General features: G+C 42.0%; 1 protein-coding gene across 2 annotated transcripts; it reads left to right on the forward strand.

Annotated features, from left to right (window-relative positions):
* Window positions 1-26,144: 26,144 nt before the first annotated feature.
* HS3ST1 (heparan sulfate-glucosamine 3-sulfotransferase 1) lies at window positions 26,145-59,033 on the forward strand. Of its 2 annotated transcripts, none has more exons than XM_008017891.3 (2): window positions 26,145-27,675; window positions 57,664-59,033. In XM_008017891.3, the coding sequence occupies exon 2, from the start codon at window positions 57,772-57,774 to the stop codon at window positions 58,693-58,695; it is 924 nt and encodes a 307-aa protein (XP_008016082.1). In that variant the 5' UTR covers window positions 26,145-27,675; window positions 57,664-57,771; the 3' UTR covers window positions 58,696-59,033. The 2 variants fall into 2 exon arrangements, with proteins under 2 accessions (XP_008016082.1, XP_008016081.1); XM_008017890.3 differs by lacking the exon at window positions 26,145-27,675 and adding an exon at window positions 27,784-28,399.
* Window positions 59,034-72,089: the final 13,056 nt, after the last annotated feature.

The raw sequence follows: 72,089 nt of genomic DNA on the forward strand, positions 1-72,089 counted from the left end.
ATGAGCCACCGCATCCAGCCTAAAACCAACTTATTAATACCTATAAACATGTACTTGGAGAAACAAAACATATATACCAATAGTCCCCTACTAATTTTACTTAATTGAAAAATTGCATTCACCCTTTTTTGTAGCATAATTATCATCTCATACATTTTAATGAACTTATTTGTTCTTTGAATGTCATGGCTTTCTTATAGACTCAATTCATTCCAACTAGTTATAGTTTCTTTCTTTGGATGCTCAAATTGTTGCAGCTTGACTAGTGGGGGTCTTGTTAAGCTATCTCTTTTGTCCTTTCAGTACAACTCTACACATTGCCACAATTTCCTTGTTTTCTGGCAGCCACTCCAGCTCATAATCTATCCAAATTTTGGGTCATCCCAAGACACCCAAGGTGTGGAATCAATTGTTCTCCAAGGAGCCTTGGTGCTCTGTAGTTCAAGAACTAAATAGTATTAGGGCATAAGATGTGGCCACTCACTGTCCGTAAGCACTGGGGGACAGAAAGACAGAAAGAACTGAAAAAAAAAAAAAAGACTTCTGTACGAGATCATGAAGTTCACAACTACATTTCTAATTTAGCTTTAAGATCAATCAATCATTTAAATTTTTCCACTCCAATATGCCTAGCTTAGACTTTAACCCATCACCCAAACTGTAATTGTGCCCCATTTTATTTTTAGTTTCTTTTTATGTCTCATTGACCAATGTGACTTTGTAATCATTTTATTGACCCTAAAGAATTCAAAGCACCTCATAAACCGCCTCTATTTATTCTCCCTCACCTGTCACTGTATCTATGAAGCAATTCATCCTCTTATATACATGTCATGAGCATCAACACATTCCAATTTCATGGAGTTATGTTTTACAAGCTTACGGCTCAATTTTCTAAAGACGCAATTAACAGGCTGAGTGACCTTTACCTTCATCTATAATCTTAAAAAAATACTAAGTATGAAAAAGAAAAAGGTCTTGAATGTTATGATTCAGGATCGTGAAAGGTCCAAGATCAAATCTGCTTTGTTACTTACGGTGTCTTCACAGGATGAATATGGAGGGAAAGACGAGGTAATTGTTCTATAAGAAACAGGACACCAAACCTCACTCAGTCAAGTTTTTTTTCCCCATCTGAACCTGAAGATTAAGAGTTAAACTGCATAAAAGCACTTGATAAATTTAAACCGTATATAAGTTGTCAGAATTTTTATTACAAATTACCAACCATGATACTGATTGAATTAATTCAAGCATTAAGCTGTTAAGATGATCATATAAGTGCAGTCGGCAAGTCCTCACAAACTGTATATCCTGGATTTCCAGTTTAGTGCTTTATTCACCACATTATGCAGCATTTCAAATATGAAAATGAATTCCATGGATGAGAAGCAACCATTTAGCCATGGGCCAGGCTATCATCTTTGCCTGCACACCTGTCTGGAAGAGATTCAACCGGAAAGGCCCCACTTACCTGAGATAAAGGCCAGTCCAGGAAGGACTGTGGTGCCAGGTGCTTTACCCATAAACAGTACGGCACATGGCTGCATTAAGGTTGTAAGGCACGCAAGGCTTCCTGGCCTATTTTATTCATTCCAGTTTCCAGGGATAACACTCCAAACTCTGATTCAGAGGTATACCTTTGTTTTCATTCCAACATAACCAAAGAAAGAAAGCTCATGATACAGCAGTTTAATTACAGCATGCAAATTTTTATGCTTCCATTTCCTTTTGTGTTTTACAGGTCATACTTTATTTACAGGGAAGGAGAATACAACTCAGAAAAGAGAGAGTAATCAAAGGGGGAGGATGAAAACAAACAAAGGACGCAGTCTGTACTCAATCACAGCGATGTGGTTGGAAGGGTGGTAAGGGATAAAGGGCCACAAACTCACTGTCACAATTGCCATTATGTGACATCACTGATCAAACCTCTGGTTAAGCTATGTCTCTTTGGCTCAAGAATAAAGAGCATGCACTGCAAATAATAAATGATTCCTGTAAATTTACTTCTAGTTTACATACATTAAAGTGTCCTCTTCCTCTCCTCCTAATCTTCCTTCTCCTCCTCCTCCTCCTCCTTCTTCTTTTTCTTCTCTTCCTTCTTCTTCCTTATTCTTCTTCTTGAGGCAGGGTCTTTGTCACTGGGACTGGAATACAATGGCATGTTCTCAGCTCACTGCAACCTCCACCTCCTGGGCTCAAGCCATTCTCCCACCCCAGTAGTTGGGACTAACAGGTGTGTGCCTTTATGCCTGGCTAATTTTGCATTTTTTGTAGAGACAGGGTTTCCCCATGTTGCCCAGGCTGGTCTCAAACTCCTATGCTCTAACCATCCTCTGTCCTCAGCTTCCCTAAGTGCTGGGATTACAGGCGTGAGCCACCATGCCCAGCCTCCTTTTTCTGATACACAGTTTTTGTTTATTTGTTTGAAACAGGATCTCGCTCTGTTGCTCAAGCTGGAGTGTAGTGGCCACAATCATTGCTCGCTATAGTCTCACACTCCTGGGCTCAAGTGATTCTCTTGACTTAGCTTCCCATGTAGCTTGGACTACAGGTGTGTGCCAATCACAGTTAGCCATGGCTGGCTAATTTTTTGTTTGTTTGTTTGTTTGTATTTTAGCCGGGATGAGGTCTTGTTATGTTGCATAAGATGATTTCTAACTGGGCTCAAGGAATCCTCCCACCTCAGTCTCCCAAAGTGCTGGGATTACAGGCATGAGCCACTGCACCCAGACTGTTTTATGAGATTTGGCAAATGCCTAGAGTCATGTAGCTACTTTCTCAATCAGGATACAGAGTAACTCCAGTGATACACAACAAAGACTATTTCTTTATATTCAAATACGCCATCTCCACCTATCCTGAATCTCTGGCAACTACTGTCAGCTCTTTATGCCCATAGTGTTATCTTTTCCAGAATGTCATACAAATGTGTAGCTTTATTCATTTAGTATAATGTGTAATGTATGGTGGATTCCTCCACATTTTTGTGTATATCTGTAATTTGTTCTTTTTTATAGTCCTATAGCATTGTATTATATGGATACACCAGTGTTTGTTCATGCATTAGTCAAAGAACATTTGGGTTGTTTTCATGTTTCTGTGACTACCAATGAAACTGCTATAAACATTTATGAGCTTTTGTATGACATAAATTCACTTCGCTTGAATAAATACCTATGAGTAGGATTGTGGAATCACATGATGAGCATGAGTTTACATTTATAAGAAATTACCAAACTATATTATTAAAAAGTCAAGGGCCAGGAGCAGTGGCTTATGCCTATAATCCCAGCACTTTGGGAGGCCCAGCTGGATGGATCATCTGAGGTCAGGAGTTCGAGACCAGCCCGGCCAATGTGGTGAAACCCATCTCTACTAAAAATACAAAAATTAGCAGAGCATGGTGGCATGTGCCTGTAATCCTAGCTACTCAGGAGGCTGAGGCATGAGAATCGCTTGAACCCGGGAGGCAGAGCTTGCAGTGAGCCAAGATCATGCCACTGTACTCTAGCCTGGGTGACAGAGTGAGACTCTGTCTCAAAAAAATTAAAAGGTCAAAAAATGACAGAAGCTGGCAAGGTTATGCAGAAAAGCAAACACATATATACGGTTGGTGGGCGTGTAAATTTGCTCAACCATTGTGGAAAGCAGTGTGGTAATTCCTCAAAGAGCTAAAAACAGAACATTCCTCCCAGCAATCCCATTACTGGGTATATACCCAAAAGAATATAAATCATTCTATTGAAAAGAACACATGTATGTTCATTGCAGCATTATGCACAATAGCAATATGGAATCAACCTACATACCTATCATTGGTAGACTGGATAAAGAAAATGTGGTATGTATATATACCACATTTATACACACACACACACACACACACACACAACATGGAATACTATGCAGTGATAAAAAAAGAATGAGATCATGTCCTTTGCAGGAACATGGATGGAGCTAGAGGCTCTAGAGGCTATTATCTTTAGCAAACAAATGCAAGAATAGAAAGCCAAATACAGTATGTTCTTACTTATAAGTGGGAGTTAAATGATGAGAACACATGGACACAAAGAAGGGAACAACAGACACCGGGTTCCACTTGAGGGTGTAGGGTAGGAGTAGGGAGAGGATCAGATAAAATGACTACTGTGTACTAGACTTAGTACGTGGGTGATGAAATAATCTGCACAAGAAACCCCCACGACATAAGTCTATCTATACAATAAATCTACACACGTAATCCCGAACCTAAAATAGTTTTAAAAAAAGAAACTGCCAAACTGTTTTCCAAAGTGACTATACAATTTTGCAATTTCACCTGCAATGTATGAGAGTACTAGACTAGTAGAGAGTCTACAACCTCAATATCTCTTAATATTGTTAGGTATTATTGTTGTGGTTAATAGTATTATTATTGCAATTCTAATAGTTGTGGAGTGTCATCTTATTTTTGTTTTAATTTGCATTCACCTAATGACTAATGATGTACATATTTTCACTTGCTTTTGCCATCATATGTTTTCTTCAGTGAAATATCTATTCAAACCTTTTTTCTAATTTTAAATAATTTTTCTTTCTACTGAATTTATTAATTTCTAAGCTTATGTTTTTTTTTTTTTTTTTTTTTTTTTTTTTTTTTTTTTTTTTTTTTTTTTGAGATGGAGTCTCGCTCTGTTGCCAGGCTGAAGTGCAGTGACGTGATCTTGGTTCACTGCAACCTCCGCCTCCCGGGTTCATGCAATTCTCCTGCCTTAGCCTCCCAAGTAGCTGAGAATACAGGCGTGTGCCAGCACGCCCAGGTAATTTTTGTACTTTTAGTAGAGATGGGGTTTCACCATCTTGGCCAGGATGGCCTTGATCTCTTGACCTGATGATCCGCCTACCTTGGACTCTCAAATGGCTTAGGATTACACTGTGCTCAGTCTGATGTTTTATTAAGTAAAAGCTACTATGATTGCAGTCAGAATCATAATACATAGAATTTGAGTTAATGATAGCAATATGAAGCTAGATTTTAAGAAGTCAAAAGGCTTACGCTTCTAGATCACAGCTTCTCAGAGTTTACTGTGCAAGCAAGTCACATAGGGATCTTGTTCAAAATGTGGGTTCTGATTCGTCAGGTCTGGCTGGAGCCTGAGAATGTGATTTCTAATACAGCCCCAGGTGAAGCCAGTGTTTCTAGTGGATGCAACACATTTTGAGTAACAAGAGACTACAGAAACCTGGAATCTGGTTCAAATTACCTTTTTAGAATCCCAAAGCTGAACAACACTCAGCATGTAATTATGTTTTCCTTTATTTTTGGAAGAAATAGAAACATGTAATTAACAAATACATCAAGATAGTTTCAGCTCCTTGAAGACATAGTGCAAACCTCTAGAACTTGAATAGGTATGTCACAAAGCCCCTGTAACAAAAACCTGTCCAAAAATTATGTTGTCATGTTTAATTGGTTAAAAAAAAAAAATCATGGGGGGCTCCTTTCATTGAACTCAATCCAATGAGAAAATAATTCTATTCATCGCTCACTGGAATGATTTTTTTAACCCCAAAATATTTTAATGTAGTCATTGGTTACAGTCAAAACTTTCTGTGTCCTTCTCCTATAAACATTGGTGTGGGAGCGGATGAGTGGTGTTCAAATGGCCTAGGACCTTACCTAAAAAGCATCATATACAGGGGATTGTAAATAATGTGAGTACTATATAAATGTTGCTTCACATTGCATAAGATATAAAATAAAGTGACAGTAGAAAAATCCTTTTATTTTGCAAGTCTTATTAGAGCCTGGAATTTTTGTCTCCGATTTTGGCAATGCAAACACTGGTCTTTAAGAAGGTAATTTGTATTTTAAGGAGTAAGCAATATGATCCATTGAGATTCAGGAAGAAACTATTAGAGTTTCTATTTTCACACATTTTTAAATTGAAAAAATAAGAAAATTATATTGCACCAATGTTTACTACATCACTTGACACATGGACCTTCATTTAGTCTCTATGTCAAAGACTTACCTTGAAGAATTTCATTTTGGATATAAGTTTGAAATATTTTGGGGACATCCAAACAAGGACGTCAAGGAAGCAGCTAGACAAGTGATTACAAGGGAGAGATGGGCAGATCCATAAACCAAAAAGGTGTATGAATATAGAAGGGAGCAGATGGGACGCCTTTGGTGACAAAAGCAAGTGTAACTAGGAGGAGAGTGTAACATTTAGAGTTTTGGTACAAGAGGAAGAAATGAACAAGAACTGAGAAGGAGGCAAGGGTCAAGGGTGGCAACAGAAGCAAGCGGGTTTCCAGGAAAAAATGATAGTGTGTCAAGAAAGACTGATTAACCACATTAAATACTGCTAGAGGGTTGAGGAAAATGAGGGCACGATGTGCCTACTGGATTTAGTTACACGAACACTATGGTGACCTCAGCAAGACAGCAGCTATCTCAGAAGATCCTGTGAAAACTGGAAGCTGTGGGTCCATGTTTAAGCAAGGACATTCTCTCCTTCGGTTGTTAACAAAAGTTGATTTTATTCTGGTGTAAAGAAATACACGTATCTTGTTTTAGTGTGCTCAATGTGAACATTTTTGAAAATCAAAGAAATGCAAAAGTCGACAAACCAAATATTTTTAAATCAATCACTAAGAATCCTATTATCTAAAAGCAATCCCTGTAATAGTGCTGTGTCTCACTTCTGTGTTTCCTCCCTTGATAAGTTTTTATTCTTTTAACTTATTCTGTGTAATTGTGATTATATTTTATGCAGCATTTTATGCACTGACTTTTTCACTTCACTTTTTAATAAACATTTTCCAAGTTTTAAATGCTTTGTAAGCATAATATACCATAAAGTGAGCATACCATGGAGATATTCATCCCATTTAGGTGGCTTCCAATTTGAAGGCTGTTATAAATAAAGCTGAAATGAGCATTTTTCTGTATAATCCTTTTCCCCAATTTTTCTAGATTATTTTCTTACAGAGAAATATCTGCAGGGAATTTTATGAGTTAAATGTTAGAAGGACCCTCAAACTCTAAGGGCCTATTTTAAATGAACATCTGTGTGCTATGGATTGAAAAGAGGAACCCCAAATCAATGCTAAAGTAAGATGATAAACTCTCAGTGGTTTTAATTCATTAACTCCCATGGACACGCCTCATCCCAATTTCCTTTCTCACAATTTAGAATCTTACTTTTCCACTTCCTCCTCCGAGTTCATCTGGAACTTTCCTAATACTGAGTAGAAGAACATAACTGCCAGTAAAATGAGAGGGAGAAAGGAGAATAAGAGGCAACGAGAGAGAAGAGAAAAAGAGGGAATGGGAGGAGGAAGAGCAAAAAGAGGGAAAGAGAGGAAGATAAGGCCACTTGATGCATTAATTGATACGATTTGACTGTGTCCCCACCCAAATCTCACCTTGAATTGTAATAATCCCCATGCAGGGCATGGCTCAGTGGAGATAACTGAATCATGGAGTGGTTTCTCCCATAGTGTTTTCATGATAGTGAACAAGTCTCACGAGAGCTCATGGTTTTATAAGAGGTTTTTCCCCATTTTGTTCAGCACTTCTCTTATCTGCTGCCATGTAAGATATGACTCTGCTTCTCCTTTGCCTTCTGACATGATTGTGAGGTTTCCTCAGCCATGTAGAACTGTGAGTCCATTAAGCCTCTTTCCTTTATAAATTACCCAGTCTCAGATATGTCTTTCTTAGCAGCATGAGACCAGACTAATACATTAATTTTTAAAAAGCCTTTGAGTTTTGTGTAATTTATATTTTTCTCCAAACACTGCCATTTTTTTAAGGCTGGAGCATTGTCATAGAAGACACATCAATTTTAAGTTATTTGACAACCAAGCTTCTTTTTCTGTTATCCCACTTTCTCCCTTTTGAGAAACTCCTCTTAGTGAAGTCTTGGTGAAACGCTTCTGTCTATAACTTAAAAAGAAAAAGCAAGAGCAGCTCTTCCTACCCTGTCCTGGGTCAACAGGAAGCTGGCACGTGAATTGGGCTTATCCAGTTGTCAATTAATCATGGGGTTTGTGTCCTGAGACAGTGGCCCAATAATGCGGAGGCCTCAGCAGCCAGCTCATGCTTCTGTTGTGACCCCTGCTGCAATCTTCGATGATCAGGTCCCCTGTTGATTACCCATTCCTAAGTCTGGTCCTCCTGCTTCTTGTTCCTTCTGTAGATCCCTGAGAACCTTTCCAGTAATCTCCCTTTTTACTGAGTCCATCTTTGTTGCTTGTAAAGAAGCCTCTGTCTGAATCAGGCAGGCAGAACAGGGCCTCATTTAGAAATTTGGACTTTAGAGCAATGGGAAACCACTGCACGAGTAAAAACTTTCTGCACAGGACTGATTGCACAGGGGAAAAATAGAGACGTGGAGGATGTGGGGAGTTAGTAAAAAAAAAAAAAAAAAAAAAAAAAAGGAAAGAACAGAGAGAGAGAGAAATGGCAAGAAGTAGAGGTCACACATGTGGAATTGCCCGGGAGGGCGGGGAGCAGACAGAAGGCTTCAGAGAGGGGCCGACACATCGAGATCAAGAATATTCAAGGACGTTCTCACTTTAGCATCACACACAGACTCGGGGGACCAGGAAGTGAAGACAAGGACTGAGAGACTGTAAAAATGGCATGTTTCTGAAAGCAATGGCAAGGGCAAATGAGGATGCTGGGAGAGATATTTTATGCATCTCCTGAGCGACTTTGCAGGGCTTCATGTAGCTCACTTCAGGGCAACAGAAAGAATGAGCAGTTTAGTAATAATATGTCCTTCTGGCAGCCTCTGACTCCGCAACACTCATCTCCAATATATTCGACACAAAAAGGCCACCCCAGCATAGAGCCATCTCTCCTTCTTACCTTCTAGAAGAGTTCCCTAAACTTCACTGAGAAGATTCACTTGCAACTCTGGTTAAAAATTTAGCTTCCCGTCCGGGCGCCCTGGCTCATGCCTGTAATAAAGCACTTTGGGAAGCCTAGGTGGGTAGATCATGAATTCAGGAGTTCAAGACCAGCCTGGCCAAGATGGCGAAACACCGTCTCTACTAAAAATACAAAAATTAGCTGGGCTTGGTGGTGGGCACCTGTAATCCCAGCTACTCAGGAGGCTGAGGCAGAGAATTGCATGAATCTGGGAGATGGAGATTGCAGTGAGCTGAGATCTGACTATAGGACTCAAGCCTGGGCAACAGAGTGAGACTCCGTCACAAAAAAAAAAAAAAAAAAAAAAAAAAATAGCTTCCCAGTTTTTGCCCTGGAGATTCCGATACAGAGGGTCAGGGTGGGATCTCAGAAAATTTTTTTAACAAGTTCTACCACATAATGCTTGTCATCATAAAAGTGTGGAAAACACTACTATAAAATTAGTTACTTGATGCAGGTATATAATAGATACCTAGCAGGGTCTATCAGGGGTCTATTGGAGCAGGGGCTAGAGGAGAGGATTGGTTTAAAGTAAAAATGATGCTTTCCCTGCCATGGGAAGAATTACAGTCTTGTGGGATGGACACAACTATTCGTAACTAATTTGGATACAAGCCAAACTACAAGCATAGGAGTGACTGTCCAGTTAAGGGGCTATAGAAGACAGAAGACAGCATAGAAGGGGTCGATGGCAAATTGTGGAGACTTGATGAGAAAGGAGGCCTTTGAGATAGGGCCTAAATGGACTTGGAGTAAAAATAAAAATCAATCCCTTTGAGGCCGGCACTGGAAAGAGAATATCCTGGAGGAAGGAGCACCTGGTTCTGGAGCTCCGACCTTGTTTTCAGATCCTCTCTTGCTTTGCCTCCTTCTCTGGTTCCACTATCACCATCCTGCTGGCCTCAGAGGGCAGCAATCTTCAAACACTCTGGCCCAGACAGAAAAAAAAAAACAAACAAAAACCCTTTCCATGAACTCCGCATTGTCCAGCTGAGGCTGAGGTAAGGCTGAAATTAAAAATAATGAAAATCAATAGGCCCTTTGCTAAATGCTGAAGAGCAGAAACAAGGAAATAAACAGTCCCATAAAATCAAAACTTCATCTAAGAGGCCCACTCCACCCACATGGGACCCCTAAGGAAAGGGAATTATTCCTGACTCCTTCTCTTCCTATGTCCTGATCTCCCTTGACTTGGCAGGTGCTATTTTCATCTTTGTCTATCATTTGGACTCCTAAAAGTCTAGACAAGGAGAAGGAGAATCATTCTCCTTGGATTGAGTGTCTGCCCTCCCAGGCCCAGCCTCCTGAGTTAGAACTCACCTCTCCTCCAAGTAACTGAGAGCGACTGACTTTCCTTTCTGAGCTTCAATTTCTTTATGGCCTTTCAAAGAACACCATGGCGACTTTGTCTGAAATCAAGGCTGGATGCTATCATTCATTAACTGCATAAATTCTGTCTAGGCATTTAACCTTTCTGAGTTACTATTTTTCTGTAAGTAAAATTAAAGGTTTATATTAGAGTTTAGCTCAGTCCCATTTCTGATCTGTCTATAATTCTAGGGACATCCACAGGCATGACTCAAATTGTTCATAGTATATATTATGCCTCAGTAGTAACGCCTTAAATGAAATAGCCTGAACCTAAAAGCTCAAGTCTAAGAGGAGGGCTCACATACCTAAACTCCAACATCCCTCTTCTTTTAGAGAGCACGCCCAGTGTGTGGGAAGGGAGCTCTTGGATCCTCTACTTCTCTATGTAGTATTTAAAATGCATTAGGAGTGAGGGACTCCAGAAGACCTTTCTCTGTCTGGCAAACTTAGCTGCATGCAAAAATAGCACACTGGACAAACAGAAAAAGTGAGTCATCAGCTTCTCCCTCAGGCCCCTGTGTCCAGTGTCTGAACCGTTAGAAATGAAAAGCAGGATTCAAACTAGCCTCATGGCATCAAGCAACTTTCTAGGATCTACAAACCATAGTACTTACGACTTCCTTTTCATACATAATATGTGCACAGGGCTTTAGTATGATGATGATGATAATGCTCAAAGATGAAAAGAACTACAATGGAAATAACAAAATGGCTTGAGGTGTCTTCCTTGGCATCCCCCAAATCTATTCTTTTGCTGAAGTTCACACTACCCAATACACGTTTTTTTTTTTATCATTAAAGGAGCATAGAGCATTAGATTCTTCTTTAACAGGAGGTCTATGAGAACTAGACCTAGAAAATATAGAAAAAACAGAAGCTAGATAAAAATACTTTCCAGTGAGAGTATGGAAGTGACCAAAACTGGGAAACCATGCTCCAATGATGAATCAAAGTTAGAAGGCTTGGAGGGCAGGAAGCAAATATTCACAGCTGGGTATGGAACCAAGAAGTCCAAAAGGAAGGCACAGAGGAGAACTGGCAAATTGGAGAAGATGGGTGAGCAGAAAGTTAGTCTGGGGAAATACTAGAAAACAGCTCTACTGGCCAGGCACGGTGGCTCACATCTGTAATCCCAACCCTTTGGGAGGCTGAGGTGGGCGCATCACCTGAGGTCAAGAGTTTGAGACCAGCTTGACCAACATGGAGAAACCCCGTCTCTACTAAAAATACAAAATTAGCTGGGCATGGTGGTGCATGCCTGTAATCCTAACTACTCAGGAGGCTGAGGCAGGAGAATCACTTGAACCCGAGAGGCTGAGGTTGCAGTGAGCTGAGATCGCTCCATTGCACTCCAGCCTGGGCAACAAGAGTGAAACTCCTTCCCCCCCGTCCCCCCAAAAAAAAAGAAAAAAGAAAAAACAGCTCTACTACTACTACTACTACTACTGATAAGTGGCCTTTTAACATTCTCATGGTATAGGCCATGGAAACTGTCAGGAGTTCTATAAGTCAATGCAACCTTTCAAAAAGAGACAGCAGGTTAGTGGGCATTTTTTTTTTTTTTTTAAATTTTTTGGCTACATGATGTCATAGGCTTCCAGTTGAATTTGGTTTCTACCACTTAATTGCATATTGCTGATAAATAATTTACAACAAAGTTAGCAGCATAAAATACCACACATATATTATATCACAGTTTCCATGGATCAGGAGTCAGGCCTGGCTTTGTTGAATCCTCTGCCTCAGAATCTCATCTGGAAGCTGCAATCAAGACTTCAGCCAGTGTTACAGCCTCACGTCAAGGTTGGACTGGGAACACATCCTTTTCCAGGCCCATTTGGTTGTTGATGGCATCCTGTTTCTGGCAAGCTGTCAGGTAGAGGGCCTTGGCTTCTTACTGGCTGTCAGCTAGAAGTTGCCCTCAGTTTCTGACTATGTGGCCTCTCCTGGGGACAGCTCACAGCCTGGAAGTTTGCTCCTCACAGCCAGCAGGAGAGCAATGTTACAATCACATCAAATATAACCATGTACCTGCAATCACATATATCCCATCTGCTTTGCCATATTCCATTGGTTAGAAGCAAGTTACAGGACATGTCCATACTCAGGCCAAGGGGATTATCAAAGAGCATGATTACTGGGAGACAAGGGTCATGGGGAGCACCTTACAGTCAGTCTGTATGTCACACATAGAGTTCCTTGTTGGTGTGTGCTATTGATGCTGCTCTTCTGTTCTCCTTGAGAAACCAAGCAAAGACAGCACAGTACTAGAAATGAGCTACCTCTCATAGTGAAGTATAGGCTGCCGAACCTGAAAATGGAGCTCTCTGGTCATACCAGGGTTAATGAGACACAGTTGTTTCTCCTTTCTGTGGACTACCTGCTGCATTTCCTTTCCCAGAAACTAAAGCCTTCATTTCCCCAAACACTGTAGACAGAAATCACTAACTAGATTAAATGAGGGGAGTAAGCAAACAGGGAAAAGTATAAAGATCTACATTTGGGTTCCCTAAACCACCTGTACAAGTTGCAGCAGAGCTTGGCAATAAAGCCTCGTGGAAAAGACAAGGGATTTGGTTGACTCGACATGTGTCAGCAGCATGATGCAGCTGCCAAGACCAGTGAAGGCATTTGGAGGCTGTGTTAGACTCAGTATAATTGGTGTAGACAGAGGGAGGAGACACGCCTTCCTCACTCTGTGCTACTCTGACCACACATGGAGAATGATGCTAATGGCAGATCTCATGTGTTAAGAGAGACACGCATCAAGAGCACTTGCAAAGAGCACCCCCAGGAAACCAAGGACATTAAAACCATGGGAGATAATAAAATGGATAAGGACTGGAAATATCTGTTCTGCAAAGACAAAATCCTAAGCTGAATAGTAGCACGGCTGTCAGGCACTAGAGGGCTGTCGTATGGATGAGATATCAGATGGTTTTATATGAGCCTAAGGGATATAACTAAAACCCATAGTGGAAGTACGGGAGGATTCAATTTCTGCTCAGCGTAAGAAACATTCTCCAGTCAGCACAATTGCCATAGCAGATAATATATGCTTCTTATTGGAGGTCTTCACTGAGTCATTCACTTATTCCACAAACATTTATTAGCTCCCAGACTGCCAAGCTCCAAACTATACAGACACCCAACAGAAAAGATGCATTTCCTGAATGCACCTTGAATAAGACAAGCAAACAACTTCAATACAAGACTAAAAATGCTAAATGCTGAAGTAACCAACAACCCCCAAACCTCAGATATTTCCTTCTTGCTCATGTCACATGTAGGAGGCCACAGCTCAGGTCCCATGGTTCTATGTGCCTTCTCATTCTGGGGACCAAACTGCAGAAAATTGGCACAGGAAAAGAGCAATGAAGCTGGTGAAAACTTATAATGCCTTTGAAAATGTCCTCTCGGAAGGGGCTAATCTGCTCACCCTCCATTGACTGAAGAATGTCACTTGACCAAGCCTGGCACCAGTGACAGAAAAGTACAGGGGGCCACTGAAAGTCATATAGCAAGATGCAGGTATGTCTCCTCCTCTATGGAGACACAGGGAGCAGATGATCAGGAAAAAATGAACTAATCAACTATAATGCCCTTGGAAACACGCTGGGGGAGGTGAAAGAGAAAACTAGTCCTTTTCCCCAGAAGAAATCAGAGATTGTGTGGAAAAGATAACACTTCAAAAGTATCTTCGAAGATGGTGGCCATTCTTCACAGGCTAGGACTATCACTGTCCGTTTATAAAGTCACTATATTCACACATATATGCATTATGCAGAATCATACATTTTAATGTGAATGTTTATAAGTGAGTTAGCACTGTTCTAAGCAGAATACTTTTATTGGCTGGAGAGAAAGGTGAAAGAGTGAACAATCAAACTTTCCACTTGGGGAGAGAAATCTACAGAAATTTAAATGAGGTAAATGAAATTTAACAGTTGAGAAATTATAGCTATGAAGATCTAGGTTAATCTGGGAGCGAAAGTGGGTGAATCAAGAGAAAAAATATAAGAAGCTGGATTTAATTAAGAAACCTAGAAGGAAGATATTAAGAGCTGTTGTCCATGAGGAATAATACATGAAAGATTTTCCTGTCATTTTCGGTTTCAAAGGCCTAAATTATGGTTTTTCCATCCTCCCCACAAAACTGTATCTGTGAAAATTCCACAGATAGAAGAATAACCGTGCTGATTAAAGTTTATTTATTTCTTTATAGGAAATTTTTATTGTCTGGCTACCGGGAGCAAAACAATTTTCACTAGGGTGGAAGATAAAAATTGTCCCTTTTTTCTTAACTGTGGCCAGTGAACCAAGGGAATTTGGATGAGACAAGAATGGGCACTTGGCCTAAAACACTTAATTGCTCACATTGTGCACCCTTTAATTTTTAATACATTTTATTTCTGCATTCAGGGAGTAGTTTTTACTTTGTTTTGTTGTTGTTGTTGTTGTTGTCTTCCTCTTTCTCCTGCTGCAAAGCTATTCTTCCAGAACTTTTGCAATAAACACGCTAAATGCCAACTGTACCATGCAGTGCCTGTGAGAATAAGTGCTTCCCTATTCATTTTCAGCTTGAAAACTGCCTTCTTCTTTACAAGGAAAAAATACAATTTTAAAAATTAGTGTTGGGATCCTAACAAAATTATCACAGTATTTCCCATTAAAGCTAGTACTGGGGCACAATTAGGGGCCAGCATAGTGAGTTTCAGTACTTGTGAATTGGTAAAGTTGTTGTGCAAGGCAAAATATGTTGAATGGAAGTTAGAAGGCCTCTTTGGATTTCTGTGTCCACAGTTGCTAGCAATGTACTTTCGGCTAATCACAATAACACTGAACACTTACTCTGTGCCACATTTGGCTTGAAGCTTTTATGGGTACTAACTCATACACTCCTCATAACAATATTATATGTGGGGAGCATTATTGTTTCTATTTTACACATTAAAAAATTGAGTCACAGCCACCTATCCCAAATATATAGAGACTTTTTAGAAATCAGTAACAAAAATACAAACAAGTTCAATAGGAAACAATAGGCGAAAGACAAGAATAGGCAAGTCATGAAAGAAGAGATCTGAATAGCCATTAAACACTGAAACTAATTAAAAGTAAACTAAACTAAAAGTATAGCTAAGTAAAAGCGTTCAACTTCATTTGTCATCACAAAATCCAGTGAAAACCAAAATGACACACTACTACCCACTCAAAAAAATGGCTAATATTGCAAAGACTGATTCTACCAAAACCTTTGGAAAAAAAGTAGAGAAACATGACTGGTAGGGTATGAGTTGGCCTCACTTCTTTGGAATGCAGTTCAACATTAACCACTTAAGTTGGGCATGTGAAAGTCCTGTGATATGACAATCTTACTCTTAGGTTTACACCAAACATATGCTTGAAATCGCGTACCAAAAAGCATGTATATATTAGTCATGGTTCTCTGGAGGAACAGAACAAATGGTATATATGTATATACGAAAGACAGTTTATTAGGAAGATTTGGCTCACAGGATCACAAGGCAAAGTCCACGATATGACTTCTGCAAGCTGAGGAAGAAAGAAGCCAATAGTGGCTCAGTCTGAGTCCGAAAGCCTCAAAACCAAAGAAAGTGACAGTGCAGTTTTCAATCTGAGGCCAAAGGTCCAAAAGCCCCCAGCAAAATCATTGCTGTAAATCCAAGACTCCAATGGCAGAAGAACTTGGAGTCTGATGTCCAAGGGCAAAAACCATCCAGCACAGGAGAAAGATGAAAGCCGGAAGACATAGCAAGCCAGCTTATCCCACCGTCTTCCACCTACTTTGTTTTTGTCTGAGAGAGGACTGCTGGCAGTGGATTGGATCGTTCCCACCCACATTGAGGAACATGAGGTCTTCCTCTCCCAGTCCACCGACTCAAACGTCAATCTCCTCTGGCAACACCTTCATAGACATACCCAGAAACAATGACCAGCCATCTAGGCATCCCTCAATCTAATCAAGTTGACACCTAATATTAACCATCACAAAGAATGTGCATGAAACGACGATTTGTGAAAGTCCTAACTGGAGACAGCACAAATACCCTCAACAGAAGGATGACTAAGAATATTTAGTATATTCATACAATATGATATTATTCAGCAATAAAAATGAGCCTTAGCTCATGCAACAACATGGATGAACTTCATAACAAAATCCAAAAAAGGACTGAGATACAGAAGGATGCTATATGACGGTAGTGAAATAAAGTGTCAAAGATTGAAAAAGTAAGCTCTAGTTTTAAAATTCAGGATAGTGGTGACTTTGGGGAAAGAGGAATATTATTTCTAATTTTTGTAAATTTCCCAATTAGCTATAGTGAACAGGTAGTAATATACAATGAAACAAATGCAAAAGTAAATTTTAAAAATTCAGCTTCACCCTTGAGTGCTGACATATGGAGGTTGAAAAGCAATGCAGAGTCCTCTCGGGTATCATCTGGGCCTGCAAATGCTTCTTTCTCCTGTCGTGCTTTCAGCAAGTTCAGTGGAGAATTGTGCTGTTCGAAACTTCTCCATTGAAACTAAACCTGTGCTTCCTGGATGCGTGTACAGATCCCATTTCCTTTCTGAAGCTTCCCCTTTTCTGATCAGCCAGCTAGAAGCAGAACTCCCTTAAGCCCTTCCATTAAAGCCATGTTATTTCCATAAGTATGTCAAACATTTTGAGAGTTGGTACCCATTTCTAGAACACAGTAGTATCCATTTCCTGACTGTTTAAATGATTTAATAATTGGTAAGTGCTCAAAATTTGATTTGGAGTTATTTTACTTTCTTTATTTCCTATTATAACGTATAATATAAAAGATAATGTAAAAGTCACACAAAAAATGATGAGAAAATGTTCTAAAACATGACTTCAGGATGCTGTTTCAAATGTTAAAAAATAACATTTTTTCTTTACTTTAAAATGAATTTTAACATTTTAATATTTATGAAATGAAGATTATCTCAAGATTGATGGCGTTTTAGCACTGTTGTGGTCAAGCAGTCTACATGATGTTGATGTCACTGCCTGACATTGATGGTCTTGCTCCTATTGGTAGGCAGACTTAAGCTGGCCTCCAGTGATCCTAACCTCCTGGTATTTATGCTCTTGAGTAAACTCTTCCCTCAACTATGAGATGAACCTAGTAACTTAGTTTTTTGTTTGTTTGTTTTTTGAGACGGAGTCTTACTCTGTCACCCAGGCTGGAGTGCAGTGGCACAACTGGCTCATGGCAACCTCCGTCACCCGGGTATTAGTGCTTCTCCTGCCTCAGCCTCCTGAGTAGCTGGGATTACAAACCTGCGCCACCCACTCGGCTTTGTGTTTTTAGTAGAGACAGTGTTTTGCCATGTTGGCCAAACTGGGCTCGAACTCCTGACCTCAAGTGATCTGCCTGTCTCGACCTCCCAAAATGCTGGGATTACAGACATGAGCCACCACACCTGGCCCTAGAAAGTAGTTTCTAACAAACAGAATATAGCAAATATAACAGGCTATCACTTCTAAGATTAGATTGCAAAAAGACTATGGCTTCTATCTTGGGCATTCTCTTTTGCTATCTTACCTGCTCACTTTGATGAAGCCCCTATGAACAGAGGCCACACGACGAGATGCTAAGGGAACCTCTGGAACAGCCAGCGAGCAACTCAGTCCAACAACCTGCATAGAAATACATTCTACCAAAAGTCACACTAGTTAGCTTGGAGGCAGATCCTTCCCTGGCGAGCCCTGACACGACTGCAGTCCTGGCTACCACCTTGATTGCAGCCTGGGACGCCAGAAGCCAGAGGACTTAGCTAAGCTATGCCAAGACTCCTGATCCAAAGAAGCTGTGAAAGAATGAATATGTGTTGCTTGAAGGCATGAACTTTGGAGGTAATTTGTTATTCAGAAAAAGTTAACTAACACACTCATGCTACCATTACTTCAATTGAGAAATCAGTGTTATTTGAAGTACATATGGTGAGTATAACTGCTCGTTAAAACATCATTTAAAATGCACTATGATTTCACCTTGGAATGAAAAGGTAGCATATATGAAAGTAAACAAAAACCAGAAACAGAATACTGGGGAATACTTGTAGCTTTATAAAGTCAATGCCCTTATGTCTAGGAATAACCAGGAAGTATATATTCTCTTGCAAAGCAACAACCAAATCTTTGTGGGACTGTATTAGTTTGCTAGGGCTACCATAAACACAGTGTCACAGATTGGATGACTTAAGCAACAGAAATACATTATCTCTCAGTTCTGGAGGCTAGAAGTCCAAGAGCAAAGTGTCAGCAGGGTTGGTTCCATCTGAGGGCTGTGAGGGTGAATCTGTTCCACGTCTCTCCCTTTGGCTTGTAGATGGCTGACTTCTGCCCGTCTTCACATCGTCTTTCCTCTGTCCTTATCTCTGTGTCAAAAATTTTCCTTTTTATGAGAACACAAGTTATATTAAATTAGTGTCTACCCTAATAACCTCATCTTAACTTCATTACCTCTGAAAACACCTATCTCCAAATTTAGTCACATTTTGTGGTATTGTGGGCCACAACTTCAACATATTAATTTTGGCAGCATACAGATCAATCCATAAAACCATGTAAAGTAACATTTCATAGGTTCTGGGGATCCAGATGTGTAGTCTTTGCGGGGGCCATTATTCTGCCGACATCAAAAGTGAATGATGAAAGAGAAACCATGGGGACCTTCCTACTGCTGCAGTAGGAATGGCATGTCACCCCTGTGAATGGGATACAGCTATCAAACACAGAAATAAAATAATGTTCTCTGCACAAGGAACACCTCCCAGCCTTGATCATTCAAACAAAAATGGACCAATTGTTTGGTTTTCCATTGAGAGCCTCTTCCTCTTGCTCTGCCCGTTCAAGGTCACTTGCTTTGCAGGTAAATACAAGTCAATTCAGGAAACATCCACAGCTCTGGGTAATGGCACTATTTGAAATCAGTGGCAGAAGGAATATTCTCTGGATTCAGTTATTCAACATATATTGATGTACAATATGAATACATATTGAATAATGAACAAAGAATAATGAACAATATTGAATACAATGTATATTAATATACAATACAATAATTGATGTACAATATGCCATATGCCATATACTATTAGTGACTTTCAACTGCACATTTAACCTAAATCTCAAAATATTCTATTATATGTACATATCATTGTATTATTTTATTTAAAAAATGAGGTTCAGGGAGGATATGTAAGTGGATTTGAAGGAAAGAGATTCAAACATAGCAATATCTGACCCCAAAATCTTGTTCTTTGAGAACATTCTTCTTTCACTATGATTTTCAAGCATCAGTGACCTCTGGAGCACATGTTGTTTGTTCTCAAGAACTGTTCCCTTAAAGCAGGTGTCCCCAACTCCCGGGTTGTGGACCAATACTGGTCTGTGGTCTGTCAGGATCTGGGCAGAACAGCAGGAGGTAAGGCAAGCCAGCACTGCCTTCCTGAGTTCTGTTTCCTGTCAGGTCAGCGGCGGCATTAGATTCTCACAGGAGCCAGAACCCAACTGTGAATGATGCATGCGAGAGACCTAGGTTGTGCGCTCATTTATGAGAATATAATGGTAAATGTAATCAGCTTGAATAATCCCCAAACCATCCTCCACCCCACTCAGGTCTGTGGAAAAATTGTCTTCCTCGAAACCAGTCTCTGGTGCTAAAAAGGTTGGAGACTGCTGCCTTAAAGAGTCTGCAATACAGAGGTCATTCATTCAGAGTACTTAAGAGAGTTGAGGAGCTTTTTTTTCTGTATTAATTCTTTCTAAGGAAGGTAGAACCATCTGATTTAATTCCTTTTTGTAATAACAGCACACATACATTCAGTGTGTACTCTGTGTCAGGAACTTTATGTGCGATAATATGAGAAGGGTATCATTATTTTCCCCATTTTCCAGAGGAAGAAACTGAGGTTAAGTAGTGTGGGTGAAGTTATAGAGCTAATGTTGCAAAGCTAGAATCTGCTGGTTCCAGAACCTGCCCTCTTGGGGTTTGTGATGTTGACTGCATGTCTATTTTGGGGGAGCTCACTTCCTGTTCTTTTTCTACTTATAAGTAGGACCTAAAAGACATAGGCTATAAACACGATAGACTCACAAAAACATCAAGAAAAAGCCATAGCCATGGTAACAATTAAAGAACAGGGCAGTGCATAATGAGTGCTAATTATGGGCAAAGGATAAGTAAATTAGGAGCCAGACAAGAAAGGGATACAGAAAGCTCATCGGTTTTGTAGCTTTAAATCAAACACAATGAATGACAACCCTCTTCCCTGCTAATGCAACGAAGACTGAGACAGATGAGAGCTAAGTATCTCCTTTATTACCAATAGAGGCTGTGATGGAGGGTATAACCGTGACAGAGCCAAGATACCCACTAGCTGAACCCCAGAACTAGGCACACTGGCCCAGGGAGGAAGAGGCCATCCCAGACCCAGGTAGATCTCTCTCCTACAGGGAAGCATCCCTGAGGAGCAGCAGAGAAGCCTCGCAGGCTAAATTCTCCCTGAGGCATCTCATTCCCAAGAGGAAGGACAGAGCTGATGGAAGCATTTATAGCCATTCTTCCCCAATTTATCAATAAATAAGTCCCGCTATCTCCTGAGGCAGGCAGAGTGTTTCTGCCAACTCAAAGTGGCTTCCAGGAAGAGGTGAATCCATAAAGACAAGCAGACTCCATAGCCGGAAAGGGCATTATATACTCCAAGGAATACACCAATACTTCTCTAATGTTTAGCTCCATGAGAAGAAGGATACTGTCTCTAGCTTGCTTATGCATCTCCAGAGTCTACCCTAGTGCCGGACAGAGACTAAGAGCTAAAGGGTTAAGTGATGCTGGAATGAATGTGTGACCCTCGACAAAAAAGCTGATCTGAAACACCACATAAAATCAAGGGCCTCAACGTGAGATAAAGTTTGCTGGAAACTGCATCTCTATAACAGCTTTTCTATTTAAAGGATGATTATATGTGGGGAGAGAAAAATAATTACACTGAGAACTGAGCTTTTAAGCATAGCATTTCCCTTTGTCAATTAGTTTACTCAGGGCAATTATAACAATATCATGAATATAGGATTTAAATACCTTATGGATAGTTAAATTCCTGGAATGTAAGTACATGTTGAAGGCATGAAGAACTCAGATCTCTTCTTCATTTGAAGAAATGACGTAAAATATAGTGGAGTCCTCTTTCTAGTTTTATGAAGTATATATGTGCAGGTAGGGAATGGAAAGAGAGAATTCTATCATGAGACAGGAAGAAAGCATAGAACTTGACTTTGACCTGTTTCTAAATCCAACACTGTTAGTTGCAAGCTGGAACATAAAACCTTTAAGAAGGTACTTCTCTGTACATAAAACTAGGGGAAAGGAAAGGAGAGTATTCAAATCTCTCGGCATACAGCTACTCAATAAATATCATGTTTTTATTTGCCTCTTCATTTCTCTTTCTTGTTTCCCATACCATCTAATAGATTTTTCTAAGATTGCACAAAATAGTTACTTTTCATTAGTTTACAGAATTACTTTACAATAATCATTATGGTGCATATATTGAAATATCCTAACTTGATTATTTTAAATATGAAAGCTTTTTTTTTTTTTTTAATTTAAGAACTAACTGCTGGTACATATACACCATGGAATACTATGCAGCCATAAAAAGGAACGTGACAGTGTCCTCTGCAAAGACGTGGTTGGAGCTGGAAGCCATTATCCTCAACAAACTAACACAGGAACAGAAAGCCAAACGTCACATGTTCTCACTTATAAGCGGAAGCTGAACAATGAGCACACATGGACACAGGGAGGGGAACAACACACACTGCGGCCTGTCAAGGGGGTGGAGGGAGGGAGAACATCAGGAAAAATAGCTAATGCACGTGGGGCTTAATACCTAGGTGATGGGCCGATCGGTGCAGCAAACCACCATGGCACATGTTTACCTATGTGACAAACCTGCACGTCACATCCTGCACATGTATCCTGGAACTTAAAAGAAAATTAATTTTTTTTCTTTTTTTCTTTTTTTTTTTTTTTTTGAGACGGAGTCTCGCTCTGTCACCCAGGCTGGAGTGCAATGACCAGATCTCAGCTCACTGCAAGCTCCGCCTCCCGGGTTCACGCCATTCTCCTGCCTCAGCCTCCCAAGTAGCTGGGACTACAGGCGCCCGCCACCTCGCCTGGCTAGCTTTTTTTGGTATTTTTTAGTAGAGACGGGGTTTCACTGTGTTAGCCAGGATGGTATCGATCTCCTGACCTCATGATCCTCCCATCTCGGCCTCCCAAAGTGCTGGGATTACAGGCTTGAGCCACCGCGCCCGGCCGAAAATTAATTTTTTTTTAAAAAAAAGAATTAATTGCCTAAGCTTCAAAGCATTCTACAAAATATTTATTTCCACCACAAAGCAGGTTTATATATGTATATAAACTATATATATATGAACTGTATATATGAACTATATATATATGAACTATATATAAACTATATATATAAACTATATATCTATATCTATATCTATATATAGCCAGCTCTTATAAGTGTCATTGTAAACATTTCCAAAAGAACAGTGTTCCAAAGTCTATGGAAAGAGAACTGTACTATTGTCTAAGAGACTTCTTGTGGCATTAGTGCTATTTCAAATCTAGAATTAAAACAAGGCTTTGAAAGGAAAAGCCAGCACCAGTGGTTTTCGGGGACAATACGGACATACTCTAGAGGACTTCAGTGGGGACTCCAAGACAGAAGGCAGCTGCTAGAAACAGCATGTGCTCACTGAAGCTGAGAATTCAGAGTAGGAGGTAAGGGTCTGAGAGTCACAGTTCAAATGCTCCTTGGACCTTCCTGTTACAAACAGAACTAGGAACTCATGAGAATGATTAGACTGAATTGTAATTTTTCTGTTCATGCACATCTGTGAGCTCCTAAGTAAGGGATTGAATTTCATTCTTCTTCATAAATCTCTACCCACGTACCTAGCACAGAGGCTGCTATTTGGGAGGTACCTAATACATATTGATTCAACTGAACTGATGGGCCTGCCAGGAGAAAAAACTTTTTTTCTTCCTGAAGAGTGTGAGGTTCCCAGTATCCTTGAATAAGGCCTAAAAGAGCAAATCATCAAGAACTACTCATCAAAAGATCAGCCAGCTTTGGTCCCAAAACCTAAAATCAAAGAGAGTACCACAATTTGCCATTGCCCTGAAGGTATTCCAGCACTCAGCAGGGGCTGGTAATTTGAACAAGGGGACCGCTTCAAGTCTGCAATACTACAATTTTTGTAGCACTGATGTGTGTAATTTTGGCCACAGTTTAACACAGGATAACAAATAAAAGCAGTATTTTATTTGTCTATAGTTGTTTATCTAACACAATAGACGATAAGCTTTTTTCTGAAATTCTGTTTACTGTGATACTTTACCTAAATTAACTAAGCATTGCTCCTCTGCAGTATCATCTACACAGGGCCAGAGTCTCCATTAGAAGCCTTAGGCACATTGCCCAGAGCTTACGGTGCCTTGAATGCTTCCCAAAAATGATTTAATTTCTTTTAAAAATCAGAAAAATATAAACTTTTAGGTTAAAGAAGATATTTAAATAAAGAAGAAAATATATTCACCTGTATGCTAATGCAGTCATAAAATATAATTTTAACTTGGCAAGGCAGGGAGTGGGATTCATAAAGGAAAACATCATAAAAGTCATAACTGGACCTTGTAACCACATATGCCAAGATGTGTCAAAGTTGGTGTTATAAAGTAGATAATCTTGAAAATCCTGTTTTTGGGAAAAAAAGTCAGTCCATTTTTCATAGATGGATGGGTTGTTGTTACATACACAGAGACAAAATTGGGAGTTGGGATGGGGTGGTGGGGGAGGCAGGAGATGGGTGAGCTGAGTTGGAAGGAACAATGATCCTCCGTGTTTTATGACTGTGACCCTCATTTCCTCTCTCACTAGCAGACTGCTGTAGCTAATTAGCAAATCAAAAGAAACAGAAACAATTCTAGACCTCAGCACAATCAAATTAGTGGAGTTATTTGAGGATATCATTTTCACACAGTGCAATCATGCTCTCTTTGTTTTGGTCAAACGAGTGAAAATTATCTTTCAAACCCAACGCCCTTCCCTCTACCGAACTGGCTCTGTGGATAGTGGCATTTCCTATCTGCTCTCATAAGTTTTACAGATGATCTTTTTCTATTAAGACAGGAATGTACAATGTACAATTAAACAATACCCAACAAGCTTCCCTTTTAAAAATACATTTGACTTTTAAGGTGATTCAGCAGTAAGAGCCATTAGTACATCATCTAAATCAGGACTTGGAAAGTTTATTAAAATTGGATTTTTAACCTGATCCCAATTTCCTTTGCAGATAAAGAATCCCACTGGAGTCTTTAATATTCATGCTATTAACCTGAAAGATTCAAACAACCACGATGGGAAGAGAGGCTATACAGCGCTGCCCACTAGACTAGGGTTACAAATAAAATCCCATTGAGTCTGGGCAGGTAGACTACTGTGGATTCTGGGCATCTTCAAAAGGAGCAAATTCTCTCTTTTTCTCCTCTCCGCTTTACCTGACTTCCCCCTCTCCTATTACATATTTTGGGGGAAAGAGAAAAACTACAAAAACAGCAAACATAAGCACACTACTCAATTACATAGAGCACTGGACTAGGAGTCTAGTTTTTACTGGAAGGGTGGTTTCCTCCTCTAGTGCTCTAATGAACTCCCTCAATTATAAAACAGGGAAGTCTGGGCTAATAATCTCTAAGATTGGTTGAGAAGATGCACTTTGGAGTCAGGTGAGAACTATTTGAGTATCAATCCTACCACTTATTAGTATGTCACTTTGAATGCGTCACTAAACCCTTCTAAAGCTCCGTTTCCCCATTTATAAAATGAACAAAAGGTGCAGCTCATATGATTCATTTTGCATAGTACCTGGCACTGGAAGCCTTAGATACACGTTAGCTGGTATTATTACTGATCACTGCCCAAACGCATAGGTCAGTTGCTTTTGTTTCTATTTCATGCCTTTTCACTCCTTGAGCCTTTATCTTCTTCAGAACAATTTACAACTGTGTTAACTGATGCCTGTGAGTTTCTGTAAAGATAGGCTATGAATGTTAGCCTTGTTTTTCCTTGAGATAAGATTTTATGCTCTCTTAGGGCAATGGAGATATCTTAATTTTTCATCTCTCCCTTGGTAACTAGCATAGTGTTATACACATACCAGGTGCTCAATAAAGACTTGGAGATCTTAAAATATCAGCAGTACAGAGATCTTCCACGAAAACCCTCTCATTTTTCGGTTGTTGGCACAGAGAAAAAGAGTCTTGGGCCACACATCTATGACTGACAGCCGCTTCACCAGTCCACTACCACCGTGTCTTCCAGGAGCCTCTATTCTCATGCCTCTGGCTTTGAAAGAGAAACATGTTTGACTTAAACCCTGACTCCTCGAGGGAAGTTCCATTTACAAACTTTTTTTTTTTTTTTTTTTAAGAGCATAGTATATTTCAGATACCATACAGGATTCTGGGATTCAGATACCATGCAGGATTCATCATTAAATCATGATACCAGAGCTCAAAGCATTTATAATCTATCAGGGAAGACATCCCTAAATAGATGTTTCAATAATGTGCTTGTGTTGTTACAGGAGAGCTAAGCTCTGGTACTATATGAACTTCTGGATAGGAAACCTAACTCATGACCAGAAGACTTCAGGAAGAGCTATTTAGCAGCAGTGGCAAATGCCTGGACTCACACATAAAGCTAAGTAAGAACAAAATAGCCAGTTGATATTTTTATTTATCTGAATGTAAGAACATTGATTTTTGAACAATGAACAATTGCTCAGATTTTAAAAGAAATGAGGAAAAGTAAAATGCTAGTCTTCAAATTCCTGTCACTTCACACTTGTGCCCTGCAATCATTTCCTGCAAATGGAAACTTCTAACAAAAACTCTGGGCTGGAGACCTGGGGTTCCAGTTTCTTTCAAGGTCTTGTGGTAGGGAACTAAGTAGGTCAGTAACCTGCCTTTGGCTTCCAGGGTGCAAACAGAATCATTGCTAACCCCCCTTGTGTCTCACAATGGGTAATGAAATTCATACTATGGCACCAAAGCACTTTGAACTCTTTAGAAAAAGCAATCATATCAACTTAGAGCATCAAAACCGCTCCGTATTTTGAAGGACTCATGATCTGCAGTGTGCTTGGCTGCTGGTGGAAGCTTAAAGACACTAGTAATTGGCAGAACTTTATCTTAGACTTCCATTTGACCCTCACAACCTCATGCATGATTTTACACAGCTTCCTGTAATGGGGGAGAAAAGCACTTCTTTTAAATCTAATGTTAGTTGAAATGCTAAGGCTTTCAAAGTGGGGCTTTAAAGTCACTTTTTAGAAATTGTATTTTTTTTTTTTTTTTTTTACTTAAAATAGACATGCCAACATTATTCTGACTGAAAGAAGTAGACAAGGTCATTCAACTCCTAAAAGCTTATTTTCCAAAAGCACAGTTAGGTCTCAGCTTTCGGGGTGCTTCCGGCTTTATCAAAAAGACAGAAAATACTGGTCACTGTGTTTCTTTCTCAAAGTGCGGAGGGTAATCTGTGTATGAGATAAGGGGCCAATTTCCTATAGGAACTTTCTCTTAGATGGGAGAATATTTTTAAATTAAACAATGTTGGTGTAATATATTTAAAGGTAAATCACAAATTCTAAGTCTTCCAAATATTTATTTACTAATATGTAAGACATGGAAACTATAGAAATCTCATTTAAAGGAAGTTACTTTGATGTACATTTGGTTTTTGGGGGGTATGATTGCTGTTCGCCCTTGAGGGCAATTTGCTTTGACTCAGGTAAGCAGGCAAGCCCGTTTCTCCAAGGCGATTCCAACTCCACGCCCCTCAAAACCTTAAATCTTAAATTGAGTTATTGGGTGCAGGTCGGTTCTCCCACAGAACCTCCCAGCTTCCGGAAGAGAGGGGCGGGGCAGAAAGACTCTGCTTTTTATTTCAGAGCTGACGTTTGCAATCCTAGTGCACTTGCAAAAAAAAAAAAAAAAAAAAAAAAAAAAAGAAAAGAAAAGAAAAAAGCTGAATTTTCCGCGCTCTTCTGGCAAATTGGCGTCCACTCTCTGACGCGAAACCAAAGGAGGAGTATTCAATGGCGACAGGGCGCTCTTTGAAGCCGGCTCCTTGCGGGGATTCCGGCCCAGGCCGCCGCCGCGGTCCCAGTCCGGCTGCAGAGCGAATTGGAGAGGATGGAACCTCCTGCTTCCCGCGGGGCGGAAGGAGCGCCAGCGCCTAAGGTGGGTCACCTGCCGGGAAGGGAACACTGGTGGTGCAGACGCACGTGGGAGGAGCACAGGTCCCGGGTACAAGTGCCGAGCTGGCGACTTGGGGAAGAGGTAGGCTCGGGCTCAGACCAAGCAGGCGTGAGGGAGTAGACCGGACGTCCCAGGTTTGCAGTGACGGCGGAATCACCCACCCAGCCGCCTCACCTTCCTGGAGCGCTGGTCCTTTCCCTTGGACTGAAACCCGAGGGGCCGCCGCACCGGGTGGGTGGGACCGACTACTCCGGGACCCGCCGTTGGAGCTGCGTGCCAGGCGGGGCTGTGCGGAGCAGCTGAGCACAGAGTGGAGCACCAGGCACCTAGCGGGCCGGACTCGGGGTGGCACCCAAGCGGGCCGGACAGCAGTGGGCGCTCGCGATCCTCCTCTGCCCAATGCGCTCTCCCTCCGGGCCCGGCCTCCTTCGTCCCCTCCTTCTACTCCTGCTCCTCCTCCTGCTCCTCCCCTCCTCGGGATTGAGCACCAAAACGCCCGCCTGCAAGGTCCTAGGCGCGCTGGCAACCAAGAGTCGCCGCCACCACCGCCGGGTCTCAGTGGGTGCCTGCGCCTTCTCCCCGCCCGCCTGCCCCGGGCCGTTCAGAAACTTGCTCCACCCGCCGCGGGTGCTCGGCAGTACTGCCCATGGCCCAGCCCAGGAGCCTATTTAGGGCGGCGGACGGGCTGGACAGAGGCGCGGCTCAGGTGAGTGCGGCGTGCGCGGGGTGGGAGAGCGGCAGGACACAGGTGTAGGGGGCTCCGAGGCGCCTTAGTCTGGCGTTCTGGACTTCGGGCAAGTGCAGAATCCAAGAAGAATCGGGGCTGGAGCAGGTGGAGTGGATGCAGAGGGAACCAGGAAGAAGAGGCTGGGGATTTTCCCATCCTCCTCACCTCTTGCCCTAGCACCTCTGCTCTGGAAGTCCCGAGGGACCGGTTGATCTGTAAGGACAGGGATCCGGATTTCTGACTCTTACTGGGTTGGGTGTTTTTCCCCCCAGCAGAGTCGGGAGGTTCGCTCCTGCCAGCTGCTTGGCGACTGCAGCTTCAACATAGGACCCTGTGGGGCAGCGAGAGCGCAGCACTCAACGGAGCCTGGGTACCACCTGGGGCCAGAAACTGGGGCGATGACACAGCCCGCAAAAGTAACTCGGTCGAGGGAGCCTTTGGAGGTGGAGAAGCCTTGGTCGGGTTTGCCTTTGCATTTGGTTGGAGATAGGCATCCCCAAGGGAGAAATTGAGGCGACAGCCCTGACAATAAGTAAAGCTGTCGTCCCCAATGCCAATTACGTGAGGGTCTTTTTTTTTCTTGTTACTTTATACTGATATTTTTTTCCCCTCGTGGGTTTCTATTTCCGGGCCCTTGGGCAGCGGATGGAGGTGAGGGATGGCGGGGCGCGAACCTGCGGTTGGAGCGCCTAGCCTCCGGATCCCAAGAAGGGTTTTATTCGTGGAACTTGACCTCGCCAGGTGCGCTCTACCAGCCAGGGGGCGGACCGCGCGCTGCTCCTCCTTCTGGCTCCAGCCCGTCCCGGGAAGCGGAGGACAGACCCAGAACGTAGGCGGATGATGGGAAGAAGAAGCTGGAGCCAAAACCGGGTGCCGGCGCGGGATGGGGTGTGCTGGACTCTTGCAGTTATTTGCCGGCGCTATAGGTCTTCCATCTCTTTCCCTCCCCCGGGAGCCAGCGATTCATCGCACACTCAGGGCGCTCTCTTGGGCCGGGGGTTGCATCCTTCTCTCTTCCTCCTCCTTTGCAGAGCCAGTGGTACCCCTTGCCTCCCCTTGCGCTAGTCTCGCTCCTCCCTTCCCCACAACGTTATCATGAGCTATTTTTATCTACAACTTATGCCAAGATGCTTTTGGGGGGATTCTAGGGAGGCCACTCCAAATCCACTGTCTTTGCGCTGCGCTCCGAGAAGCAGTCTCTTGCTAGCATGGAGCAGCCTCAAGGAGTGGCGGGGAGGGGAGTCGAGAACGGAGGAACCAGTCCGCCCTCTTCTCCTCCCTCAGCCCTAGCCCCGGAGGGAAACCCCGCCACCACCAGCTCGGCTGCGCCTTCCGCCACTAGCCCAGGAAGAGGGTCCCCAGACGAGTCCCCACGCTCTCGCTCTCAGGCACTGGGTGCTCGGGGACTGCTGAGGCAGCAGCCTGGCACAGGCAGGATCCTTCATTTCCACCCGTGCGTTCTCGCTTTGCAGGCAAATCTCATTTTATGTTGTTGAAATGCTTCCACCCAAGGGTTAATTCCAGGAATTCCATCTTTAAAAAAAAAAAAAAAAAGAGAGAGAGAAATAACCCAACTTCTTCTGCCGCCCTGCATTTCTAAAGCAAAGCGCATCCTTTGGCATTCGGATTTTTTTCTTGCTTTCTGCATTCCTGGTAATTTTGGGTAACACTGAGTGCAATTAGAATAAGACTTACCTACTAAAATTCCAAGAAACGCGCGCTTGGCTGCAAATCCCTGCCTTACCCTTCCCTTTGTATATCCAGCGCTTAGATTTTCCCCCACAGGATTGCAGAAATAACATATTGAAATGGACCATTGTGTTACATAAGGTTTTCTCCCGCGTTAAGCGGAGAAAGAACAGCTTCTAAAAGAGTCTCTTCAGGTTTTTGGTTAGCCCATCTAACTCTTTCAGCTGAGTTTGACAGGGATGGACAACTTCATGACTAAGCACTCTTACGTGGAAGCGGTTAATTACAACAGCAGCATAGATGAAGATTCCTTAGTGAGGCTTATTAAGCTGTGCTTCTAGACTGTGGAGCTTCTGTGAAGCCACAGGGAATACAATGCTCTGTAGTTTTAAGATGGGAGATTTTTGTTCTGAGAAGCTGGTGAGAAAGTGGCACCTTGAGATGGCATCGGAAAAAGCAAAGGGTTCTTTACTTTCCTGTCATTATGTCTAGGATGCAGCCTCAAGTCCTCCTAGGGTTCCCCCCAAACTTGGAGCATGTACTTTTCTTATTAAAATAAGAAATTATTTTACTGGAAAAATCTGGGGAGTGGTGTCTCTGAAGGGAAAAGTTACATGGAAGCTTTTCTTGCCTTGAATTGAAACTTGATGTTGACTAGGAAGGGGCTGGAAAGATGGCCTGGGTGGTGTAAATGGTTTCATCCGTGCACAGTGCCTTTCGAGACCATGGCATCTACCCATGATGGCATATCCCCACCGTGGTTGCTAAATCGTGTCTGTCTATGGGGGCTAAGGTTTGGAGGAAGGCACGGTAAGATGTATTGGGTGTCCTGATGAAATTGAGCCTGTCCCCTGGGTCAGTGCTCAGGCACCAGGTTTCGGGGCCTGCATCTAAGCCTGGGTCCCTGTGTTAGAGACAGTTGTTGTAGGAGGAGTGGTAACATTTTAGCAGCTTCCAGGGAAATGCAGTAACTTTCCAGCTAGTGTTGGAAAAAATCAGGGCTAGTCCTCATTTTTTCCCTCAACCTGGCTACTTGACCTCGTGCTTTCAATTGAGGCTGCTCTTTTCTTACGGCAGAAGGCAAGAGAGTGCTAGCTGGATTTCAAGTCAACTTCTTGCCCCATGACCTTGGGCAACAATTTCTCCCTCCCTGAGCCTAAGTTTCTTCCTCTGCAAAATAGTGATGAAAAGATTATTATAAGAAAGTGAGAAAATGTATACGAAATGCATCTTGCCAATTATAGGACACTTGTGCAATTGTAAAGGATAAAAAATACAAAAAAAAAGTTTTATCATAGATCTATTTTAATGTTCATTTTAATTGTAGTTTGCATATGTCTGAGTAAATTACATATGCTAAACATTAAGTGGGAGAGATTTCATATAATTGGCCAGTCTCTTCTTGTGATCACCCCATCTGAATGCTACAAGCAGCGGGCCTCACTGCTTCTCAGAATGATTCCTTTCTTGTTTACAGGATCACAGTCAATTTTTAGAGTTTTTTTCCTTTTAACATAATACGTGTTAAGTGTCTTAAGAAAATCTATTTGAAGAGAAGGTCCTGATGTTAATTAATCAAAAACAGGAGAAAAGTCACAAATGGGCAGTAACTCCATTGGGGAAAAGTAAAACACGACCAGTGTCACGAGATGACCCGGGCCCCCCTCGTCTAAATCTTTCATCAGTATAATGCACTGACTCCCCATCGCATTTTAGGTGTTGTTCCAAACTGTCTCCAGAACCTAACTCAGTGCCTGCCTGGCACTTAGACATTCAATAAGTATGTTTGGAATAATTGAATGAATGATTGGACTGAATCTTCACAGCAACCCTGGAGAGCAGATGGCGTCATTTCTATTTTAAGGATTTGGAATCTGCCGATCGGAAAACTTAATTAATTTTCTAAAGGTACAAAGGATTCCAGACTAGAATTCAGGCCTGTCTGTTCCTATTCCACTCTGCAGTCGTGCCTGTAGTGCCCTCTCTCTTCAGACTCACTTAAAATCCTTCTAAGCAGTGGGAACCAAACATCCTATTTAGGAAACACAAGCTTCCCTTCATAGAAGGATTTTTTCGGTGGGAGATGGGCCTCTTTCTCCTTGTCCATATCTCCCAGCCCTGAACTAGGGCTTAGTTGAATGATCCCACCTGGGGCCTGGAATCTTGAAAGACTAGCTAAAGGACACAGGGACACTGGAGTGTTTGTTTACCACCTTGGGTCATGGATCAAGTGGCATTGGCAGCGGTAGGCATGTCCCAAGCTGTGGTCCCAGAGGTGCCTTTTTCTGCAACACCATCTTGACGTGCCCCTGGTGCCCAGGTTCCTTTCATTCCTTGTCATTTTCCAATCCTGGCTTTTCAGCTTCTCGGCAATTCCTAGAGGCAACCCACAGTCTTCAAGTGAATTCCCTTTCTCCCTGACTTAGCCAGAATTGCAACCTGCTGATGTACAGCTTCTCCCCATTCATCTTCAGGCCTGTCTCCAACATGAAGCATCCTTAGCTTCCTTACCCTTGGGGAATGAAGTCTATAGCTTTTTCGGATCGTTAGAATAATATCTACTGGGTCGTAGTTTGTCAATAGTTATGTGCTACTACAAGAGGTCTAGAAAAATGAATACATTATTCTTCCAAGCGATAGTCTGAACATAACAGAAATGGATCCCAGTGGGCATCTTTCTTTTTCTCTAATACATGCTTTTTGGTAGTTTTCCAGCAGGGGTCGCAAACTCTAATGCCTTCAGCCAGGCAAGTAACAGCTTGAGTGGAACAGGACTTGGGCCCTGTGCCTGAGTAAGTGGGGGTTGTAGTCCAGATCCAGCACAGGGGTTGCAGGCGGGACTTCAGGTCTGCTCTTGCCAGATCTGGTTATTTTTTTTTTTTTTCCAAGATAGACTGTCAATTCACAGTTTTATGTGAAATCTACTCACTTTCAAGTGCCAGCAGCTAATTCAATATTCCTCAATAACACCATGTGGGCCAAACCAAACATTTCTGTGTGTAAGCCTTGTATCTGTCACACAGGCCTCCAATGTATGGCCTCCCAGTTTCCAGGGACATAAGGGAAATTTGGAATATGAAATTCAGGAGAGTATGTTATTCAGAATATTGAGGCAAGAGTGTAGGGGCATGGAGTGCAGACGGTGCTCTGGTTAGTTACTGTTTACTTTTACAGAGTGAACCTCTGTTCGGGATGTTCCTTCTTCCTATCTCTGTGACCGGTTACAGCAATCGCATTTACTCCTTTAACACATGTTTATTGAGTTCCAGCCATGTACTGCGTATTGTTCTGCTCACTGGTGACACAGTAAGGAACAAAACAGATGGAAGTCCTAGCCCTTGTGCTTATCTTCCAGCGGAGGAGACAGACAAAAAGCAAGACAGATAAGCAGAATCTCTCCTAGTTAGATAGTGATGTGGTAAGGATTAAAAAATAAATAAAAACTCGGGGAAAGTGATAGGAAATATCAGGATACTGGGGAGGAAACTTAGGCTGTTAGCCAGGGAGCTTGCAGTTCAGTCTCTGGCTCAACATAACCCAAAGTTAAGTTTCATTATCCAACATAAATATTTTCTATGTGGGAGTTTGATTGTATCCTGGGACTATCATCTGGTGCGTAGTTTTGGATATTAGGCTATACTCTCAATTTTAATAAAATTGACTATTGAGCACGTTTATTGTCTGCCATGTACCTGGCATTGCATTATGTATTAGAGTACATTGATGAACAAAACCAATCAAGGAGTACTCTGCAAGGAAATTACAGAACAGCATGAAATACATTAAACATGATCTCAAATGATTAGGCAACTAAAGCGATTGAGGACTGTGGTAAGGATGCCTTTACTGTTGAGTTTTCATACTCAGAACTCTGATGTTCAGCAACTTTTTTTTTTTTTTTTTGATGGCGTCTCACTCTTGTCACCTAGGCTAGAGTGCAGTGGCGTGATCCCGGCTCACTGCAACCTCTGCCTCCTGGGTTCAAGGGATTCTCCTCCCTCAGCCTCCCAAGCACCTTTTTAATTGATCTTTTATTTTGTTCCAGGAATAGTTTATGTCTGTGCTTATTAACTTACTTTAAGCCTGCTCCCATCGTCCATGGAAATTTTTTTGAGGCTTCAATTTTTTTATCTGGCAATGATATTTTTATTATAAAATTTCATTTTGCATTATGAAAAGTATTTGGTTTTAAAAATGTGTTCCAAGTGTAAAGTGTATTTGTGCCCTTTGAGACTCTGGTACACCTTCTCCCAAATCTGCCCCCACCTTTGCTATTGATTGCTATTCACAAGGCAGTTGTGCAGGAGATTAAAAAAAAGTTCTTGTTGTTGATGAATCTGCCATTGAGTATGGGAGTCGGATAAATAACCAAGTCTCTGCCTGTCTCATGAGATGGGCCATCTCAAGAATATTTCCCTTTCATCACCCTCTTTCTTTCTTTCATAGCAATAATTTCTTCAGTAACGGAATTGGGTAGTAAGTATGTTTATCTGGAGTCACCTTGTTACTTGATTAGCTTATTTGCCTACTTTCTCACACTCTCCCACCAGAACATGTGCTCCAGGAGAGCAGGGGCCTGGAAGTATATGTTTGCTCCAGTTCCTAGAACAGTATATTGCTCAGAAAAGAAGAAACAGGCAGCATTTCTGTCTGGGGGAGTTAGGAAACGCTTCATGGTGGAAGAAATATTTAAGAAACGAGAGAGACATGGTGAGAACAGCCAAAGAAGAATGATAAAACATAGTCAAAATTGCGTAGCCCTCAAGCCTTTGTTGAAAACTCATTTGTCTATTTTAGGGATTCCCAATACGGTCAGTCCAGCTGAATAACTGGCGTATTAATACAAGCCCTTTGCTGAATAGATCCTGGTCTGCTTGTGCAAAAGCACTCTGGCATGAAAAGAATGTGGTAGATAATTCCTTACTTTCACATAATATGACAATATCCACCGCCTATTTTATCTCTCGTACCCAGTCCTGCGAGGGCCACAGGGAAGCTCTTACCATCTTCATTTGCTATTGAAGGAAACTGAGGTCCAGGAATGAAGAAACTTTTTTTAGAGATGCCCAGAGTAAAGGGGGCAGACTCTCGATCCAGGGACAAGATTCTCTACCTGCTGTGAGCAGTTGGCTCAAGGTGGAGATTTGTTAAATCCCTGGAGAACTGAGTAGCCCACATTTTCTATAAGCAAAGAAATACATTTAGATGTGAAATATTCACATCTCCTTTCATCCCTCAAGAACTTCTATTTCAGCACTTTAGGTCTTGTCGAATTTCCCCTAGAATTCCTGCAGATGAAGTACTTGTACACCCTGCAGCAGGTTGTTTTATGGAAATGTCTTCGTTCTTTAGTTTAGGAGGGTAAATCAAAGTTCTGTATCAGCAGTTAAAATACAGTGAGAGAAAGGTGATTTCAGATGCAGCTGAAATGAAAAGACATGCTTGCCTAGCTGTGCTCCGAAAAACACATACTTGTGTGCCAGGGAATGAGAGTGGGTTGGGAGCCTCCTCTGGAAAACTGGCTTGCACTTTACTTGAATTACTTCTAAAACCAGATCTTTCCCAGTGTCCTGGGTAGGAAGGAGGGGGAGGGTGTTGGTTACAGATTTCTGAGATTAGATTTTGCAGCTATTTTTGTGGTTGAAAGAGCATGACTTTGGAAGTCATTTATATTTGAATTTCTGGCCTTGTTCTTACTGGTTGTGTCACTCTGAGTAATAGACAATTTTTCTGGGCCTCAGTTTTTTTCCATACTCCCATGAGGATTGAGGGAGATGGCCAATATGTAGTGCCTAGCACAATGTTCAATGTGTTTTGTCTTGTGTAGATTTGCCAGATTTAGCAAATACAAATACGGAACACCTAATTCAATTTGAATTTAAGACAGATAACAAATAATGTTTTAGTATAGTATGTCTCAGATACTAAAAAGTAAGAAATGTGTCATGTTTATCTAAAATTTCAATTTAACTGGACATCCTGTATTTTATTAGCATCCATATTCTCCTAGTAGAAGTTCTGAAAGATTCTTTTCTGAAAGTTCTTGTGCCATAGGAAGGTAAAGAAAGCAGTGTAGTCTTCAAGGTGAAATGACTTGTCCAGGGAGTACGGTCCAAGGCGAAAGAGAAGGGCTGTTTTCCTTGGTGAGCTAAGCAACAGAACAATCAAACCAAAGCAAGCTTATTTCTTTGCTTAAAAGGATCAAAAGAAGTGTAGACCAAAAGAGAGCTCTGGGCATTGAAGAAGTGAGCCCGATTCTTGCCTATGTCACCAAAGCACAAGCCAGATTATTCTCAACACCCTTCAAGAAGAAGGTATTTCAACCCCGTGAGGCCACCAGGGTAGTATTCATTCCGCTAAGATAGAACCTGATTAAATACTAACATTGCTCCAAGCTCGTTACTGCAGGGCTGGAATCAGAAAGACTAGCCTCACACAGGGTTCCACTGAGTACACTGAAGGGATCCTTTGTGCTTTGAAAACTCACACCTGAAATTGCTCCTGCAATAAAAGCTAATAAAACTGTTAGAGAGCTTTTCAGACTCGCTCCCCACAAATAGATGAACACAGATTATAAACTGAGTCTGAGATCTCTCCTGACTCCATGCTGTTCTGAGGAGGGCTGTGAAAATGTTGCATTTCCGTTTCAGGTGATAGTCTAACGGGGAATTAAATTGACAAGAGTTTTGTTACATGTGGACTTTCCAAAGCAGAGTTTCCTGCTTTCTTCAATAGTGAGGTATTGCTTTATGCCAAAATAACCGGTTCCTCTTGCGTGTAATATCAGTGACTCCTCGTTTAACCTGAACTTCTTACTAGCAGGGTGTTTACGTGAAATATGGGCCAGAAAGAAGGTAGAACAGCATTGATTAGTGTGAAGGCTTAACCAGCCAGAGAGATCTGGTTAGAATCTGCTGTGCTCCTTTGCAGCCATGCCGTAAGAGGCGACCTACTTTACAGCTCGACGTCTCAGGCTCCCCCTCTGCAAAATAGGCTTCATTAAAATTATAGCACAGATTTTATTTCATGTGCATTAAATTAATAAGTTATGTCATGCACTTATACAATGTCTGGTTCACAGTCAGAATTTTTTTTTTAAAGATGCCATTAATGATGAGGGAAAGCAAGGAAGGCCTCTGGATTGCAAACTCAATGTTCTATCACAAAGACCACAGACTAATTTGTTTTTTCAAATTATATTTTTAATGGGTTAAACGTGCCCCTACCATATATGTTTTCTCACTAGAAGGCCCCTACTTTTTCTTATTTAAAAATTTTATTGTATTTTATTTTACTTTAAGTTCCAGGATACAAATGCAGAACATGTAGGTTTGTTACACCGGTAAATATGTGCCATGGTGTTTTGCTCCACCCATCAACCCGTCATCTAGGTTTCAAGCCCTGCATGCATTAGCTATTTGTCCTAATGCTCTTCCCCGCTCTCCCGCACCCCCAACTGGCCCAGGTGTGTGTTGTTCCCCTCCCTGTGTCCATGTGTTCTCATTGTTCAACTCCCACTTACGAGTGAGAACATGCGGCGTCACAAACTACATTTTATGCGTCATATTCATGGGAGAGCGTCTCAGTCTTTTGCCCTTTGTTCCTTTAGTCTTAATTTATATCATGCAAGTAAGCACTGTTATTCATTTTCTAGGCCAACAAATGAGATGCAACAATGTAGCAAAATATGGAAGGAACAGTGAGAGGAAGATGCAGAAAAAGTACAGGGAGAGGAAGAGAAGTGGGGAGATAAGATGAGATGGACGGAGGGCTAGAGAAAGGAAGAGATACAAGACAAGAGAACAGAAAAATCATGAAAAGCGGAAAGAAGGATTTGAAGAGCATAGAAGTCCAGTGATGTTTTGTGACAGGGTGGTCTTCAGCAGCCCCTGAGTAAACCCCAGTGCAGCCAGACCACTGAGAGTGGCACAGGCCACTCCCTCTCCCTGCCTCAGCAGAGCTTCTCAGAACCCCAACACAATGCCTCATGACCTTGAGGGAAAGACATAGAAACTGTCGGGTTCCAACTAGAAAGCATATGGAGCATGATAGGAAAGGGAGCATGTACCTTCTCCCCAGTCTGTTTCTGTGACAGCCGAACATCACAGATGAAAACTGAAGACAAGGAACCTGAGTGCCATCTTGTGGAGGGACAAGCCATGGTGCCCCTGTGGGTCCTCTCACTGTGTGTGGGTTTGGTTTGGTTTTAATGGTTTGCATGGTGTATCCTGGCCTTTCTCCTGTCCCTAAGCCCCACCTCCTGCTCCGTGGGAACTGAGTCTTTCTGGGGTGATGAGTACATTGATGCCAGTCATTCTGTGATGCAGGATCATTCTTGGGGCCAGAGCTCCATTCGCAGTTTGAAATTCATGGTGGCTCTGGGCACAAGAGACTTTTCCCTGATCCAAAAGGGAGTGTAGTATTTGAAGCATTTGACGATGGGGAAATGACTTGGCATCATTGAACTTTGGTCGCCTTATCTGTCAAATGGAATTATATTTCCTTATGGACTTTTGTTGTGGGAGCCACATTTTATGATGTATGCAAAGCACCCATGAGAGAGCTTGATATGTAGTTAAGTGTCTATAATGTGGCACTTAATAGTAATGATGATTTTTCTTGCTGGTAAGCCTGATTTTGATTGAAAAGCAGATTACAAATGTCATCATAGATCTAGCTGCTTATTGCCTTCCAGTCCACCTCTGCCTTCTGGCCGATCCTCCCCTCCAGGTGGCTAAAGTGCCACAGTGTCCCAAAGCAGCCAATCTCATCACTTTGCTCTAAAGTAGGAGGAGAGCAAGGTGCAGGGGGGCTGCGAAGAGGGGGCTCTCTTTTAATCGCAGAGGAAAATCTTTCTCAAATGACAGAATATTTTCCCCTTGTGTCCCCTTGACCAAAAGCTAGGTCACAGGCTCATAGGTAAAATAATATCAGTGTAGGAAACTGAGGCAGGAAGACATTTGAAGCAATGAAAAAGGAAAATGAATCGACTATGGTAACTCTGAATTGATCCTTCTTGCCTTCGGGCAACAATTACACTTCTGTTCGTATATTACAATTGGAGATTGATCCTGCTTAGCTTCATCACTTCTCTTTTACTGCGGTCTTCAGCTAAAACACAAATCTTATATCTTTCTGGCTTCTGTTTTGTTTTTCCTTCCCAGCTGTGTCATTTTTACAGCCATTTGCAATCTGCAATATTTCTCTATGTTAATCTCTCTTGCTAACCCGAGAAATCTTTGTAAAACACAAATGTAATCAGGTTATTGCCCAGTCCTGTAATTCAGAAAGTTCCATGGATTTCCATTATTCATAATATTAACGTTTAACTGCAGGACTTTTAGATGCAAGAAGAGGTCAAGTCCCAGCCACATCGCTTCATCACAATATCACCTTGGGCGGGTGAATAATCTCTCTAAACTTCAGGTATTCTTCCATGATTTTTAATTATGAATTTTTCATACACTCATTTATTAACATTTAATTTGTTCTAATAGATAAAATTGTGGGAGGATGGGGACTTTGTCTAGAGCTCCCCACTCCAAAATCTGTCTCTAATCTGAACCAATGCCTGGCAGACAGTGGTCACCCAGGAAATAATTGTGGAGTGAAAAACCATGCAACCTAATGCCCACCATTTCATAGAATAGCCAGGATTAAATACGATAATGCATTTACTTATTATTTTCATTAGAATGCATATGATTAACTTAGAATGTTTAATACACATAGTGGGTGCTTGAAAGCTAGCTCTCCTTTTAGTTTTGTTTTTGTTTTTTTTTGTTTTTTTTTTTGTTTGTTTGTTTGTTTGTTTGTTTTAGTAATAAAAGTATTGCTGAAATTCAAGTTCTCCAGGATGGCTCTCACATTCTAATTTATTAAGCCTCATCATTAGCCACTCTCTGTTCTGTACACATACCTCATCATCTGACCTCAGGACCACCCTTGGTTCCCAGATAAATCAGGAATGTGAGCATTCACAGCCCTGCACATGCTGTTTCCTATGCCTAGAACTTCTGTACGTTCTCCCTTTTCTTATCAGGTTCAGACTGTATCATTCTTTTTTTTTTTTTTTTTTTTTTTGAGACAGAGTCTCGCCCTGTCGCCCAGGCTGGAAGTGGCCGGATCTCGGCTCACTGCAAGCTCCGCCTCCCGGGTTCACGCCATTCTCCTGCCTCAGCCTCCCGAGTAGCTGGGACTCCAGGCGCCCGCCACCTCGCCCGGCTAGTTTTTTGTATTTTTTAGTAGAGACGGGGTTTCACCGTGTTAGCCTGGATGGTCTCGATCTCCTGACCTCGTGATCCGCCCGTCTCGGCCTCCCAAAGTGCTGGGATTACAGGCTTGAGCCACCGCGCCCGGCCCAGACTGTATCATTCTTTACGGGCTGTCTAGCTCTGTCCCAATACGCTGCTCCCTCTCCAAGGTAAATCACTGCCTGTGTGCCTTTTGCCTTGGATCTCTCTCTTCCAGGTACTTGATGGAACGTGCTTTCCTTCCTATTTGGAGTTCAACAGGGCCATGCAAAAGCGAGGGGAACTGATATGTGGTCACCTGGCCTGAAGCTTTTAAGAGCCAGCCCATGCTTTGTGCCTGATCTCCTCCCCACCGGCCTGGTGACTGGCACTACGCCAGAGAGTACCTGCTCTGTCTTTCTGCCTCTCTGAGAGACAGAGTGGTGTCCTGCCACCAACCCTCGTGGGACAAACAGCCAAAGGGAGGAGGGACAGAGATGTAGGTGCTGATCTCAGGCTAACTTGGCATACCCTGAAGGAGGCACCACCTCTCCAGTCCTGGAGCTCTCTGACTTGTGCAGGTGGCATTGTCGTCATTGCTCATTGACTTGGCTGCATCCCTCAGGAGACAGCTCCCAGACAGCAGGACAGAACCCCGGTCATGCCCCTTCATGCCCCTTCACACCTCTTGTCCAGAGTATAAGTCCTCGATCCCTGAGTGAAATATGGATTTATGTATGGATTTACGTGGTGAGAGGGGATGAAAGGAGAGGTCTTTGGTCATGGTTGTTAGGAAGTGAAAGTACCATTATGATAATCAGAATTATCAGTCTTTGAGGGGAGGCGGATCTTTTCGCTCAGATTGCCTGAGTTCAGATTAGCAGCTGTCCTTTGTCATCTCATGAAGGGTTTAAAGTGACCTGAAAAAATGTCACCTGGGTAAGGTCAATGCTACCTGCACTTTGCCCTTCCCTGGACTCTCTCATAGGAGTTCTTATGTGCATCAGCCCTTCCCCAACCAGGAAAGCACCTGTTCTAGGAATGTTTTACACTTTCAGTCGTACTGGAGCAGCCTGCTCCTGCTGACTCCTCACCCCTAGACAAGTCTCCTTAGCTGCACATATTTCCGCAGAAGCACTCTCTCTGCAGTGTCATCGGGTCATTTGGTGACACAGACCACCAGGCCCTATTCATTTAGCCAAACCCGTGTTTGGTTTAAGATTGTCATCACCTGCTACTTTTTCTTACTTTAATTCTTAAGGTTCTCTGCTAAAGGCAGCACAAAGGCTAATTACCTTATAATAGTTGTCCTTTAAAAACACTAGATTAAGAGCCACTTTATGCTTTTTATTCTGCTTTTCCTTTGTCATCTGTCTCTGCATAGCTATCAATAGAGCAGCATTTTTGTGCTTTCACTGGAGAATGTTTCTTTCTTACTCATCAATTTTCAGAATGTTGTTTCTTTCTTTACTTATGACAACTATTTAAGCAGACAAAAATAGCTGTCGTTAAACCTAAATTATTACTGATATTTTTCTTTCACTTTTCTCTTCAAGTTAGTATCATTGAGCTATTATTGATTGAGTGAATACTATTGAGCAATTATTTACTGTGAGTCTATCACATGTCAGGTGGGCTAAAATGTTTTTTCTGTAATATTTTACTTAATTCCACCTAAGAAAACAGGCAAGACAGGGAAATTAGGCCCAGAGTGAAAAATAGCTTCTTCAAGGGCATGTAACTAACCCAGAATGTAAACCCAAGATAATTTAAACATGATTGCTTTGATCTTTCTGCCCCATCCATTTATTTCTCTATTTCCCTATTTACATACTTCAGCATGGACATTAGTTCAAAGAGTTGAACTTTGTTTTTGTCCTCACCAGACCCCTGAGCTTTCCTCAGGTGCCTTCTCCATGAAGCATATTCCAAATTTCCTTGTCCCAACCTCCTTAACGTTGATGAAATAGTGTCTATTCCACAGTTTCCTTCATCTCCTTGGAATGGTAGTGTTTGCTTACATATCCATCTTTCCCCCTTACACAGTGGGTTCCCTGGGATGGGATCTAATTTTCTTCCTGTATTTCTGGGCTTGGTTACCTATGACCCAAGCAAATAACATCTAACCCTCAGGAGTGTCTGAATTTGCTGATCTTACATTGTGGGAGTGAAGAAAGGGGATAATAATTGTAGAAAGAAATCCTGGATCCTAACTTAGTGACTCACAGTATTAAAATTCTCTCTCTCTATGAATCTAAGCATTGGAAGAAAAACTGTGAAAAACCAATCCAGAAATTTCAACACAATTTCCAAGGCTTTATTTAACATGAACTACTGTTCTTTGGCCAAGCCTACTCATCTTCCTTGGCATGTTGGACCCTAATCAGTCTGTTGGTTTAGATTGGATATCAATCTGCAATACAAAGCCAAGCCTGAGTGTTCACACTAGCTAGTGGGGGAAGTAAATATGGTTGTTAAAGCATAAAAGCAATGGGACTGATTTGACCAAGGCAGCCGCAATCAGTTTTATTCTTTAGATGCCTCTGAAAACTCATCTTTATGGTAGCATGCTATGGGCTAGAACATTTCAGGACCTCCAGGCATTGCTTCCTTCATTAATGTACTGATGACATTGAGAAGGTTGTGAGAAGCAGGAAGTCTTGAAAACTTAGTTCATCATTGGACCAATCACACACACGTGTATATGTGTACACACACACACACACACAGAGAGACACAGCAATTATATGCCACAGGCCCCTCCTGAAAGGAGATGGAACCAGGACTTGATGAGTGAACCTTGCTGAGGTCCCGTCAAATGTAATGAACACGACAGAATAAAGATCTACATAGCCAAGGCTCTCTTGCCTGCAGCTATACTGCTCTGCAAGTGCCTGACTGCAGAAGCTAAGCATGGTTAGGCCTGGTTAGTACTTGGGTTGGGAGACTGCTCAGGAAGATCCATTGCTTTATGCTTTAAAAAAAAAGAAAGGAAAGAAGCCTATCTCATGCAGCCTTCTGCTTGTCCTTCATTTCTCCTCCCAATATCTTTGCTTTTCCTTCTTTCTCATTAAGAGTTAGAGGAAGAAATGCAGTTATTAACAGATGATAACTCATGTTCGCATGGTTTTTGTTTTTATTTTGAAACACAAAGCAATCTATTTCTAATTGTAGCTCTGCTATCATTCTTCTTATCTCATAACACATGAATAAGACCAAAATGGTTTTCATGTAGATCTCTCAGTCCATTGTCTATGAGTCTCTGTGTTCTTCCCACAAGCATCCTGTCTTCAGCCCTCTCACAGCCCTAACCCTAATGTGATCATGGCTGTTTGTGTTTTGTTTTGTACCTTCTCTCTCTATTGTTCCCTCTCCACACCCTATACCCTGCATGGTCCCAAGCTGTTTGAAGGAAGAGACGGGGTGGGTGTCAACTGTGTCTCTAATTTCTTAGTGCCTGATGCACCATACACTTATTTAGGCCTTGACTCTGAATTGCGGATACTCTCACACCCTGATACTTTACAAAGTTTGCTTCTCCATTTGCTAAGGAAGAGGCTGAGTGTCATATGTGGCACAAACCAGGAAACTAGACCCCCGTGGCAGCTCTCAGTCCTCGGCTCTTGTCCTAAGCAATTCTACTCACTCCCAATCGTCCATACCTCATTTAAGCCAGCAGAAGCCTTAGAGCAAACTGCCTTCCTCCAGCCTAAAAGGTGATTAAGCTGCCTGTTTGGTGTGGGGATAAGGGAAATCTTATCCCACCACATGCCCCAGGTTGAAAGGATTCTTTTCTAATGGCTATTGTCACTGATAAACTTTTTATAGAATACTTATCTTAGTTAATTAGGGCTACTATGATGAAGCACCATAGACTGGATGGCTTATGAACAACAGAAACAGACTTCTTACAGTACTGCAGGCTGGAAGTCTGAGGCCAGGATGCCAGCATGCTTGGGTTCTGGTGAGAGCCCTCTTCTGGGTTGCATCCCCTGCTGAATTCTCCTTATATCCCCACATGGCAGAAAGAAAATGAGCCAGATTTCTGGCCTTTTATAAGGGCGCTAATCCATTCATGAAGACTTCACCCTCATGACCTAATTACCTCCCAAGGGCCTCACCTCCAATACCATCATGATGGGGGTTTGATTTTAACATATTAATTTTGTAAGGACACGAACATTCAGTCCACATGATACAATGCTTTCTTATTTGCCTTGTTTCATTCTAGTAATGGTTAAGCATTCTTCATAGATTATTTCTCAGTCTAACTGATCCACCTCTCAATCAGGTCCTAGGTTCAATGAATATTCATTGAATGAGTGCTAAGTGTGATCTGAGTAGAATCAGAGCAGCAAGTGCAGTTCAAGAGGACCTACCCAAGGAAACAGCCTCTTTTCCACTAAAGGCTGTATTCTTCCCCCTCCCCATCAAAAAGACCTCAGCAGCTTAGAAGTTTGATATATGGTGCTACCTTTAACCTATAAAATGTTAGACTGATGCCCACACTGGTGACAAAACTCTGTGGTTAGCTTTTAACAACAATCACTGTGGCTAGGAATTTTGGATTCCGTAGCTCTTGGAAAATCCTCTTGAAATTTTGGATTCCAAGAGAGCTAAGCTCTCTTGGGGTGATCAACCCATATGTTTCTCAGTCCTCTAAAGCATTCATGTTTTAGATTGATCTTATATGATCTTAGAATTTATGACCCAATCATTTTACTCTGTAAATAAGTCTTAGAGTATCCCTGTGTCTTGCTCACCATCACATGGAAGTCAAGACAGAACCAGGGACTAGACCCCAGCTCCTATTTCCCAGTTCAGCACCCTATTTACCCTGGTGCTTTGGCCCTTTCAAGCAAAGAAGACTTCATGGATATGCGTATTATGTGTCTGAATTATTGATGACCTGAATTGAAGCTTTATCAGTTATTGGGATATGGAAGTCTGACAGTGACAAAAACTGAAATTTGGTGGGAGTTTTCTACGCCAGCCCTGCTCTTTAACAGTTTACACAGTCACATCTCCTTTGATCCCCATGACAATCCCACGAGATTGGTGCTGTTACTATCCCCACATTTCAGATGGGAAGATGCACATAGAGGTCACATGGCTTGCTCTTGGTCATATGGAGTCAGTATGGGTGCAGCCAGGACTCAAACCCAAGCCCTTAATCACCAGCCTCCCCACTCTGAACTCCTGTGATTCATCTTGATGATTCCTGAACTTCTCCTTCTGGCATTACTTTATTTAAGTAATCATAAATAACATTTTAAAAGTATAAAATGTAAATCATTTTGCATCAACATTCAGAAAGAACGAATGACCAGGTCACTGATGGTTTAACTTGACATACACCATTGCATTTAATCTGAAGATAGGGTAATTATAATAAGAGATAACAAGAAATTACAGAGAGGGCTGTGTGGAGTGCACGATCTAGGTGTTGTTTCTCTGGATAGATTACATGACGTTTAAATATTTCAAGATTAGCAAGATGAAAAAACAAGCATCTCCTGTTTAAAGTAAAGCTTGAGTCAGAAGCAAATGAGATACTAATTTATTTGTAGAACCTGAAGCATCAGTATAATGAAATATTCAACTTGAATGACACTTTAAAAAAATTTCAAGTAAGGGACAAATGGAAATCACAGTGGTGTGTATATGTAGGTGGGCCAGAGGAAATAACCAGGTACTATTGCTTTATTCAGTGCTATCATATGAACTGCAACAGTGTTTTCAGAAAAGGAAAAATGTGGTCAATATAAAATCAAAACCCACTAGGGAATACTACTTGTATTATTTCTATGCCAGTTTTCCCTTTGAGCTCTTTCAGGCATGGATGCCACTTTGTCATTGCTCTACCCCTGGTGTTTTTCATGGTGCCTGGCAATATGAAGCACTCTCTTAAATGTTTGTTTTTAAATGATCATGATAAACCAAGACCACACATATCTAAAAAGAAAGATAATAAAAAGCTCCTGGGCCAAAACTGAACAAAAGTTTCCAAGTTACGCCATTAACTTTTCTCAAGTCAGAGCCTGTACATAGTGAAGTGACATTGCTGAGATTTAAGTTCAGGACTGTATGCTTCGTCCTAATGCCAGGACTATTTTTCCTCTCCTTTTATTTTTTATTTTTTATTTTATTTTTTTTCTGGAGATGGAGTCTCGCTCTGTCGCCCAGGCTGGAGTGCAATGACATGATCTTGGCTCACTGCAACCTTTACCTCCCTGGTTCAAGCAATTCTCCTGCCTCAGCCTCTGGAGTAGCTGGGATTACAGGTGTGCACCACCACGCTTGGCTAATTTTTGTATTTTTAGTAGAGACGGGGTTTCACCATGTTGGTCAGGCTGACCTTGAACTCCTGACCTCATGATCCACCAGCCTTAGCCTCCCAAAAGTGCTGGGATTACAAGCATGAGACACCACTCTCGGCCTCCTCTACCCTCTTTCTAAATTTGTAGGCAGAGGACTGAAGCTTCTCAAGCTGTGGGTCCTGTAGCCTCATCCACACCAGCACCTGCCATGGCAAATCTTAGCACAGGCTGAGGTTTTCCTTGTACTCCATTTAGCTTTGCCTCCTACTGCCCTGAATGAATGCTCCCATGGGACTTTCTTCTGAGCAAGGCCAAGTTTTCTCCAAGATTGTGTTCGAACATGGCCTTTGCTGTGAGGTCCTTCCAGGCCCTCCCTGACCCTCTGCCAGCTCCCATCTCTCTCCTCTGGGCTCTTGAGTTTCCACAGATGGATCTATGTCTACTCTGAAGTCTAGTCATTCATTCCTTCCACGTGCATCTTCCACATTATAAGGTGCTCCTTGAAGACAGGGACGGGATTATTTCGGTGTCCCCAGGAACTCAGTACTATTTTAGAAACATCATAGATGCCTTGTAAGAGTTTGAGTGATCACCTATGGGCAAAGCATAGACCTTACGCATTGCTCTCTGCAGACTTGCCATTCAGTCTTTTTTATTTTTATTTTTTTCCTTTTCTTCACTTTACTTGGCAAGTTATATCCATTTATGAGATTCCTAAAAATCAGCACTTTTCACATAAGTATCCATAGTTGAGTTTTGAAAAATGTGAAGATCAGACCACTCTGGTCCCTGGTCTCTGACAATATCTGCCAGAGTTGGCAGCACCTGCTTCTTTAGCCAAACCACACACACAGCTGCTTGCCACCATCTCCCACCAGCCAGCTGGCTTCATACATAGATGTCACCTGCCTAAACCTGGAAGCATGTGAGTGCCGCCCCGGAAAGACACACAATGGAGGAAGTCCCAGCCAAACTGTTTTGCTTTCCTAATTATTCTGAGGACCACGTACTAGTCAGCTAGGGCTGCTATCATCAAATATCATGCAATGGATGGTTTAAACAATAGACATTTATTTCCCACAGCTTTGGAAGCTGGAAGCTCAAGATCAAGGTGTCAGCAGAAGTGGTTCCTCATGAAACCCCATTCCTGGCTTGCAAAGGGCCACATTTGGGCTGTGCCTTCACATGGTGGAGAGAATGAGAGAGAGAGAGAGACAGAGTGAGCTCTGTTTTATCTTCCTCTTCTTATCAGGACACCAATCTTGTCAGGATCGAACCCTGCCCTTACAACCTTATCTAAACCTAATCATCTAAACCCCCCACCTCCAAATACCATCACACTGAGGGTTAGGGTCTCAACCTATGAATTTGGGGGGGACAAAAACATTCAGTGCATAACAACCTGGCTCAAGGAATGACACAAATCATCTCTCCCTATTTGCCCATTTCAGGGGAAACAATTTACTTCGGTTTGTATAAATTTATTTTCAGCTGTGAATTATTCCAATCTTCCTTGCCCCCCAAAAAAGGACAGATTTTGGAGGGCACATAACCTTCATGTGTATGGAGGTTAGTAAGATGCAAATTGGGAGACCCATGTTTCTGAGTCAGTTCGGTCCCTGCAGGCCTGACTTTGGGGTTCTTGTTCTCTGCTTACCTCCGTTTCTCTATCTGCAAAATGATGAGACAGAACAAGATGATGGCACGTGGCTGTTTTGCCTCTGATGCTTTGTGTGTCTTTCCTGATCATTTCTGGGTTAACACAAAAGATTTGTGGGTACTCACCATCTGCAGGGTGATCGATGACCATCCACCCCATCCAGGGGAGCTTCTTTAGCTAAGATGGCACCTCTCAGAGGCTCAGTCACCCCTGGAGCAGGGACTGAAGCCATGCACCCCAGCGTGGGCCCAAGACAGCCCAGCTCCTGTCTCCTGTCTGTTATGGGGTCCCTCTTCCACTCAGTTGCACTGAGTAATAAGAGAAGCCCTGTCTGTCCGCCCTCCTGTCACAGAGCTCTGCAGCGCAGTGCCTGAGCCAGTGTGTTTCTACTTCTAATGAAGGATTTATTTAGGTCACTGCTGCCTTCTGCGCACAGCAATGCAGATTAAACATGTTGAGAAGTAACTCCTCCTATTCCTTCACTGGGGGCCTGCCTCACCACTGCACACACCTGGCTGCTCATCATTCATTCAGGAACCCTTTATGAAGGACCCACAGCCACTGCGTGCCCTTCCACAGAGAACTGAATTATTTCTATGTGTCACTGTCCTTTCTTCTTTGAGCCTCTGTCTGGTTGAGTCACTGCAGTACTTTGCATCATGAACAAATGTGTTTGACTAATTATCATCCCAGGATCCCATTTATAACACCCAGGATTTTTCTTTTTAAGGGACAAAAATAACTACCATGATTTGAGAGCTTACCACAGGCCAGACAGTATGGCAATACCCTAAGCATGCCACATGTACTATTTTATTTAATCCTCACAGTAAATATGTAGGGCCAGTGCATTCAATCTCAAGCTCTGAGTTTCAGGACTGTCTTGCAGATTTTAAGTTACAGAGCTAAGATTTGAGACTGGGTTTTTGGCTGTAAATCCTGTTAATTCCCAGCGTCTTCCCTCCATCTCCTGCCTCCCAAAATACAAACTCGGTAGCCAAAATCATCCCTGTCTATTTTGTCTACCACAGTTGTTTTCAGCCCTGGAATTAAAAATATACTACCCCAACAACAGTAGGAAACAAACAAATAAAAATCAAAAGACCTTGCCCATCTCTCCCCTGGGCCAAGAATATCAGAATCTGAATTGGCACCCATATTCTAAGCTCACAGGGCTCTAGCCATTCCAAAGACTATCGAGGGTTAGATTAGCTCCTCTGGAAATTTATGAGGAATACAGAATCCCAGGCCTCTGCTCAGGCGTCTTGCATTAGAATCTGCATTTGTAACTGGCTTTCTAAGTGACATGCGTGCATATGCATGTTTGGAAAGCACTTTGCCTGATGATTGTAACTTGCAGCCACAAGTCTCTCCCAGGAGGAAATCTTTAGTTACCTCTCATGTGAACTTTTTATCCAAATCCTTGGGCCCTAATCCTTCACCTGATCTCGGGAATAATGTTGTGTGCGTTGACTTCAGACTACCTATGGGACAGGTTGCATTTATCATTCTCATTTTATCAAGGAGCACTTAGAGGTTCACAAATAACACTGAGATGGGAATCCTTCTCCCAGTGAGCACACCATGCTACCTTCCTTGGCTTGCCAAGGCATCTCCTTCCTTCGATTTCAGAGAATTCAATTTATTATCCAGTTAAACTTTTGTAAATATGGCACCTCTCAGACATGCAGAGAATTCAAGGAAGCATAGAAATCTAGAGAAGGAGATATCGAATAGTCCTTCTCTTTTTCAAGGAAACAATGGGGCTAATTACTCTAACTTATCCCCCACTGCATAGTAATTGGTCCAAGAAAGCTTATTAACATTATGTGGCCTGACTTATGATCCTTTCTACCCTAAACTCTTTTCACCCCATCCCACCTCACAGCAATTACCATAAGGAAATCCAAACAAAAGTGAATGTCAACATTTGTTGAGGATTGACATGTATAGGCAATTTCAAGAAAATAAATATTTATGTAGGTCTTGAAATATCACTGCCCTCTCATAGACTGACAGGCACAAACTGAATCTATTTCCAATTTCACTGTTTCCAAAATGACCTGCCAAGGATGAAAATCTGACACCACTGCGAGGTGCTCTTCAGTAGCTGTGCAAAGATGAAAGTGAAGACATTTTTCGTTCTTAACAATGAAAAAATAATCTTATACTTTTGATTGCCCAGAAGTTTGGTAGATTAAAAAAAAAATGACAGTTCTATTGTTCAACCTGTCTTTCTCATGTTTCAGTGTGTTCCAGAAAATTAAATCACTCAACACCATGAGATTCTTGGAAAGAAGCAGTTCTTGCATAACAGTATAATAAATCTCACACTTCTTCTATCTCATTGTGGTTTTAAGTAAGCTCTCCCTCGCCTGGAATGCACTCCCCACTGTCCAAGGGAAAGCATCACCATTCAAAGGGGACAAAGGCACACCATGGACTTTGAGGATGGCCGGTGGAATATTTTAGTTTGATATTACCAGGTTCTGTGACCTTGAGGAGGTCATTTAACCTTAACAGCATGTTTCCATTTCTGTCATGGCAGATATGAATATGAAAGGCAGGCCATTAACATTTGTTGAATGACTGTGTGCCAGACACTGTGCCATGTATTTGGCATGGGTCATCGTATTTAATGATGATGACACCCCTATCAAGAAGATTTAAGCTCATACTTGCAGAGGGGAACGTGGAGCCCCAGAGACGTTAGACATTGACTGAGGTCAGTTAGCAATAAGAATTCTAGCCTGGATCTACCTGATTGCAAAAATCTTCTTTGTTCATCTACTACTCTCCACCACATTTTTATTGCTTAAAAATATAAAATAAAATGAGAACAACCACCTCTTGTATTGTTGCAAGTATTAGAAGAAATAATTTATACTCAAGTGCTTGCCACCTGGCACCCAGTGAGTGCTCAGCAGGTAATCTCTTCCCTTCTAACCCTTTTGTTAAATCCTATAAGTGACTTATGGTTGTATGTTTTGATCATCCCTGCTACCCTAAAGGAATTCCTACCTGTGACAGTGTGTCATCATCTCTTGTTGAGGGGCTGTGAAGGTGTCCTGCAGACCGACAGATGGCAGGCATCACTGTTCCAGATTCATTAAATGTACCTCTTGTAAAATATCCTAGTTATTTCATTTCATCTATGAATATGTTCCAGTAGTGGGGCTGAGAGAATATATTATAGTTAATTACATTTGAAATCTAGGTCATGATGTGAATTATGTAATAAGGAGACATAAGGAGAAAATGAAAATATTTTTGAAGGGTTGTTTCATAGCTTCCCCTCCTTTTTTAATCCAAATATTTTCTAGGCTCTCAGGTGATGTCGCCCAATCACGATTAGAAATGCTGAGTCCCCCTTTCAACTTCTGGTTTCTGCTTGACTCTCTAGAGACAGAAGTTTCAAACCCTTAAAGTTTCTCTTGCTACTGTGTTAAAATATGTTCCCAGTACCTTCCAGCTATTTGCCTGTCTACTGCATTTGACAAGTGTATTCAGCAAACAAAATGTCTAGAACGTGCTATATACCAGAAATCATGCCAGGCCCTAGAGGCTAGAGTAGAGCAAGGCAAGATCTCCATTTGGAGGAAAGGCCTCCTTGGAAAGGAGTTTGGATTTAATTCCAAGTGCAAGGGAAGCCTCCATCTGGAAGATTCTGTGGACTCTCCCTTGGGTTTCCCATGCCTGGCATGTGGCTACTGTCTTCACAGTGGGACTCGAGGAAGTTCACTGTTGCTGATAGGAAGGACTTTAATCTTCTCAGTTCATGAAACTCAGGCCTTGGGTTTTCACCGTAGTACCCAGAAAACAGCCTCCCTGATAGAGGGAAGTAAACAGAGAGGTAGCTGGATCTCCCTTTGGGACCTATTAACCCATCTATAAAAGGAAGGCGGAGGTTCATTGTGCCCATCTTAGCAAGTCTCAGGTTTCATAGAAATTCCGTCCTTCATCAAAGAATTGGTGCAAGGCACAAATATTCAACAGGACCAAAGAAGTCGAGCCAAGTTCATTAACAACTTGCTCACTATCTCTAGACATTGCCAAGAAAAGTGAAAGGGACAGTGAAGTACCTGGCTTTGTCTGTTTAGACTGACTTTGAATCCTTTCACCTCCTCTAACTTTCTAGACACACAACTTCATTTCCCTGAACCTCACTTTTAAAAATAATAACGTGACTTACCTTGAGGACTTGCAGTGAGGATTACAGCAAGCCCTGCGTGGAAAGTTGCCAGCCTAGTGCCTGCTGAGTAGCAATTGCTGCAGATGGGAGCTGCGATCACTGCTTTTGCCAAGGTTGTGGCCTCTGCTCCAGGTGCTATGGAGAATTCTGTATCCATGCCCATGTCAGCCAAGGGCTTCAACTGTCAAAAGTTCCCATTTGTTTACTTTTATCTGGTTTGTTTCTTGAGGGAGAAGATCGCATTTGCCTTTGTGCTGCCTGCAGGTTCAAACCTGTCTTCCTGGTTCTTCTCCTGTTCAGGAAGCTCCTAATCTGTGAATGGGTAGGGAATCTTGCTTTCAGGAGAGTGTGTTCCACACTTAAAGAGCTCTCAGATTAAGAATTGCAAATGTGCCCAGTGCTCTCTGTCTCTGTGCTCTCTAACTCAATTGCCACCAGTCATATGTGTCCTTGATATGCACTACACGGGTAAATATATACACACTTGGATTTCGAAGACTGGGTAGAAAAAATGCAAAATCCCTCATTAATTTTTTGTAGTGATTAGGCCAGGTATGGCGGCTCACGCCTGTAATCCAAGCACTTTGAGAGACCGAGACAGGTGGATCACTTGAGGTCAGGAGTTCGAGACCAGTCAAACCCCATCTCTACTAAAATTATAGTACAAAAATTAGCCAGGTGTGGTGGCACACACCTGTGGTCCCAGCTACTTGGGAGGCTGAGGCACAAGAACCACTTGAACCCAGTATGCAGAGGTTACAGTGAACTGAAATCATGCCACTGCACTCCAGCTTGGGCAACAGAGGGAGACTCTGTCTCAAAAAAGAGAAATTATATAGGTGATTATATGTTACAGTGATAACATTTTAGATACATTAAGCTATGTGAAATATATGTTTTAAAATGTGACCCTTGGAAAATGTCTGAATGCATATGTGATACAAAATATATTTATATTGGACAGTCCTGACACATTGTTTCATTTCAGTCTCAAAGTAATCATTTGAAGCAGGTGGAATTATTACCATTTTACAGATGAGGCAACTGAAGCTAAGAGAGGTTAAGTCACTTTGACCAGGGTCCAAACTGGAGACAGGAATCCTGACTCCAGAGCCTGTGCAATTCATTTGGACCCTTCTACTGACCAGAACAAATGAGCAAGTTTGACCCTGTACTGCATGTACCCTGTGTGTCAGCTGACACTGGAAGTTGGTGGTCAGGGAGTTGTCATTGCTGGGTAGATTTTGTAGGGAGTTGTCATTGCTGGGTAGATTTTGTTGGGTTTTTCTTCTTTGGAGTCCCCAGAATATTGTCATTATTTTACATTACAAGCACTTACTCGAAAGACAGTAATAACAGCAACTAGACTACAGAACTGGAATTCAGGAGCCAAAAGTCCTAGGAACAGATTTACTATGTGACACTGGGCAAGTCATCTTGGGGTGTGAAAGGCAGGGGCTAAGTGAACCCCTTCTTCCCTGATGTTTATAATTTAACTGTCAAGATCAAGGTGGCCCACAGGAATGGCTTATAGGTTCACCTGAGCCTGGGAATCTTTTTGCTTCTGTGAGTATTACAAAAAGGACCAAAAATCCTTTCTGTGCCACTGGGAAGTCCAAATTACAAAACCACAAGAGGAAGTTGGCTCCCAATGCCCATGGTGTGTATGTAATATAAAACAGGTTACACTATATTTCGATATTAATATATGTGTGCATACATTTACACACACACATATATACTTATACACATTTTTACATATACACATAAAAGATACACATGGGGCATATTTATAAACATGATATATATGCTTTATATAGTATGTGTGTATGTATATGTGTGCGTATATACTTGCATATGCGTATATAAGATGTTAGCTAATTTCTTTCTCTATAAGCCTCAAATATTTTTGAATGAAAAAGGTCTAGACATAAGTAAATACATTTTTAGAAAGGATTAAAGTACAAACAAGGAGCTTTTAAGCTACTTAACTTCCCAATATGTTGTTGTTGTTTTCTTTCTTGAAGGACAAACTATATTTAGTTTCTTCTCTACTGTGTGCTGGTAATTCCCCTTCAGGAAAGAAACCTCAGATGTACACTACACTAACCAGGATGCCTCAGGTTAGAGTGGAAGGAGCGTAAACAGTCAGATAATACGAATTTCAGATCTGGCCTCTGCCTCTACACTTAGGTATCAAAAAATATGAATGTGTTGTTCCCTGAGTCTGAACATGGAACTATAAGATGGGGATAGCAGGCTGGGCGCAGTGGCTCAGGCCTGTAATCCCAGCACTTTGGGAGGCCGAGGCAGGTGGATCATGAGGTCAGGAGATCGAGACCATCCTGGCTAACACAGTGAAACCTCGTCTCTACTAAAAATACAAAAAAAAAAAAAAAAAAAAAAAAATTAGCCAGACGTGGTGGCGGGTGCCTGTAGTCCCAGCTACTCAGGAGGCTGAGGCAGGAGAATGACGTGAACCCGGGAGGCGGAGCTTGCAGTGAGCCGAGATTGCACCACTGCACTCCAGCCTGGGCGACAGAGCGATACTCTGTCTCAAAAAAAAAAAAAAAAAAAAAAGATGGGGATAGCAGTGAGCAACACACAGCATAGCTCTCTAAAGGGTAGTAGTTTGTCCGTCTCTCCCTTGACCAACCTGTTATACCTGCACACACACACACACACATGCATACACACACATAGACACACCCAAACATGCACATACAATTGCATACATTCTCACCTCTCAAATATGTAAGAGCCAAGCACAACTGGTACATTTGGTTGAACAATATGGATGACTTGAGAAGGAAATGAAATTCAACCGAAACACCCTGAAACCATCAGTTGACTAAAGCAATTGGCCCATTAAATTGAGCTTACCAATCGGTAGAACCAACCTGAAACATCATCATTCGTGGTTATCCTTTCTAAAGCATTCTTGATTTTTTCTTAAAGAGTTACGTCACTGATCCCTCAGGTCCCTTCTCCAATGCACTGTGGTTCTCTAAAGCCTTCCATCTGTTTGATTACTTGCTCTTTAATATGTTTTTCTAAACAGATAACACAATATCTGAGAAAGGTAGATCAGCTGGTTGATCATAAAAATGGATGTCCTGGAATTTGTTCTTCCTTTATTCATTCTGGACAAGTTTTAAACTGATGAAGTAAATTTTGAAACTACTGTACAAAAGATGATGGGTCCTCTTGATGGAGAACATTTTTACTACCTTTGTAAATCTCACAGTCCCCAAGCCAGGCCTGTCTCTTACCCTTCCCTTAATGTGCTTTAACAGAGATGACTCAAGTGAGAGCATCCAATCACCTCTTTAGAGGACAACATGACAGACTGAGTATCAGCTCCTTCAAAACATAAACCATGGACTGGTCTGTCCTGTGGAACCCCACAACATCTAGGCCAGCAGTTCCTGTGTCCTTTACTGCCTAAATGTTATAAATCTTAAATAGGTAAAGAGGAGAAGTTTTGTGGAAAAGAGGTGGTTTGTGGATAAAGAACCCTGAGTTTAGAGTTTTCAATTTGGGCTCTGAATTTTGAAATAGACTAATAGAATTGTGTCCTTAGACAAGGCTACCCTCTATAAAATGGTGGTGACAGGCCAGGCGCGGTGGCTCTTGCCTGTAATCCCAGCACTTTGGGAGGCCGAGGCGGGCAGATCACCCAAGGTTGGGAGTTCAAGACCAGCCTGACCAACATGGAGAAACCCCATCTCTACTAAATATACAAAATTGGCCAGATGTGGTGGCACATGCCTGTAATCTCAGTTACTCAGGAGGCTGAGGCAGGAGAATCACTTGAACCCCGGAGGCGAAGGTTGCAGTGAACTGAGATCACACCATTGCACTCCAGCCTGAGCAACGAGCAAAACTCCATCTAAAACAAAAGAAAAATAATGGTGGTAACATCTGCCCTGCCTTCCTACCTTACAATGTAGGATTGTAGAGACAATAGCTGAGCATAGTATGAGACCACATTATCAATAGTAAAGCTTTGGACACGTGAAGGCTTTTTTGTATGTTGTAGCAATTTCACTTGTTTATCCCTCCAGGCCTACTTCAAATGTTTCCACCACTGTGAAACCATCCCCAATTATTTTAGGCAAAATGAATGAACATGTGTCTTCGTAGTACCCTACCTAAATTACAATCATAACATATATCACCCTGATGCCTATAATCAGGCTGCATCAATTAACTTTTGCCAATTTCCTGCTGCAATACAAACCACTCCAAAACTCAGTGGCTTAAAACCGCAATCATGCATCTTCGCTCGTGAGATGGGATGGCCGTGTGTGTCTCTCATCCTCCCACTGGGACCATGGGCTAGCCAGGGCATATTCTTCTCATGGCAAAGGCAAGAGTGAAAGAGGGTGAGCCAAAACACACAAGGCCTCTTGCAGCCAGGCTGGGGACTGATATGTCGTCACATCTGCTCATATGCTAGTGGCAAGGCCAATTCAAGGGTTGGACACAGGGTGAAGAATTGGGACTAATCATGAAGTCTTTCATACTAATTTACATGCTTTGTTAGATTACAGCCCCTGGCTGGAAGAGCAGGGGGCAGGAACAAAGCCTGCTTCTATATCACCTACCCCTCTGCCAGGGACTGGTGAGTAGTAGCTATTTTATTGATTTTTGCTGAGTTCCAAAGGGTCTTCCCAACCCTTTCCTTTATAGTAAGGGTTAGCACGCTCTGACTGGGGGGCCAAACCTGGCCCGATTGTATGCAGCCAAACAGCTAAACATATAAATGATTGCAAAAAATAATAATAGCAAAAAGGAAAATAATATTTAATGACATGTGAAAATTACATGAAATTCACTCAGCACCCATAAATAGAGTGTTCTTGGAACACAACCACACCCATTCCCTTTTGTGTTGTCTATGGCTGTATTCCATCTATAATAGCACGGTTGAAGTTGGAGTTGGCCTAAAGTATGTCCCTTAAAGCCTAAAATACTTACTCTCTGGCCTTTTGCAGAAAATGTTTGCCATCTGCTCCTGTATAGGATAAGAAACTGAGAGTCCCGGGGGGTTGAATATAGTCCTCACTGCAGAGTGGCTACAGAGTTGTTAGTTGAATTATCCCTGTCTTTGTTGTATGTTAATATCTTCCCTTTTTGTTCCCTAGTAATTGAAGGCCTGAAACTCCCATGTGCCACTGACCAGGAGGCTTCCGTGCTGCGGTACTTCATGATCCAGCGGCGCGCGGCCCAGTGAAGCCACCGTGGTGTCCAGCATGGCCGCGCTGCTCCTGGGCGCGGTGCTGCTGGTGGCCCAGCCCCAGCTAGTGCCTTCCCGCCCCGCCGAGCTGGGCCAGCAGGAGCTTCTGCGGAAAGCGGGGACCCTCCAGGATGACGTCCGCGATGGCGCGGCCCCGAACGGCTCTGCCCAGCAGCTGCCGCAGACCATCATCATCGGCGTGCGCAAGGGCGGCACGCGCGCCCTGCTGGAGATGCTCAGCCTGCACCCCGATGTGGCGGCCGCGGAGAACGAGGTCCACTTCTTCGACTGGGAGGAGCACTACAGCCACGGCCTGGGCTGGTACCTCAGCCAGATGCCCTTCTCCTGGCCACACCAGCTCACGGTGGAAAAGACCCCCGCGTACTTCACGTCGCCCAAAGTGCCTGAGCGAGTCCACAGCATGAACCCGTCCATCCGGCTGCTGCTCATCCTGCGAGACCCGTCAGAGCGCGTGCTATCTGACTACACCCAAGTGTTCTACAACCACATGCAGAAGCGCAAGCCCTACCCGTCCATCGAGGAGTTCCTGGTGCGCGACGGCCGGCTCAACGTGGACTACAAGGCCCTCAACCGCAGCCTCTACCACGTGCACATGCAGAACTGGCTGCGCTTCTTCCCGCTGCGCCACATCCACATTGTGGACGGCGACCGCCTCATCAGGGACCCTTTCCCCGAGATCCAAAAGGTCGAGAGGTTCCTGAAGCTGTCGCCGCAGATCAATGCCTCGAACTTCTACTTTAACAAAACCAAGGGCTTTTACTGCCTGCGGGACAGCGGCCGGGACCGCTGCTTACATGAGTCCAAAGGCCGGGCGCACCCCCAAGTAGATCCCAAACTACTCAATAAACTGCATGAATATTTTCATGAGCCAAATAAGAAATTCTTCGAGCTTGTTGGCAGAACATTTGACTGGCACTGATTTGCAATAAGCTAAGCTCAGAAACTTTCCTACTGTAAGTTCTGGTGTACATCTGGCGGGGGGGAAAGAATTTTAAAAAAGCATTTAAGGTATAATTTATTTGTAAAATCCATAAAGTACTTCTGTACAGTATTAGATTCACAATTGCCATATATACTAGTTATATTTTTCTACTTGTTAAAAGGAGGGCATTTTGTATTGTTTTTCATGGTTGTTAACATTGTGTAATATGTCTCTATATGAAGGAACTAAACTATTTCACTGAAAAAAAAAAAAAAAAGATTTTTCTGGAGACGCTATCTTTTTTTGAATATAATTAACTTGCCCCCAACTCAAAATAGCTGTCTGTGTTGCACTCATTGCAAAATCTAAATTCTTTTGTTACTTAAAAAAAACCATGTTTTTCATGGCTGTTATAGTCCTCTCTCTCCCCTCTCCTTTCTGCATTGCTCTTTTTAATTTTTAATGTCTCATTGTGATCATCAGATTTATTTTTACTTGGATTGTAAGATTTATCTCCTTGATAATTCCTTGCCATTTTTGGAGGTCACGGTTTTACCCATTCCCACGTGTAAACTTCAAGTAAACGAAGCAATATTCAGGATGGAGAAGCAGTTAGTGACTGGCTAGAAGTCCCTTGGGATCCATCTTGACCTCAAAGAATATTTGCATATGCTTCTGATCTCAGCAGTGGTTGAAACCTACAATAAAGAGGATTAAACCCTTGGCCTTCAGAATGATCTTGGGCCTGGGTACTTTGCCCCAAGTGGCAGTTGGCCTCCAGAAAGCCAATTAGAATAGAAAAGAGAAACTGCAAAATCTATGTGTGTCTTCATCCTGTAGGTTCTCTGAAAGGCTGACTAAAAGGGTAGTAGTCTTTTGCTTAGTCTGAAAGTGCTTACTTCCTGAAAGATACATTGGCATTATAGACATATATTCCACATGCACTGAGACATAAATATGTGTATGTTTCAAAATCAACTCTAAATTTGGAGTCCTGAATGTGAAAGAAAATGTAAACTCCCAAGGGTTGAAGTTAAAAAGAGAAAAGGGCAGAGTTGAGAGTAGCACCTAAGAGAGCCACTGTACCTGCCCCCAGAGGAGAGGCTGGAGTTCAGTTTTACTTCTGCCCCTGAGCAGCCAGGCTGTTGGAGATGGTCACATAAACCCGTCTTATCCTCAGTTTTTTCATGCATTCTTCATGCAGTCAGCCTTTTACAAAATTAAACACATCGGATTTTAGTAAAAATAAAACATTTATTACAGTAAAAGAGAAAATACAAACAAGCAAAATAAACCGGTTTCCTGACATAGTTTATACCAAAGGAAAATGACAGAAATGGACGTTATTAATCACCTCCTACACTTAAGAATTCATTGAAATTTCTCCAAGCCACCCCAGAATGCAGATATTATTATGGAAATTTCAAATAGGAGGAAATAGATCCAGAGAACATGAGAAACTTGCCCAAGGTCACATTGACTATAAACTCAGGCTTAGAGGCTACTCAGAGTCAAAGCACAGATTATTTATGTATTTACTTTTTACCCAACTCTTTCTGAGCTCAGAAGGAAAAGCCCAGACTCAGAGCCAGTTCTTCCTGACCTGACTTGACATTTCTTCCCAGGTGCCAAGTATCTTCCATCCTAAGAGGTGTGTCCCAGCTACAGGAAGGGCAAGAAGCAGCCTGCATTTTTCTCAGCAGTGTTATCAGGGAAGTGAGTCACCTTGGTATGTTTCAGTAGCTCCAGCCTGACCTGACCTTAGCATGGCCTATGCCCCACCCCATATCATGCGCAGAGAGCAGAGAGGATGCCTTCCTCTTTATAATCCATTAAAGTTGTCATTAAACCATCATCTTCCCCGGAGGAAGTAGCGGAAATATTTACAGCAGGCCCCTGGTGGACAGGGTACTTCTCAATAGGCAGACAGGCTCCCTCTGCAGCGCATCGTTGGACCTTGCTTTTACCACACTCGTTGAAGAGCTGAAGAAATAAGAGGGCTCAGAAAGGTTAAGTCAAGTTTCCAAGCCTGTTCGGGAAGATGGTGACTGAAAGGAAACTGCAATGAGAGTCTCTGACTCTGAAGAAGATGCTCTTTGCAAATGGCCTGTATGTTCCTGTCCCCTGACAGGGATGGTCTGGTTGAAGTGTGAACTCTTGTTGCAAGAGGCAGCGGGGAGGAGTGGAGGAAGACAGGACCGGCACATGGAACATAATCTAGCTGCTGGGACTGGCATAGTCGATGGAGGGGATGGTCCAGTGTAAAATGATTAGTGAATGTAAATCCAACGTTTTCATTTGGGGGTGCAGAGCTGTGTGGCTAAAGGAATGTTCAAATGAGTCTACCATGAGCAAGGGGTCAGAGGTCCTAGTGGCACTGTATGTTCATTCATTTTTGGTACAACCCCAGCCAGTCATTGAGAAAGTACACGGGGTAAGAAACCTTCACTCCAGATTTACCCAAGGTATTTATTAATAGATATCACCGAGCACTGTCAAATTCGAAGGAGGCCCTGTAGTAGACCCTGGCCTGTCCTGATAGGGCCAAAATGCAGTGACTCAGGAGCCTAATAGGCACCCAGTCCCTCCCATACATGCCTCCTACCAATTCCATTAACAGAGACAGATGTCAGTGGAAGGGGTGGGACTCTTGTCCAGACCACTCCAGCCCAGGGGCAGCCTGGGGAATCTAGGTGGGTCCTTCCAGAGAGGCAGCTGAGAGCAACTGAACTAAACCTCAGCTATTAGATTTGGAATATTTATACACTTGACACTCCAGAGTCAGAACAGCCCCTTCCCTTTCCCTTCCTCCTGGAATCAGATAGGGTTGAAATCCTTTTAACACCATTTGGTTATCAGCTCACAGCCTGAAGGTTTGCGAGTTTAAGGAAAGTGGCATGCCTCTGAGCACAGGGTGCTTTACTCCTTCTGTGCTGGGAGGTTTACCCAACTGAAAGGAGATGCAGGGTAGGGGAGGCCGATGCCTAGTGTGCCTGCTGCTTACAGGGGTGGAGTCACAGGTCACCATTATTCATTAAAATGTTACTTTTTTGAGCCCCTACCATATGCTCAACATGGTATTAAGTCCTCAAGAATATAAAAAGAAAATACAACAGGAACTAGTAGACATTAACTGTTTGTTCTGGACTTTAATAAAAGTCCAGGGGGTCTTGGAGTACAAGGGGAAAGACATTTAGCTGTGTATAGACTGGGTGGGGCGACGTGTTCCATAGTTTGACATTCAGTTCAGCAACATTGCTGAGAGAAATCAACTAGCCCCCTTACAGAGAAGAGGAAACTAAGGTTTAAAAAGTGGTCCTGGCCGGGCACAGTGGCTCATGCCTGTAATCCCAGCACTTTGGGAGGCCGAGGTGGGTGAATCATGGGGTCAAGAGTTCAAGACCAGCCCAACCAACATAGTGAAACCTCATCTCTACTAAAAATACAAAAATTAGCCAAGCATGGTGGTGCGTGCCTGTAATCCCAGCTACTCAGGAGGCTGAGGCAGGAGAATCACTTGAACCTGGAAGGAGGAGGTTGCAGCGAGCCGAGATGATGCCACTGCACTCCAGCCTGGGTGACAGAGCAAGACTCCATCTCAAAAAAATAAAATAAAATAATAATAATAATAAAAAATAAAAAGTGATCCTGACCTCATGTCACTTTTTTCAGAAGAAAGGATTCTTGCTCACTCCAGGGAAATAGTCCAGAAATGGGAAATGTTGACATCACATATCACAAAAGAAGTTGAAAAAGATCAGAGACCCTCTCCAGAATGTCATTTGTCAGAAATATTAAGAAATAGAGAATCTTCCCAGAGGTCGCATGGCAGGGCAGGTCACTTAACTTGTGGGCCACAGAAACCCTGACCTTCCTATGGGAAGGTTTCATGGAGGAATTGCCATAATGCTGGGGCACGAATGGCAGTGGTGTCACCAGAGCAGGGCATTCTGAACAAGGGAAACTTGAGACATGAAGACAGTGGTCATTGGGAGAGACTGGGGGTAGAGGGTAGAGGTAGGCAAGAGATTTGTCTAAGTGGCATGTAAAATGTGTTAAACTCAATGAGAAGCTACTGCTTTCCAAGGCTGGAGTGCTGGAAGCTTACTTAGCAGGCACCTTTGTGAATTTGGCTCCTGTGCAGGTGTATCTGTTGCATAAAAATAACTATGATTTGTTGCACACCTGCCATGTGCTTGGTATTTTAAATATATTACTTCTAACCTCTATAACTACTCTAAGAAGTAGAATATGGGCTACTAATTTTACAGAAAAATAAACTCAGAAATTAAAGGGCTTGCCCATGTTGATAGAGCCATTGTTTCTTACAAATGAAATTTTGTCTTCGGAGTCTCTGCTCCTTTTCACTCCATCTGTTTGTGGGTAAGTGGAGCAAGACATAAAGCATATGTATCTGTCTACTAGGCAGAGCTGTAAGGGAAATTATGGGCATCTAGGGATTTGGAGTTGGACAGTTAGGGTGACGCCAAGATCACTTTCAAGCAAAGCAGTGGCTGGGATTTGATGCAACAAGGATGTGACAAAACATGCTCCTAACTGACAGCAGCTCATTTTGGAAGACTGAGCCTGAGTTAAAGGCCAGAGCAACGTAACAGAGTTCTCCAAACAGCACACAATGAGAGAAGGCCAAAGCTAAAGAGGACCTCATCAGATTTAGCTGCTTCATTAAAGTGTTTTGATGTAGAAAATTACTTTGGTGCTTTAGTTCTCCCTGATGTCAAGACCTTTATTCCATTTTGACCAAATTTCCCAGTTAGATAACAGTAAAGAGAGAGAGCCGGAAGACCTGGGTGTGCATCCTAGCTGTACCAATCACTGGTCATGGGATCTTAGATTCAGATTCCGAGAACCTCCATTTCCTTCTCCATAAAAATGGGCAGATATGTACTGTACTCTGTTTTGGGGAAAACTCAAATTCAATGAGATAAAGTAGGTAAAAACTATAAACTCAGTGCATATGTTGTTTAGTGGTTAAAAACATTTGGGACTTTAGGAGACAGACTAAAACTGGTTTTGAACCAGTCAGCAGAAATGCACTGCCTTTTTTCCTCCTCTGCTTCCCAGCTATGTGACCGTAGCTATTGCTGTTAATGCTTCATCCAGACCTCATTTACCATGGAACTGCTCTCAACTGTGGCTGCCACAAAGATTGTCTTCTGGTGACTCGCCCTGACTATTTTCTGAAGGATTTCTCTTAGTTGGCAGGAGTTTCCTTACCTGAAGATGCCGGGAAGTGTTGCCCACCCTACTCTCCTGCTTTCCTAGGGTTAGGGCATGACTAATGATTGACTGATAGATGTGGGATGGGGCATGGGGGGTAGTAGGGTAACAGTTCACCCTCATTGCCTCTGAGCAGGACAACCTCTGTTGCGACTCATGCTCAGAGCTCCTTGTGAGATCAGGCTGAGGCTAAACTTCTTCTGAAACCCTACTTTTACTTATTTCTTCTCAAACTTCATCCTTTTCCCACATTACCTTACTCATTTATTCTGCTACCCTATTCTCAGTAAATGTGTTTCCCAAGAATACAGGAATCCCCCCTCAGGCTTTGCTTCTAGAGCATCCACTCTAAGGTTTTAACCTTGCATGCATGTTTTCTTCTCTCTGTATTTTAAATGCATAATGTGATCAACCCACAGAGTTATCAGAATTCTTCCAATTAAATGAGATACAGCAGAGAATGAGTCTATTTTATTGGCTAGCAAATAGCAAAGTGTTAAATACAATAATGGATGAAATTGTTACCAAGTAGTAGGCTCTTTAATTAGCTTATCAGACTACCAAAATAGTATAATGCATCAATATCAAACTTAAATTCCAACTTCATAAAACAATTCTGGGCCCAACAAAGATGAAGGTATTACTCCATCTTATGTAGCAATATGTTGTATTTCTATTGTTTGATAGATATTCCACTTAGAACTAACACATGGTTGTCTCTTCCTTTTGATTGCAACCCTCTGGCACTTAACACTGGGCCTGGCACATGGTAAGTAAGGAGTATTAATGCTTGCTTGTGGATTGAAGGGTAACTCTAAACCAGCTGTCAGTTTTATGCGAAAGCCACTTCTACCACATCCCAGCCTCACGATCTGGCCCGCCTCCTGGAAGTACCCTTTCTGGCCCAGACACTGGTAGGTACTTTATAATATGCTGTTTTATGTAATCTTCACAAACCTCAGGGGAATTAATCAATTCAAGCTTCCTGTGTTTGCTTACCATTAGATCCCCAACAAATAACAACAATACTTGACATAGGAGCTATAAATATTTATTAATCAAACGAATCACCTTAATACCCAAGCTCTTTTCGCTATGCCTTACTATATGACCTCTTCTTGAATAATGAAACAGTGGATAGTTCTCCAAGGTAACCCATGATATCTCCAAACTGGCTATTGAAACTCGTACTTACTGTACCTCGACCTACATTCTCTCGTCAATCTGAGTTCTACCACACAGTGCCATAATGAAGAGGTCTAATACCACTTTCTCATGTTGGCCTACTGAAAAGAGCTCTGACCTTGGATTCTGAAGACCTGAATTTACAAGTTTATCTCCCAGCCTTTTTCACAGCTATGTGACCTTGGGCAATTTCCTTAACTGCCCTGAACTTCCAGTACCTTTCCGTAAAACAGGGATAATGATACCTTCTTCACAGAGATTCTATGAACATTTTATGGAAAATGGACAATGGGCATATAAGAGATCACAATTTCATAAACTCTGCAAATATGTAAAAGTAAGTCTTTCTAATTCCTAGTTAGCTCTCATGACTGGTATCATCTTTGACAAAAAGTAAAGGAATAATACTCATGTTTATTAAAACCTAGGTATTATCTCATTTAACCTTCATATCGACCTATAAGATAAATGCCACTATTTCACTTATTTTATATATGGATGGGGAACCAATGCACAGAGACATTAAGTAATTTGCCCAAGGTTACATGGCTAGTAAATGGTAGAGCCAGATTTGTCTCCTGCGTATTCTCTTCATAACTAAAATGCTTTACCTCTAGGCTATAATGCCTGTCAGTGCAAAAGAGAATCTCTTCTCCAACATGTCTGTTCATAGAAAGAGCTAGAAAACAAAGAAAGCAAAGATGGAGATCAGAAACTTAATATAAATATCAGAAAAAAGGCTGTGGCAGGCGGAATTCTACAATGGCTCCCTTGGTTTCCACCTACCTGTATACAAACCCTGCATAGAACCCTCGCTTTGAATATGAGCAGAAATTATAAATAAGATGAGGCATTTACTCTCTTGGTTAAAGTACTTTTACATGGCAAAGGTGATGGGCTATAAAGACATTGTGTTATGTGAGACTCCAACTTACCACACTGGGAAGATTCTTCTACTGGTTTTGAAGGCATCACCTGCCATGTTGCGAGAGTAGCAAGGGACTGCAGTGGCCAGTAGTAGGTGAGAGTGTCCCCAGCCAATATCCAACAAGAAAGCAAAGATCTCAATACTCCAGTTTCAAAGACTAAATTTTTCCAACAACAAGTGAGTTTGGAAGATGGCCTCAAGCTCCGGATAAGAAAGTCGTCTGACAGAAATCTTGATTGCTGCTTGGAAAGGCTACAGCGGAGGTAGGGTGTGCTCGAACTCCTGTCACAGGGAAATTGAGATAATAGGTGTATATTGGTTTAAGCTGCTAAGTTTGTAGTAATTTGTTAGGTAATAGGTAATTAATTCAAAGTGTAAGTCTATTATCTGGTCTATTCATCTTGCCTCATACTCACTTTTCTATATGCTCCCTCGAAAACAAACAAAATGTATGGATTTTTGTTGCCCAAGGCATGCATTCCCATTGTATATTAACCAGAGCCTTATAGCAAGGTTATTCAGAGATGACAACTGTCAAATTTTTATTTATATTCTTTGAGATAAAACACGCACACACACACACATGCACACGACTGCGGCTTCATCAGTTGATAGAGTTGAAAGGGAACTTACAGGTCATTTTAGCCAAACTTTTCTTTTTATAGAAGGATTTGAGGTCTGGAGGAGTAAAGTAATGTAGGTAGCAGCAGAATCCAAGGGAGAACTCAGAACTACTTTGTAATATCTATCACACTGTGTATCTGTTGTTTAATCCCTTGCTCTCCAAATGAAGGTCTGTTGCTTACTGTGGAAACCAATGCGCCACACAGTTCTCTGCATAAAGCAGATACTCAGCTGAGAGTTGATTGAAATTATGCTCCTCATTTAGTCGTGTTTTTGGTGCAGCAGGAAAAACAATAATGGCTAAACAGACCGGGTGTTCCAGTTACCTAAGGCTATGTAACAAACCACTCCAAAACTTAGTGTATAAAGAAACAATCTATTACCTCTTATGGTTCTATGGGTAAATTGGAAACATCTGGGAAAGTCTTGCTTGGGGGTTTACCTGGTTGTAGTCAGGTGGTGGCTAGGACTGTAGTCATCTGAAGACTAACTTCATCTGGATGGCCAAGATGGCTTCTTTAATCACATGTTGGGATGACTGCAACACCTCCATGTGGCCAACTTGGGATTCCTCACAGCACGGCCAACTTAGAGTTATTGATGGAACTTTTTATATGGTAGCTGGCTTTCCCTAGAATGTTCCAGGAAACCAAGGCAAAAGTTGCAAATGTTACATAGTGAAACTATTGCCACATTTAATGTTTCCACAAGGCCAGCCCAAATTCAATGTGGGAAAAGACCACATAAGAGGCAGAATAATAGGAGGAGTGTTCACAGGGAGGCCCTCTGTGGAGACTAGCTTCCATACCTGGTTGTTCCTCGACAATAAAATGGACAGAACACCTGCTTAATGGTTATGTGGTCATACTTAAAAAGGGAGATTAATATAAGTGTAAGCTTTCAGGATATTAGTGTCCATTACACAAATGTAAGTTATCATTATTATAAGTCCTTGGGCTTGCTATGTAATTTCAACTATTTTGACCTAAGGAATGTGGCCAGTTCACTCCTCTTTTGATCCTGTGTGATGGTGATTAAGTGATTTTGCATAGATCAATTTTTTCTACAAGTAGAATCAGGCATGCACAGTATGTTGCTTCCCCTGAATTTTTTTATGGCTCAACCAAACCACGTGAAGAAAAGATACACTTAGAACAAATTACAGGCTGGAGTCAGCTTGGAAAACTTTGTGTTATATGAAAGCACAAACCCTGACAGACCTGCAAAACCTCTTAGACAATTTGTCAGACATAAAAGACTATTGCTGAGACATTTAACACTGGATATTAAAAGCTGTGCACAGCATTCAAAAGACAATATATGACAGACTCTATTTCCACTTTCTTTAATTTGGAAGTTCTATCTTTAGTAGCAATTTACATTTTCCACACAATTAAAGACTGTACCTAGTTCTGATTTGCACTTCAAGTATCCAATTCGACTGTGATTTACATTTTCTGCTCTGTTTATCTGTTTATTTTCCTCTCAGTCAGAAAACGAGGTTTTAAATTTTGGCATCATCACTTAAAATCTGGGTCATGATGGGCAAATTTGATTAACCATTTCAGAGAGTCAGTTGGCTGATATGTTAAATGGGAATATGATTTCGTTTCAGGAACTGTGGCTCTTGAAGGCTATGAGCACAGCCAGGCATGCAGTAGATATTGAACACGCACATATTCACTGATCTTTTAATACACTTTTTGTTGGTGGATTCAAAGGGTCTGTAAATAGGAATTCACTTATAACAATAGAACAGCCCTTCAGATATCATTGTACCACCATGAATGTCAAGGCCAATATATCTAAAAATCAATGAAATTTTATTGTGCCTCTAATGGTAACCATTTACATAAGTCCAAGCCATGGGCAAATGTGATATAGTGGTATAGTAAGAATTATGTACAAATGCTCCTTGACTTACAATAGAGTTATATCCCAATAAATCTGATTTATTGAAATATCTTGATAAGTTGAAAATATTGTAAATCAAAAATGCATTTAATATCCTAATCTATTGAACATCATAGGTAAGCCTAGCCTACCTTAAACATGCATAGAACACTTATATTAGCTTAAAGTTGGGCAAAATAATCTACCACAAAGCGTATTTTAGAATGAAATGTTGAATATCTCATGTCATTTATTGAATATTGTACTGAAAGTGAAAAACAGATTGGTTGTACGAGTACCCACCACTAGCACATACAGCTGAAAGCACTATGTGCTGAAATATGTTTGAAGCATTGAACTAAAATTAATTTTTGAATGATGGGGATGCTACAGCACCAGGGTCATCAATTTCTCTCTCTTCCAGTGAGGCTTAAGAAGAGCTGATAGAAGGCACTGGAACATGGACTCTTGTTTATGGGTCAGCAGCAATAGGATTTTTCAGGACTATACCAAATGTCAGTTTATCCCAGTGATCATGTGGCTGAATGGGAACTACTGCTCGCTGCCACTGCTCAGCCTTGCTAGAGGGTATCTTACTGAATATCACTAGACCAGGACGATATCAAAATACAAAATTGGAAATATGGTTTCTACTGAATTTGTATGACTTCTGCTACTATCACAAAGTCAAAAAATAGTAAGCCAAATCATTTTAAGCTGAGAACCATCTCTGTGTTGGTCTTCAACTTGTTCTTGACATAGAGCTTCTAAAACCCTTGGAATTTCCTAAGGGATAAAAAGCAGCAAAGCACAGAAAGGAGCCTTTTGTTATTCAGAATAGTTCCCTTTCAACCACACCTGAGTTAACATTGATGAGATGACTTTTGTAAAACTCCTGGATAACCACAGGATGGGAGGTGGTTGCCAGGGGAACCAACCATGTGATTAAAAGTTCTGAACTTTCAGCCCTAGCTCCCACACTCCCCCACTTCCGATCTCCATGAAGGAAGCGGGTGAAGAGGGACTGAAGATTGAGTTGATCACCAATGGTCAGTGATTTAATCAGCCATACCTACTTAATGATCTGACCATAAAAACCTAAAAAGACAGAGTTCAGAGTTTCCAAGTTGATGAACATTTGGGGGTGCTGGGAGGATAGCAAGGGCAGAGAGGCCATGGACACTCTGCACTCCTTCATTCTGCATCTTCCCATGGCAGAAGGTGGAAGGGCAAGGGACGGTGAGAGCAAGAGAGCAAAATATGCTGAACTCACTTTTAAAAGAAACCCACTCTTGTAACAGCTATTTCACTCCCTTGATAATGACATTAATCCATTCCTTCAGGCTGAGCTCTCATGACATAATCACCTCTTACGAGGCCCCGCCTCCCAACAGTGTTGCATTGGAGATTAAGTTTTCAACACATAAATTTTGGGGACATATTCAAGCCATAGCATTCCATTCTTGGTCCCCCAAATGTATGTTCTTACAGTGCAAAACGTATTCATTCTATCCCAATAGTCTCAGAAGTCTTAACTTGTTCCAGTCATCAACTGAAAAGTTCAAAGTCCAGAGTCTCATCTAAATCAAATATAAGTGACACTAAAGGCGCAATTCATTGGAGGCAAATAATTTTTCAGTTGTGAGCCTGTGAAATTAACAAGGTACATGGTTCCAAAATACAATGGTGAAACAGGCACAGAACAGACACTCCCACTTCAAAAGGGAGAAATAGACAAGAAGAAAAGAGTAACTGGGCCCAACTAAGTCCAAAACCCAACAGGGAAAACAACATTCAGTCTTCAATCTGGAGAATCATTTATTTTGACTCCATGACCTGAATCTGGAGAACAAAGTGGGTTAGGAACTGGGTCGCCAAAGTCTCAGGCAGCCCCATGCCTATGACTTTGCCGAGCACAATCCATCCAGAAGCTATCATGGGTTAAAATCTTGTACCTGCAACTGCAGGGTTCCTGGAGCTGCATTCCGGTGGCTTTACAGTTCTGGGGTCTCAGGGGCTGTTGTTCCACTCTCATAGCACCATTAGGCTTTGCACTAGTGGGTGCTATCTGTGGTGTCTACTCCTGTGACAGGTCTGTGTCCCCAGACTGTCCAAGACATCCTTTGAAATTTAGATGGAGGCCATCTTGGCCACACAGCTCTTGCCATTTTGTTTGTCTGCAGAATTAGAATCGCATGAGTTCTCCCAAAGTTTATGGCTTGTAAGTTTGGGAACAGTGGGCAAAGTCACACCTGGACTCACCTGAGCCACAGCTGGGGTGGCCGAGGGATGCTGCACCAGAATTCAGGGATCCCTGAATTTTAGATGTCATAGGGCAGCAGATTCTGAGGTTCCATGGGCACTTCTTTGAAAACCTTGCCCTCAAATTTCTGGCTCACCTGGGATATCTCTGAAATGCTTCCAAGAGCATTCTCTCACTGTCTGGTTAAATGGAAGCTGGCTTCCTTCTATCCATATTAATCACTTTAGCAAATGGTCACTTGGCCACACTCTTAGTGTTCTCTCCCAAGCATGTTTTTTTTTTGTTGTTTTTTTGTTTTGTTTTGTTTTTTGTGTGTTTGTTTGTTTCTTTCTTTTTTCTATTCCTGACATGGTAGGCTAAGCTTTTCCAAGTCTTTTCATTCTGCTTCCCTTTTAATTATAAATTTCCTCTTTGCATCACTTCTGACTTCTATCACTTCACTGTAAGCAGTTACAAGTAGCCAGGCAAGTCTTTCAATATCTTGCTTAGTAATTTCTTCTACCAAATATCCTATGAGGTTGGTGCAGATGTAATTGCGGTTTTGCCGTTACATCCAATGGCAAAAACCAGCCTAAGAGTTTATCACTCTTACTTAAATTGCTCCTTCCATAAAGTCCTTGAAAATGGACACAGTTCAAACAAATCCTTTGTCAATTTATAACAAAGATAGGCTTTATTTCAGTTTCCAATAAATTATTCCTTGTTTCTATCTCAGTCCTCATCAGAATGGCTTTTACTGTTCATATTTCTACCAACATTCTGATCATGACCACATAAATAAACTTTAAGAAGATTCAGACTTTTCTTATAGCTATTCTCTTTTTCTGAGTCCTCCCCACAACAGCCCTTAATGCTCTGTTTATGGCAATCTAGGCTTTTCCTAGCCTGCTTTCCTAAATTCTTCTACCCGGTGCACATTCCCCAGTTCCAAAGCTGCTTTCACATTTTCGGGTATTTGTTATAGGAACATTATCACTTGTTCAGTACCAATTTTCTGTCTGAGTCCATTTTATTTTGCTATAGCAGAATACCACATACCGGGTAATTTATAATAAACAGAAATTTATTTGGCTTATGGTTCTGAGGACTGGGGAGTCCAAGAGCACTTGAGAGCCTTAGTGCCATGTCATCCCATGGAACAAGGCGTATAGGTGAGGGTGGGAGTGAGAGAACATGAGGGGGGAAACTCACTTTTCTAATAAATGTAGTCTTTGGTAACTAACCCACTCCCTTGATAATGACAGTCATCCATTCATT

This window comes from Chlorocebus sabaeus, chromosome 27 (assembly GCF_047675955.1).
Source record: "Chlorocebus sabaeus isolate Y175 chromosome 27, mChlSab1.0.hap1, whole genome shotgun sequence".
Lineage (NCBI taxonomy): Eukaryota > Metazoa > Chordata > Mammalia > Primates > Cercopithecidae > Chlorocebus > Chlorocebus sabaeus.

Bases quoted from the DNA above. Each gene is read 5' to 3' on its own strand.
- HS3ST1 (XM_008017891.3), top strand. From the start codon at position 57,772: ATGGCCGCGCTGCTCCTGGGCGCGGTGCTGCTGGTGGCCCAGCCCCAG.